This window comes from Sceloporus undulatus, chromosome 5 (assembly GCF_019175285.1).
Source record: "Sceloporus undulatus isolate JIND9_A2432 ecotype Alabama chromosome 5, SceUnd_v1.1, whole genome shotgun sequence".
Lineage (NCBI taxonomy): Eukaryota > Metazoa > Chordata > Lepidosauria > Squamata > Phrynosomatidae > Sceloporus > Sceloporus undulatus.
Window position 1 is genome coordinate 102,281,934 of NC_056526.1, and position 72,089 is coordinate 102,354,022.

At 41.3% G+C, this 72,089-nt stretch overlaps 3 protein-coding genes across 3 annotated transcripts in view; 1 reads left to right on the plus strand and 2 right to left on the minus strand.

Annotated features, from left to right (window-relative positions):
* Positions 1 to 16,330: 16,330 nt before the first annotated feature.
* Positions 16,331 to 32,657, minus strand: KLHL42 (kelch like family member 42). Its single transcript, XM_042468947.1, has 3 exons — positions 31,777 to 32,657; positions 19,515 to 19,708; positions 16,331 to 19,382 (listed from the first exon to the last, which is right to left on the minus strand). Exons 1-3 carry the CDS (start codon positions 32,640 to 32,642, stop codon positions 18,937 to 18,939), a joined length of 1,506 nt encoding a protein of 501 aa, XP_042324881.1. The 5' UTR covers positions 32,643 to 32,657; the 3' UTR covers positions 16,331 to 18,936.
* A 10,118-nt stretch (positions 32,658 to 42,775) lies between these two features.
* Positions 42,776 to 58,943, plus strand: MANSC4 (MANSC domain containing 4). Its single transcript, XM_042466487.1, has 4 exons — positions 42,776 to 42,999; positions 46,882 to 47,217; positions 52,661 to 52,795; positions 58,076 to 58,943. Exons 2-4 carry the CDS (start codon positions 46,989 to 46,991, stop codon positions 58,735 to 58,737), a joined length of 1,026 nt encoding a protein of 341 aa, XP_042322421.1. The 5' UTR covers positions 42,776 to 42,999; positions 46,882 to 46,988; the 3' UTR covers positions 58,738 to 58,943.
* A 6,593-nt stretch (positions 58,944 to 65,536) lies between these two features.
* MRPS35 (mitochondrial ribosomal protein S35) overlaps positions 65,537 to 72,089 on the minus strand; it is a 20,774-nt gene continuing 14,221 nt past the window's right edge. The window contains exons 7-8 of the mRNA XM_042470099.1: positions 70,765 to 70,834; positions 65,537 to 65,912 (exon numbers count right to left, since the gene is read on the minus strand). Coding sequence (XP_042326033.1) covers positions 65,637 to 65,912; positions 70,765 to 70,834 — 346 coding nt within the window. The 3' untranslated portion in view covers positions 65,537 to 65,636. The remainder of the gene's footprint in view (positions 65,913 to 70,764; positions 70,835 to 72,089) is intronic.

Sequence of the window (72,089 nt, forward strand, 5' to 3'; positions counted from 1 at the left end):
GTAAATGTAAATCCAGTGGATGTAGACTCATGTTGGTAACTGCTAAAGATAGGTCTCAAGTGCTACAGAAAAAAGTTCAGAAAATTGTGGAATGTCATGATAAAATCAGCAGGAGGGAGCAAAGTGAAACAGAAGCCCATGTTTTTTTACGCCTATATATTAACAAAACATAGTGAGTATTTGGTTGAACCCTATATGAATTGTTTGCTTAGACGGGAGGACCACCGGATGCACAGGACGACCACTGTCTTTCTAAAAATGCCTTACTACTTGTTGTTTTACAAAAAACTAGGCTTTCTGCTATCCAGAGAACTAAGAACCAGCTGAGAAATTTGATGTTTTAGATTTAGCCACAATATCTCATTTGAAACATTAATAACAAAAAAACACTAAATTTTGGAATTAAATCAATGTTAAACATTCTAATTTAATTCAATCAATCAAATTTTGATTGCTTCTTTTCATTAGAAATTTTCTAATGTATTGGTAAAGAAATAATTTGTTCCATCACTGGAGGTGCCACCAGAAACAGAGATAGGCAAAGATTTCCCTATGCTTCCAAAGAGGAGGGGAAATCTGGGCACAGTACTGACCCATCAGTCTACCTCTGTACCGTGAGAACAGATTATCTAAACGCATTTACTCTCATAACACTGCAGTGATTAGTGAAGCCAGTTTGATTTTTTTTCCATTTTTGGGGAATGGGGAAACTGGGGGAAAAATTTATTCAGCAAAATCTATGATGAATTTTGTTGATACTCTTTACAACAACTCTTTAGTTGTGGGCTCCTCAGCTGAGGAGCACACCATTCTCAACCTACTCATCAGTGGTTCCTCATCAGTGAGGCGGTTCTGAATAACGCACCAGTGAGTCTTTCGTCTGGCTCCAGCATTTTTCAACATTTTATTCAGTACTTGGATAAAAGGATTGAGAAACCATGGAACAACCTGCCAAAATGAACTGAAATTTCGGGTGTGACCTATGCACAGTTTAATGTACAGACAAAGAGCCAATAGCAACAATCAAATGTATAGAACCAGGCTAGAGATACCTGCCTGGAAAACCGTACATGTGATAAGGATTTGTGATTGCAGAGTGACAAAAAAGATGGAAACATAATACAAATTAGACTGGCTCAGACGAGGTGACATAATAATCAACAGTCCTGTGTGGAAAGGTAAGGAACTGGGGTATACGTTTGTCTTGGAGGGAAGAAATGATGGTGCCACCATAACTATGTTAAAAATATTGTAGGGCTATCACAAGGAACAGAGCAAAGAACTCTCTGTTGGCCTAGAGAACAATTACTCTATCTAAGGGGAATAATTACAGGAAACTAAATTCCAGCTGAACATCTGGTGGTGAGTTCTGATGTGAGCAATTTTGATCTTTCCATGCCATGATTTCACCCGCAATTGCTAGTTGGAAGGTTGCTATTACATTTTAATGGAGACTCCTCTGCATGAAGACTGTGGCAAGTGTAAAATACGGTAAGTCAAGTTCCGTCTCCACAGCTCCACAGTTTCAAGTTTCCCAGGTTGTTTTCCATAACTGCTGTTTATTAAAGGGAAAAATGTACCCTGTAGTCACAATGTCACTGTATGCATTTGCTGAAGCTTCTGCCACCTTACTTAGTGAGAAAATAAGCGTGTATGAATTTGTGCACTTCGATATTTGTCCTATCCGAAATATATTATTAGTGACCAAGAGCTGAGGGGGGTAGTTTATTTCTAGTAGATCTTTGTCTTCTGTGAGTAGCAATGCTACTATGAAATAGCAGCAGTTTCACTGAAAAAAGTACAAAAACAACAATCCAATAGTTCACGGCCTGTCTTTGCTGACATTTACAATTTAGTCACTGTGTGCAGCTCCACCCCCTATCATATTTTTCATCTGCAAGTATCTGGGTTATACATGTAACAAGCTTGGGTCACTGGTTTCAAAGAGGCACATTGTTTTAAAAATTATTTAAAGAAAGCATAAATGTAGATACCACAATATGAAACAGATGGGACAAATACAGCACATTTAGAACTGAACTTGCTTGTAGTAGACATCTGCAAGATGTATATTATATTAAGATGACCTATTTTTTTTCCATATGAGGAATTAATGATGCAATATCTTCACTTCACCCTGATATCACTGATTGATTTGTGTTTGAATGAAGAGTAGCCTGAAACGACAGCAAAGAATTCATGTCATTCTACACTGGCAAGAAAAGGCTGTTTGAGGAGGAATGGAGGGACCAACAGAGAAATCAAGGGGCTGCCAGCAGAGGGAAGTGTTCACCTCCAGACAACATGGAGAGCTATAAGATGCTGAAAATCAGGAGCTCTCATTTCCTCTGCCACTCCCAACCCGGCTGTGTAAAGTTTGCAGGTGAGGGGATTTTGTGGCCTTGTTGCCAAAGAGTCTAAACACTGTTTACTAGACCTCCTTTGTATACAACATTCCAGGGTTCTCTAATCTAATCGCGAGATGTGTTTTCTTGGTACAAACAGAGGCCAAGTTTCATGCATGCTTTTAAACAGCTTGTGGTGTACCTGAAGAACGAATCTGCATGGATTGCCATAGACTTGAAGGCAGGTCTGAAGCTAGCAGGCTGGCATCTGGGTCCAATTTACAATGGGTGGAGGAAACTTGAAACTCTCACTCCTGCGCTTCTCCTTCTGGTCGCAGTAGGATGACATTGTAAACAAAAATCCTTCTTATCTGTGGCGGGACCATTTGCACGTGCAAACTGATTCTTTTGCCTTTAACAACCCACTGATCCTTTGTAGATCCACTGGATTCAACTTGAGCTTGTTTTTCCTCATCCAGTCCATTACTGCTTCAAGACACTGATTGAGAGGAGAGATGCCATCTGTCATCGAAGCTGTTGACCGAGGCATGGAGAAGTATCTTTGGGTGTCATCAGCGTACAATAACCATCAGTCCAGCTTTGGCTGGACGTCATGCCAGTAAAAATACATTTCCACATTTCTTCCAAACTGTCTTCCTTCTTATAACCCTGGTGATCTTCCCAACCACAACTCCTTTCCTTTCAGTTTACTTCTTCCAACAAGCTATGAAGCCTGGTTTGCTTGGTGGTTGGGATAACTAAGAGAGGACTCCAATCAAGTGAAGCTTCATGAAACCCTCCTCATGGCTGGTAGATATGAACAGCTGAAGCTATGCACCTATTGGAACCACCAGTTTGGATGGTTTCATTACAGGGAGGAAACCTTGCTTCCAGAAACATGAGTATTCCTTAATCCCAAAGGCTATCCAGGTAGACTTAGTCCTCCAGGTGAGTATTCTCCACTTTACTTCTAGTCCCAGACACCTTCCTTCAGGTTTTCTGCAAACCAACACCCGTGAAGTGATGCCTCTTCACCTCCATCTAGTAGACTTGGGTGACAACAGAAGGACTGAAGTTCCAAAATGCAAGAAAGCTGGAAATATCTAAGCACAGCATCCCATCATTCACTACAAGGTGAAGCAAAAGTTTTGGTTCTAAAAATTCTGGAAGAACATTTAAGAAGAACATTTAAGAATGATTGAAAAGAATGACCTCTTTCTCTTCATCTTGCAGACTTGGGTGACAACAGAAGGACTGAAGTATACAAGAAGGACTTAGTATACAATAAAGTCGGAAATGTCTGAGTACAGCATCTCATCAGGTGAATGAGAAGAGGTCATAGAGAAAGCACAGGAATTCATGGTAACATCACAAAAGGGGTCTACTTTAAAGGAATGGATCAGAAGGTAAGTGATGTACAAGAATCAAACGTCTGCATGCAGAACATTGAACAACGTCTCAATAGAAGTAGACTTCAAGGATGAACAACAAGCACAACAAGGTGAAGCAAAAGTTTTGATCCTCACATTTCTGGAAGCCATCTGCATTTTCACCCTTTTCTTTCAATACACTATCAACATTTTCATTGCTTTATATCAGGTTCCTGCAGATAGATGAGGAGAGGTCATTGAGAAAGCCCATTAATTCATACAAACATCTCAGCAGAAGTTAACTTCAAAGAAACTAAGTCAAGTGATGTAGAATGATGAACATTTAAGGAGGATGGAGAACATCTCAACAGAATTCAACTTCAAGGAAACTGTCACAAGGTAAGTGATGTCCAGAAATGGACCCTGTCGATGGAGAAAAAGGCGTGAGCCTTAAGGTAAGAAGGAATAAGTTTGGCCTGAGCAGGAGCTGGCGGGTTGGTGGTCTGTGGTCCTTGCTGACATGCCCAGGGTAGCACTGACCGCCACTTTTGGGGTCGGGAAGGAATTTTCCTCCAGGGCAGATTGGCCTGAGATCCTGGAGGTTTTTCGCCTTCTTCTGGGCATCCAGCAGCGTCCACCTGTTAGGATGTTTGAAAAATTAATGTATTTTGTTCCTGTTGTTGTTAACTGCCTTCAAGTTGATATTGACTCAGGGTAACCTTATGGAGGAAACACTCTCCAAGCCCCTCCATCCTCAACCACTCTGCACATTCTTTTAGGCTCTGAGCTGTAGCCTCTTTAACTGAGTCTATCCATCTGGTATGTGGTCCTATCCTCTACCATTCTCCTATCCTCTACCATTCCAAGCATTATTGCCTTCTCTATTATGGTCACATTATGAAAAGGCTTCTAGAGAGGGTTCAGACTTGGTATGTTCCCATATCCATGTCTTCCTGACCATCTATGGTATCCTCAGCATTCCTCTCCAGAACAAGCTCTTAAATGAGTTGGTTTTCTTTCTATCAGCTCACTTCACTATCCATTCCCCAGATTCCTACAGGATGAGGGCAAGTACAATGGTATGAAAGATAATACTTTAGTGTTTATTGTTCTAGCTTTGCATTTGATGCTCTTGTCTAGTTCCTTCATAGCTGCCCTTCCCAGTCCTAGTCTTCTTCTGATTCCTTGGATGCAATCTCCGCTCTGATTGTAGATGGATCCAGGCTATGAGAGTTTATGTCAAACCTGAGTGATCCTTACTGTTGTAAAAACCTGCCAAGCTGAACTCAGCAGAGAACAACAAGCCTCTGAAAGAAAATTAATGAAAGATATACATAGGGAATTTGGAAATATGAATTCCACTTTCAAAAGGAATAAATGCTACAAGGTCTTCAGAGACCCAAATAAGAAACCTCTTACCATTTGGAAATGGGATATAGTAAGACAATGAATATTGTTCACTGCAAAACGATAGTTCAGTAAGTGTGTCCAGTCAGAGCTGATCCATTTTTTTAAAAAACCCTGCTTCCTAAAATACCATTAGATCCAGTAGCAGCACTGTTTATTAAATTTAAAAGAAAATTCAGAAGAAACATCACGCTGTCCAGACAGAATGGCTTTTCCTTGATGATGACGATGGACTCTGGAATATGCCAGCATGTCTTCTACTTGGAGAGATGGAAGGAGGGAGCTTCCCCATTTGTTAGCATAAGGAAGGCTCTTGTCGACATGCCCAGGGTAGCACTGGCCGCCACTTTTGGGGCCGGGAAGGAATTTTCCTCCAGGGCAGATTGGCCTGAGACCCTGGAGGTTTTTTGCCTTCCTCTGGGCATCCGGCAGGGGCCACCTGTTAGGCACTTTGGGAGATTCATAGGAATCAAGTTAACAACCATAATGCAAAATTAATAAAAATCAGAATCTTGGAAATATTTCTGTTTCTTTCTCTTTTGTTGTTTACAAATACAGTTGGTTGTGTTTCTCTTGGAGTATCAAGTTCAGAGAGAACAGCATTTGCCTTCAATTTAGGTAAAATTTTATGTCACTTCAGAAACCATAGGGCTCTCCATCTGTTAATTTTTTAATATAATTTGGAGGCAGTCATTCCTAGAGAAAAATCTGTAGATGAGCCTAGTTGAGGTGTTTAAGCCCTTCACATGGAGTCCTTTCACACTACGCAGTTACAAGACTATGATTCCACGGGAATTGCACGGCTCCATCCAATGGACTGTTATCCCTGCCTGCTGAGGGTCACTCCAGTGGATGAATCCAGTGGGGTGAAAAAATTCAGCACCCTCATGGCCCCAGGTTAACAATATTTAGGCAGAGGGCTGGGCAAATGCATGGGTTTTTTTTTGGGGGGGGGGGAGACATTTGGGATCCCTGGAGCTGGAAACTGAAAAGCCCATGATGTGACTCTCCAGGCAACAGCTCTTCCAATTTCCCTGCTTCCTTAGCAGAACAGGTATTCCAGCCGTGACAGTGGAAGAAGATGGCTTCATGGGAGTTTATCACATGGGATGAATCCCATGCAGAAACTAAATTTAAACTGGAAACAACCTGCATTTGCACCATGTTTTTCAGATGTTTGCATGAAAGAGAAATGATGTGAAAATAACCCCAAGACAATGTCGTCAAAACCAGTTCCTTTTTACTTTCACTCAATTCCAAAAGTACAAAGGAGCTTTCCATTTGGATTATTTTTGTGTTATTTCTCTTTCATGCCAACGCATCTGACAAACAACGCCCAGATTTTAAAATCCCATTTCTGCATGGGATTTTACCAATTTACCCTCTGTATGATAAACTACATAGTTGTTAATTTTAAAAAATCCTTAATGTGCCTTTGGGTGGTAGTGACATCTTGATCGCCTTCTCGGACACCACCTGGGGAGACAGCCATGGATGTTGCCTCACCTTGGTACCCACTGCTTTACCAGAGATCCCATAGAACCTCCCAGAAGCAATTTTGGTAATGGATGAAGGAAAGAAAGATGATGCACAGTGGCAAACAATAAAGTCCACCTTCAGTCCTTGCCTGCCTGCCCTTCCTCTGGATAGAGGCTTTCAATCTTTCTGGAAACTGACACAAAGGTTGGGACCTTTCCATGTACCCTTTGATCTATGGGGTCTAACGCATCCTGGTCCATATTGATTCCAACAAGCCAAGTTCATTCTAAGCTGCTAACATAATGGACGAAAGGAACTGGGAAAGAGCGGGAAGACCTGGAAGTTATATAGAGGGTGGGTGGAGCTACTGCCAAAAAGTCCTCTCTAGTGATTCCAGAAGTTTCCAAAGCTGCACAGGTACAGAATAACCCATTTGTGTGAATCACAGAGACCACAAGGAAGAACTACAGTTCCCAGAACTCCCTAGCATTGAGCCAGGAAAGTTAAAGAGGTCTCAAAATGGATTATTTCTGCAATCTGTTTTGGCCCTATATTTCAAAGGAAGGAACTGGCCAAACCACCCCTGAGTATGCCTTGCCTAAGAAAACCAGCATAACCAATAATTGAAACATTCAGCTGTGTATCACCCATCAGCAGTAGCAATTAGATACGTAAGAATTTTATTGTTTTAAAAAATCATGATCCAATAGTGGCTTAAACAGAAAGGGTTTGAAGTGGCTGAATGGACCAAGCTTCTGGATGTGACAAATCTCTAGTGGTCAGAATCTCTGCTTTGTGGGACTTAGGGCTAGTTACTTCTCATCTCTGGTAGGCAGAAAACAAGAGTCCGGAGATGGTTAGTAATATATAATAAGGAAAAAAATTGGAGTATTATTTCACAAAAATAAATATCCATTAGAAGGATTGGAGGCCTGAGTGCCAAACTGCACACATTTATGATATTGGACCAGGCTGGCAACATCATTAGCCAGTCCCTTCAAATGGCAGATTGGTACCATTAAATTTTATGCCAATTGAATGCTTTCACTTTAGTGTGGAAAATGTATTTGGTTAGTTTTAATAATCAGTAGATCACTAAACCCCAAATCATTTACTCACTGGCTCACTTAACAGTGAGTAGATCTTTATACTTACATTCTCTGCAGTAAAATGAAAAGCCACCCAAAGTTGATAGGAGGAAGGTTGATGGGGGGGGGGGGGAATGCGTAATCCATTGACAAAACTAAAAACAAAGACAACACAACACTGATGTTCAGTGTTCAGAATGGGGGGCATGTTGATATTTCTTATGGACAGAAGGTTGAAATGTAGGATGTGACCTAGAAAAGGAGGGCATCTGGCCACCCTAAATGTGTTCTCTGTCCGGGAAAGCTGCCAGGACTGCTGATAATGGCTCACAAGGACTGACAAAGATCACAGAAAGCACAGTTTCAAAGTCAGGCAGTCCAAAGGTCAAGGGTTCTGGCAAGGCAGGTATAGAAAGGCAGTCCAAAAGTCAAGGGTTCCAGGGAGTCCAGATCAGTCAGCAGTTCAAGAGTCAAGACTTCAGGTCAAGAAGACAAAGGAAGTCAGAGAAACGTGCTTTCGCCAGGGAGCTCAGATAGTCTCTGACAAAGGAGCTCAGCGTCCTGCACCTGTTTATATTTCCCAGATCATGATCACAGTCTCCGTGACCGGCGGAGGCAGGCCCTTTCAGACCTTCACTGGGTAAAGGTAGGTATCTCAGCCTCTGGCTCGTCCATATCTTCTGTGCCTGGAATCTCTGCTGGTGGGAGGCTAGGCTGCTGAGCCTCTTGACACAGGACAGACTCTGCTGGAGCTGGCAGAGCAGAGCTAGGGGCCAGCTTAGCTTCCGTCTCAGCCCCAAATTGGGACTCTAATTCAGCCTCTTCCGCCTCAGCCTGGCTGAGCATGACGTTCTCCATTCACTGAAGTAAAAAACAAAGGAGACACAACACTGATCAGATGGCGGGGAGAGTCAGAGGGGTGGAAAAATAAAAACAAGCATGACATTCAGGCAGGCAGCAAGGAAGAGGGTGTGGGTAGCCCAAACTATCCCACTATTGCTGGTCTTGTGGCTGAACATAAACTGAAGTATATAGAAACTTGGTGACACACCCCAGGCTTGCCAGAACCAACCAGTAGTCCTGCCCACCAAAACCTCTTTCCCCCTCTGGCTCCAGACTGAAGGATTATCTAGATTTTTTGTTCTACCACGTTCCCTGTGAATTCACAGAGACTTTCCTGCAAATTGTTGAGAACATAACTAATTGTAACTGCAAGATCACTGTGAGATTTTTGTCAGTGTAGACATGCCCTGGGGAACATTTCCATCATGTTTTGGGATCTTCCAGCCCATTTTAGGCCGCGGAGAAGCCTTTTTTAAACAACAGGAAGAGAGGAGAAATGACTTCCTATTCACATCCTCTTTCAAATGGGCCAAGAAAGAGGGAGCAAATCTTGTGGAAATTATCCTCACGCTACTCCAGGGACATTTGGGGGCAATTTTTTTGTAAAAGGTGCATTTGGCCCCCAAGGGGGCCATGGGACTTCTAAAGAGGGTGGGAAGGCATACGACGACAACCCTTTTCTTCTGCCTCTTGCCCACAAGGACTCCCAAGGCAATGCGTTGATAAAAACAAATAAAACAGGACAATTTTTTTTTAAATCTCCAATTAAAATACACTTTTAAAAACATTTTAAATTAATTTAAAAACAATCCTAAAATATAATTTAAAAATAGAGTATTGTCAAATATTAAAGGCCATGAAGAACACTGTTTCAGTTACCCAGTGAAAGCTCAAGAGTGGAGCCAGTCTAACAGTTGGATTAGGTTGCTCCCAACATATAGTAGGAGGCAGTCTCTAAATTGTATTAAGCTGTTTCCATTTATTTTATTGTATGCTGCCCTGAGATCCTTTGGCAGGCATGAAATAATAATAATAATAATAATAATTATTATTATTATTATTATTATTATTATTATTCTGGAACAAACCAAATGGCTGTCTGTTCAAGCATTCTGTTGACACAACAGCCAACCATTTGCATACAGAAAGCCCATCAGCAGGACATGAGTTGTAAAAGCACCCTCCACAAACAAATAAGCATTAAATTGGAATAGGCAGCAACACTGTCCTAAGAGCACTGAAGAAAGATTAGAAACATTACAAATCTGTAATAAACAGATATTTTTTGATAGAGCACATTAATCTCCCATTTTAACAATGCCGCAAAACATGATATCCAAAAGGCAGAAAGTACAATGTCCTGGTCCTGAGAGCTTGCCATTTGTACTGAAGAAGGTGGGAATGCATTGAGAAAACATGATGTAGCAAGATGTATCATGAAGCATAACAACGTGGTTATTCTCACACATATTTCTTCCTTTCAATTATATATGGTGTTTTTTGTTTGTGTTGGTTGTTTATTTGATGTGATTGTTAAACTACTTCTCCCCTCCCCTTGTTTGATGTGTTTTTAAAATAATAAAACTTTAATTAAAAAAAAATTCTTTCAGTACAGGGTGACACCTTGTGAGCTTGCTTCTACAAATGTGCTGCTTATTAATTTGGCACTCACAGGACTTTTAAACCACTACCCTAGGGAATAGTATTGCATATATCATTTATGTACCTCACAAGGGGTTTTGGGAATGATTAATTATTGTTTACACACATTTTGAGCATGTAAAATACAGTCGGTCATTAATTGCAGGCTGTGCCACACACTCGCTTGTCATACAGAATTCAGGTCTGGATTTAAACTAAACAAGCATTCACTCATGTTCTCTCGTTTCCCTTTCTGAAATCCCGCAGGTGTAGAGTTGTTGTTTTTTAAATTACTCTGTCTAAAAATTGGTCATTTGTCCTACAATACAGTTAGAAAAGGGAATATTTACCCACTCAAGCATAATATAAAGAAGATATGATCACCCGGTGGTTTGCAGGCTCTGTGAAGCCTATTTCATAATTTGATAGAGCTTTCAGTGGGCTTCTCCATATTTTAACTACTTGACATAAAGATATTGTTTAGGGATTAACATAGGGAATCTATTGAAATGGATCTACACATTAGATGGTTCAGTTAATGGGTATCTTACAAAAGAACATGAAGTAATAAAAAAGTAACTGGAAAAGGTGGGGGGGGAGTAAGTACAAAGGTTTCTTCTATGAAGTTAACAGCCACTTAAAGCTACCCTAAAATAAATAGAAACACACACACACTCCTTTCTGTACATTTTCAGCATTTAATATGATGTAATTTATTCCTATAGCTTAAAGTCATGCATGGCAGCTAACACCAGTTTGAACAGGAAGCTGTAAATCTTGTGTGAACAAAGATAGAATATTTTCAGCTTTATTAATGCAGAACCTTCTGCACCTCAATCCCTCTATAGATGTTCAAAATATTTCACATGACTTTTCTCTCTGATTTTTACCACAGGATTGCTCTGTCTTATCTACCGGTGAAAGTGGGGTGAGTCTAAAAGAGTGTCTTGGCTAAGGCTACCTAGTACAGTAATGGCTGGAGTAAAGCACCATGGATTAACCAAGGCCCTAGTATTACAAAATAGGGTGGAAAGTTTCTTTCACTTGTGATTTCCTGCATGGACGGGGTGGCCTTATAGTCTCTTCTGATTCTATGATTCTATGGAGTTTATCACACGTGAAATTTGAACTAAAATCTAAAGCAAATCCGAAGGGAAGAAGAAACAGAGTCAATTCGAATCCAAGGCAATTCACATGATTAATTATCTCACGTGAAGAGCGAAATTGTGGTCATTCCTGAGTCAAAGCGGAGCGAGTCCACATTAAATTATTACAGCAGTACATACCATGTGTATTCAGCGATCTGAATTGGGACCCTTGTGCATGCTCAGTGGGGCTCTGAACGCATTGTGAACCTTTGCACTTCTGGGGTGAAGAAGGGGGCCACTTCCTGGTTCCTGTTTCACATGAATGCAATCCGCACATGAATTGTTCCTGTCACCTCTTCCACCAGCCTCCGATCGCCCCCTCTGTTGCTCCCATCTCGAGGCTATGGAATTCTGGGAGTTGGAGTTTGTTGTGGGGTCCTTTGCTCGAGGCTGTGGAATTCTGGGAGTTGGAGTATGTTCATTGAATCATAGAATCATAGAATCGTAGTGCTGGAAGAGACCGCAAGGGCCATCCAGTCCAACTGCCTGCCATGCAGGAAATCTAAATCAAAGCATCCCCAACAGATCGCCATCTAGCCTCTGTTTATAGACCTCTAAGGAAGGAGACTCCACTACACTGCAAGAGTCGAACAGCCCTTACTGTCAGGAAGTTCCTAGTCTCTGGAACAGCAGAAAACAAGCTTGCTCCCTCATCAATATGACACCCTTTCAAATATTTAAACAGGGCTATCATATCACCTCTTAACCTCCTCTTCTCCAGGCTAAACATCCCCAGCTCCCTGAATCGTTCCTCATAGGGCATGGTTTCCAGACCTTTCACCATTTTAGTCACCCTCCTTTGGACACGCTCCAGTTTCTCAATGTCCTTTTTGAATTGTGGTGCCCAGAACTGGACACAGTATTCTAGGTGGGGCCTGACCAAGGCAGAATAGAGTGGCACTATTACTTCCCTTGATCTAGACACTGTACTTCTATTGATGCAGCCTAAAATTGCATTGGCCTTGTTAGCTGCCGCATCGCACTGTTGACTCATGTTCAACTTATGGTCTACTTGGACTCCTCGATCCCTTTCACATGTAGTTTCATTCAGCCAGGTGTCCCCCATCCTATATCTGTGAATTTCATTTTTCCGCCCTAAGTGCAGTACCTTACATTTCTCTGTGTTGAATTTCATTTTGTTAGCTTGTTGCCTCAAGCACTATGGAATTCTGGGAGTTGGAGTATGTTGTGGGGTTCTTGGCTTGAAACTATGGAATTCTGGGAGTTTGAGTTTGTTCTGGAATTCTTGGCTCAATGTTATGGATTTCTGGGAGTTGGAGTATGTTGTGGGGCCCAGAGTGGAGCAACAAACTCCAGCTCCCAGAATTCTGTAGCCTTGAGCCAAAGAAAAAGTTAAAGCGGTGCCAAACCATGTTATTCCTTTCCCTGTCACGTCTCCCCCCCAGCCTCTGATCACCCCCTCCATTGCTCCCATCTCTCCCTCCAGCCTCTGATTGGCCCCTCTGTTGCTCCCATCTCAGCGCCACATCATGGGAAATTTGCCACCTTGGAGGTTTGGGGGGTGTACCAGCGCCAAAGCAAAGTTGCATTCCACACCAGAACAATTCAGATTGAAAGTGAAGTGAGCTTGGAAACAATTTTTGTGAATTCACTAGTTTCCAAATTCACCAAAATCAGGAATCCCTTTGGATTGACTTTGGATCTGCCTCGGAACGACCCCCCTAGAAAGCAACCACATGTGATAATACATCACATTTTAATGTGAATTCACATGGTTGGACCAGGATTGGAGCTGCAAAACCCATCGTGTGATATCCTCCTATGATTCTGCATCTACCACTTCCACACCAGGTATCAAAGTCACCTTGGATCCCATCTGGGGAGAAAGGAGTGATATAAGTGCAATAAATAAATTTCACATGCCTCTGTCATATCTCCCTTTACTTACCTGTTTTTTTATGCTAAACAGCCCCAAATGTTATAACTTTTCCCCCTGGAAGAAATAATATAAGAGAATTGTTCTCGTTGATCTTTTTTGTAGACATTTTCAGCAGTTTTTCCAGTCATGTAACATCATTTTTTTAGTGCAGTGACCAGAATTCATATAATATTCCAAATGGGGTTGCACTATCAATCTGTATAAGAATATTATGATATTGGTAGTTTTATTTTCAATTTCTTTTCTAATCATGCCCAACATTCTATGATTCTAACATACAACATCCTTTCAAAAGAAAAACAAATAGAAGCATACTTGTAAACATTTACCTTGAATTTCACTGCTACCAGCTCAGATTCCACCAATGTATATTTGAAACTGAGATTTATTTAATTATCGCCTCTTTGCTTTCTTTGAATCTCAGTTAGGTACCATTTTACTGCCTATGCTTCCAGTTTTGAAATATCTTTTTAGGAGTTCATCTGCTTTTATTCTCACTATCATGAATAATATATTGTCATCAGCATCTCACTACTCACTACCTCAGATTGTTTATGAAAAAGCACCAGACCTATCCCTAAGGGTCTCCCTTGCTAATACCTCTTCATTGTAAAAAGAGAATGCCTATTGCTAATCTTTGCTTCCTATTCTTTAACCAACTTTCAGTTCATAAGATGACTTCTTCTAATAACCCACCACTAACAAATTTCAGTGAAAGCTTTTTGGGGGTCCAAATACACAACATCTATTGTATGTATGAAAACCTCCTTCACCACTGCACTGTACTAAATTCAATCCTTCATGGTGCAGTAGTGCCATTTAAATTTATAAAGGAAGTGCATACGATCATTTGGAGGTGAAGGCATGGTCTTAAAAAGTTCCCCAGGGCCTCCTGCTGCAGTCCCAAAAGGAATGGAAAAGATCCGCTCCTTCTGGGGCTACTTTTGGGCTGCCTTATGTGGCCTTGGAGTGGTTTCCCAGCACTCTGGGGGTGTGCATCATGTAAACGCCATGGCCCCAGTGGCCAGAAGCTGCCCGCATCTGCCCGTCTGTTTCAAGCCTAAGGTACTAAGTTGTGTAGCTCCCACTACAAATGCCATACTTCCTTGCATGGTCATACTCTCTCAACCCTAACTGTGCAAGTGGAAAATCACAATACTGATATACCTTGCAGGTAAAGTAAGGCTATGAATGCTCTGACCATGCTTAGCTTCAAGATCAGATGGGAATTGGTGCCTTCAGGGTTTTCAGGTTGGAAAAATAGGCAGCACTAATCATTTTTACTACAAAGGGAGACTGTTGCAGAAGTGACAGCAAAGAGGGCAGTAGTAACAGGGTTAGGTGTAGCTACGGTCCAAAACACACAAATAATCCAGTTTGAGACTGCTTTAACTGCTAGGGAACTCTTGGAACTGTAGCTTTGTGAGAAGTTTAGTCTTCTCTGTCAAAGAGCTCTGGTGCCACAATAAACTACAATTCCCAGGACTCCCTAGCACTGAGCCAGGGCACTTAAAAGCAGTCTCAAACTGGATTATTTCTGTAGTCTGTTTTGGACCTAACTTTCCCTTGGTAAAACCAGCTTTGTGAAGTGACACCTTTCTATAGCTCTTATATAGAGAACACAAATATACAAGAGCCAGGACATGCAAGATGGATGGGAGAAAGCTGTAAAGGTGGATAAAACTACCAATACCCTAAAACCTTATCATAAGGGTTTATTGGCAAGATTTGTTCAGGGGGAGTTTGCCTTTGCCTTCCTCTGAGGCTGAGAGAGTGTGACTTGGGTTTCTGTGTCTAACTGGGTATTCAAATGGTCTAATGCTGAAACCATTATTTCATGCTGGCTGAAGAAATACAAGTTACTGTCAGTTTGTTTCTAAATTAAACTTGGTTGACATTCTTTATGCTTCCATAGGGAGGCAGCAGTAGTGCCAACAAGGCAAAGAAGCAACCACTGAGTCACCTATTTCTGAGTCTCCTATTTCTGGTTGTGGACAATGACATGTGGACTGTGACAGGCAACACAAAAAAGGATAGTGAACAGCTGGTTATTTCTGTAACAATATTCAGAATTCACACTAGAGTATCCTGCCATCTTTCATCTCATTTTAATTCTTTAATGATTCCTTCCCACCCCCACGAGACAAGCCACCTTGGTCCAGTTTTTTAACAAAATGCTAACTGTGGGTTAAACTCACAAGTTCAGGTGATTTTTCATAGACTTCAGCTGGGATGCAGGATAACATACTAATCTCATGAAAAGACAGATGGAGTTATGTGGCTAATGGTTGTCTCTTTGCCCCACTATAACATGGCAGGGGGTTGGACTGGATGGTCCTTGTGGTCTCTTCCAACTCTATGATTCTCTGATAACCTTTCACGACCAATGAGTTTAGGATGAGATAGTAAAGGAGGAAACATAGTATTTTAATGGCTGTATCATAAATCAACTTTATGTACAGGGCACCAGTGAAATACTGCGGATAGAATTTGAATCACAGTGCTTTTCAGTAGTCAGTTCACACATTCTGCCACCCTTTATCAAATATAGAGAAATATGATCGTCATGTGTAATTTAGGTCACATGCATACATTCTAGGCCTGGATTCACTCTGGAAATGCCTTCAGTGGACAGAACATATTTTTTTAAAAAATGCCATTATAGAACTATAATGTCTGTTTCAGTATTTACTTGGCCCAATTCCGCACACAACTTTATCTTTGTTTCTGTCAGAATTTAAGCCTGGAGATGCTTGATAAGCAACACCTTTCAAAGTAGCTCCCACTATGGGCTCATTTGCCATATATAATTCTCTTTGACTGTTCTTTATACTAAAATAAAAATGAATCATGCACATGTGGCATGAAATAATTTTACCCACCACTCATTGGATGTCTTTTTAAAGTTGCACAGTTCATGACATAAGCAGCTACGTTTCAAAGCACTGCAAGCAAAACACTCAGAAACAGGACCCCTAAGAAAACATCATGAAGTTGTTTTATCACACAAGGCATAAGATGAGAGGAACCAAATCAATTCCAATTTTATGTTCCAGAGTGTGATTTAACACCAAATTTCTTCCTTCAGGACTCACACACTCAGACCACATTAAATGTATGTATTTTATTTAGTATTTTATTTATTTGCCATCTTTGTTTTAGAGAACTTGAGGTGGCATGCAAGGTTCCCTGGTAGCTTCCCCTCCAGGCACTGACCTGCTTAGTTTCAGGAATGTGGCTGCATCATTGCCTTAGACCTCAGGCTACATGTGTCAGAATGAAGTCATAGCTTTCACTGTCTGGTTGGAAAGAAAGAACTATGACTGAATGCTTCCTTTCCACTCACTTATTGCATGTAAAACACATATACACCTATCTATCTCTGTCTGGGATATCAGAGAAAGGTTATGCTTCACCTTCCCTCTTGCATGCTATTACAATACATACAAAGAGATTCCTGTAATCCCATGGAGTGGCATTCAGATATGCAACGCCATACCTAGAGCCTCAGGTGAGCATCTATGAAAAGCTTATGAAGGAACCATGTATCACACAAATACCTCTAGGAACATTAGTCTTTTCTGTCACATGAACAAGACTCAATTTGAGTTCACTTTCCTAAGCTGATTTATTGGTGGTATGTGTGTGTGAGTGTGTGTGTGTGTAGAAAGGGGACAGAAAGGAAATAGTGAAGCTTTGTGAGCTAGTTGAGAACTGAGAGGTATCTCAAACCTTCCTTCCAATTCCCTTGAGACTTCTACATTGGAGCAAGGGATGGCTAATCTGACAGTCCAGCTTCTAGAAACCTTCTACGCTGTTTGCAGGTGACAGTGAAATGTTTTGTAGACATTTATAAAACCTTAATAAAACTTTTGAGACTCGGTGAATTGGAGCTTGTTTTTATTAAGCTCATAGGCATGTAGGGACAAGTCACGCTTGGCAAAGAGCCACTACTTGTGACAGAAATATTATATGCATACTAATCTGTAATGACCCCTGTGAGACAATGTGACCCAAGATTCAGCTTTATTCAGTTTGGGGAGCAAGGAGAAAATAATTTTTCTGAAAGCATCTCAGTGGCTCATTGTCATGGTTCTGTGCTACCTCTAGGATCAAAGGCAGCATGTTGGGGAACAAATGCAAGAGACCGCTATTGCCTCCATGTTCTATTTGTGGACTTCCCAGCAGCATTTGCATGGCCACTGTGAGGAAGAGATGCTCTACTAGATTCAGCTGCTCCGTTCTTTTGTCCTTACATCTATGTTCTACAGGGTATTTGCTCAGTTTGCTTCCTTTTCTTTGATTTCTCACATCCAATCTAAGAATAATGGAATGGCCAGTTGTTTTTAGGAAAGAATGAAGTAAAACCCACAAACAACACTGAAAAGACAGTGAAACAAAAGAGTAAAGCTGTAGTAATACAGAAATATATTCTATTAAAGGCCACACCAGGCATGACAGAAACATAGCTAAAGCTGGGTCTGTCACAATGATCATGTATCATGTGGCAGTGCAACCCTAAGAACACAAAAAAGAGCCCTCCTCCCTTGTATCTCTGTATGCCTCTTCTTGCAGCCTCCCTCTCAAACTCATACTCCCAGAGGATTTCCTCATTGCTCTGCCCATGACCCTTGCTCCTCTATCACCACAGCCTCAAGTATCCTGAACTCTCTTAGCATCTTATGTGACTCTGCCCATTCTCCTTTCTCTCTGTATACTCCCATCTCTCTCATTTTCTACAGAACTCAGCTTTGAAGATACCACTTTTAGTGTGGATGCATAGTGCAACAATATTTTACTTCTGACTGCCAAATGTAGATTATACATGGAATTTACATGCATAGTGAAGTTTGCCTCCCAAATGATTTGCAGTCTCTCATACACCCCAAATGTTGCAGGTAAACCTCTTTAATTACACCAAGATTACTCATGCAGTAATATATTGCAGAGTTTCATATTTAAAATGAATCAGCCCATAAATAGGTGAGCCCGTACACAGGCCAAAATAAAGCTGCTTTGGGTCACTTTGGAGGTATGCTATTTAAATGATGCATGCATCCTAAGAGGCCAGAAGCCATGCCAAAGCCACACTCCAATCCTAAGGACTGGAGCACAGCTTCTGGCCTCTTAAGATGTGTGTGTCATTTAAATAGCATACCTCCAAAGTGGCTCGAAGCAACTTTATTTTGGCCTGTCTGCATGGGCCCAGATCTTTCCAAAGTCTTTGCTGCACCTGCCAGACAGCTCCCATCACTGACAGCATTACTTTCATTACTGGGTGTGAATAAGTCCTGCCTGCTATGCAGCTGGTTGGCAGGAGTGATGTATTCTGATTCCTGCATATGCTTCACAAAGCTATCATTTCAGACCTTTGGTCTTTACCAGCAATTAAACAAAAGCAAAGCTGAAATACCTGCAGCTGCCTTTGTGCACACTGCCTCTCCATTTGTTGTTTTACCCTCTGTTATCAATTAGAAAGACCTGAGGGGAGGCAGTCTTTTTCTTGTAAACAAGAAATTTTTACAATGCAAAGCACTTATGTACATTCCTGGCACAAAATCAAAGTAATAACAACAGCAGCAGTAGTAGTAACAGCAAAAACAACATAAATGTGCCAACATGGTCAATATGGAAAGGATGGCAACTCTTAGAATGTGGACTCTTGGGAGAAATCTCTTCACAAATGATGACTGGAGGGAGGGATTTCTCTATAACTCAGATCAAATTTGGCAAATAGACAGAGCAGACCAAGATGTTTTGTCCAAAGGTTGGAAAGTGCCTAATTGATTCCCAACTGTCTGTAAATATATTGTACTTCAGAAAAACCCGGTGCTCCAAGCTCGTGGACAAAGTGACATCTCTAGTCAGTATATAAATCCCATCATTGTGTAGTGTGCAAGTCAAATTAAGACCAGATTTTGATGTGTTTTCTTTGAGGTAGAGCCATTCTCGGGTGGCAATATTAAAAGACTGCACTGTTAACATGTCCTCATTCTGGGTAGTTTTTTTGTCTGATCCCAGTTCATGGATGCATCCTCCAACTATGTATATAGTTTCCTCAACAGACAGCATCTGCTGCTTGCGGATGTGAATGTCACATTCTTCAAAGTTAGTCCAGCTGTCAGAGATGGGACAGTACTGCAAGATATTCAAATTTCGATCTGCAAGATAGAGAAGATATTTAATTTAGAAATTATCGAACAATAATTTTACAAAAATCCCAGTGTAAACTGCTTTCTTTCAACCCTGAATGCTGAAGCTTGCAACTGATAAAAAAGTAATTCCTTCTTTACCTCTGGTAGTGTAGCCTCCCATGACATAAATCTTGCCCTTGCACTCACAGGCTGAGAATTCTGCAAGGGGGGATGGTAGTGATGCCACAAAACTCCACCAGTCATGTTCAGGGTTGTAACATTCAACGTTGGAGACGGACTGCCCACCAATGGCATACAGTTTTCCACTAACAGCCAAGAGCTTGAAATTAGATCTACAGATGAGAGAATTGGAGAGTTGCAGTCAAGAGCAAGTACATATCACTACCAAGAAATTTTATCTAAATTAAAAACATCATTATCAACCAACAAAAACATAATCTGCACATCTTGAGTTTTGCTGTTCTGTAGGGAAAATACTACTCCTCGTGCAAGAATGACGTTTTATGCACACTGACTTCAAATCATATGGATCTTATTTCTAGATAAACATTGGTTACAGAATTTAAATCTATATGCATTTCTTTTGCCTGTCTTTTTCACTGTTTGGCAAAAGCATGATGAACCTGATCATGTAGCCTGTAAATGTAATCCAGTGGAATGTAAGACTCATGTTGGTAACTGCTAAAGATAGGTATTCAAGTGCTACAGAAAAAGTTCAGAAAATTGTGGAATGTCATGATAAAATAGCAGGAGAGAAAGTGAAACAGAGCCCATGGTTTTTTTACGCCTATATATTAACAAAACATAGTGAGTATTATGGTGGAACCTATATGAAGTGTTTACTATAGAACAGAGGAGGACCACCGAGATGCACAGAAGACCACTGTCTTTCTAAAATGTTCTTACTACTTGTTGGTTTACAAAACTAGGCTTTCTGATATCCAAGAGAACTAAGAACCAGCTGAGAAATTTGATGTTTTAGATTTAGCACAATATCTCATTTGAAACATTAATAACAAACAACTAAATTGTGGAATTAAATCAATGTTAAAATTCTAATTTAATTCAATCAATCAAATTTTGATTGCTTCTTTTCATTAGAAATTTTCTAATGTTATTGGTAAAGAAAATTAATTTGTTCCTATCACTGGAGGTGCCACAGAAACAGAGATAGGCAAAGATTTCCCTATGCTTCCAAAGAGGAGGGGAAATCTGGGACAGTACTGACCCATCAGTCTACCTCTGATACCGTGGAACAGATTATCTAAACACATTTACTTCATAACACTGCAGTGATTAGTAGAAGCCAGTATGATTTTTTCCCCATTTTTGGGGAATGGGGAAACTGGGGATAAAATTTATCAGCAAAATCTATGATGAATTTTTTGATACTCTTTACAACAAACTCTTTAGTTGTGGGCTCATCAGCTGAGGAGCAAACCATTCTCAAAGACTACTCATCAGTGGTTCCACATCAAGTGAGGCAGGTTCTGAATAAAGCACCAGTGAGGTCTTTCTGTCTGGGCTCAGCATTTTTCAACATTTTATCAGTGACTTGGATAAAAGGATTGAGAAAACAATGGAAAACCTGCCAAATGAACTGAAATTCGGGTGTGACATATGCACAGTTTAATGTACAGACAAAGAGCAATAGCAAAATCAAATGTATAGATACAGGATAGAGAATACCTGCCTTGGAAACAGTACATGTGATAAGGATTTGTGATTGCAGAGTGACAAAATGATGAACATAATACAAATTAGACTGGGCTCAGAAGAGAGTGACATAAATGATCAACAGTCCTGTGTGGAAAAGGTAAAGGAACTGAGTATATGTTTGTCTTGGAGGAAAGAAACTGAAGGGTGCCACAATAATATTGTTAAAATATTGTAGGGCTATCACAAGGAACAGAGCAAAGAACTCTCTGTTGGCCTAGAGAACAATACTCTATCTAAGGGGATTAAGTTACAGGAAACTAAATTCCAGCTGAACATCTGGATGGTGAGTTCTGATGGTGAGCAATTTGATCTTTCCATGCCATGATTTCACCAGCAATTGCTAGTTGGAAGTTGCTATTACATTTTAATGGAAGACTCCTCTGATGAAGACTGTGGCAAGTGTAAAATACGGTAAGTCAAGTTCCGTCTCCACAGCTCCACAGTTCAAGTTTCCCAGGTTTGTTTTCCATAACTGCTGTTTATTAAAGGGAAAATGTACCTGTAGTCACAATGTCACTGTATGCATTTGCTGAATGCCTTCTGCCACCTACTTAGTGAGAAAATAAGAGGTATGAATTTGTGACACTTCGATATTTGTCCTACCAGAATATTTATTAGTGACCAAGAGCTTAGGAAGGGGTAGTTTATTTCTAGCTAGATCTTTGTCTTCTGTGAGTAGCAATGCTACTATGAATAGCAGAATGTTTCACTGGAAAAAAGACAAAAACAACAATCCAATAGTTCCACGGCCTGTCTTTGCTGACATTTACAATTAGGTCACTGTGTGCAGCTCCACCCTCCTATAATATTTTTCAGCTGCAAGTATCTGGGTTATCCATGTAACAAGCTTGGGTCACTGGTTTTCAAAGAGGCACACTTGTTTTAAAAATTATTTTTTAAAGAAAGCATAAATGTAGATAACCACAATATGAAACAGATGGGGAAAATACAGCACATTTAGAACTGAACTTGCTTGTAGTAGACAATCTGCAATGATGTATCATTATATAAGATGACAGTATTTTTTTCCATATGAGGAAATTAATTATGCAATATCTTCACTCTTCACCCTGAATTATCACTGATTGATTTGTGTTTGAATTGAAGAAGTAGCCTGAAAGACAGCAAAGAATTCCATGTAATTCTATACTGGCAAGTAAATGGGCTGTTTGAGGAGGAATGGAGGAACCAACAGAGAAATCAAGTGGGCTGCCAGCAGAGGGAAGTGTTCACCTTCCCAGACAACATGGAAGAGCTATAAGCTGCTGAAATCAGGAAGCTCTCCATTCCTCTGCCACTCCCAACCAGGCTTGTAAAGTTTTGCAGGTGAGGGGATTTTGTGGCCTTGTTTGCAAAGATGTTCTAACACTGTTTACCTAGACATCCTTCTTTTATAAACATTCCAGGGTTATTAATAATAGAGAGATGTGTTTTATTGTTAAACAGAGGCCAAGTTTATGCATGCTTTTAAACAGCTTGATGGATGTACATGAAGAATGACATCTGAATGGATGCATAGACTGAAGGCAGGTCTGAAGCTAAGCAGGCTGGCATTGGGTCACAATTTAAATGGGTGGAAACTTGAAATCTCACATTCCTTGAGTTCTCCTTCATGGTACGCAAGTAGGATGAAATTGTAAACAAAATAAATTCTTATATGTGAGGCACATTTGCACGTGCAAATGATCTTTTGCTTTAACAACAACCAAATGATAAATTTGTAGATCCAAATAAGTTATTAGAAGTTATATTCATGATTAGGGAAATTTTATTGAGAGAATCTTTTACAGATTTTATAACACTTTTAAGACTAAAAGATTTATTATAGTCATAAAAACTCAGTCTAAAATAAATCTATTTCTCATAGGCAGAAATATACACCTGAAAAATGCATGCCTGCTCACATATACGTGTCAGAAATTTGAGACATGGCAAAATCAGAAAGGAAAAACAAACCAAAGTATTTTCTAATATACAACACTTCCTGCCTGCACATGCAATTGGGAGCTAAAACAGTGCTTCTTGGGCTATCTAATATGGGGAACCAGCTTTTAAAGTTATGTTATTCTAACATGCCAGAGAGCGATACCATGCTTATGCCCAGGGGGTACAGTGCTTTCTTTCCATCCTGGAAATTCACTGAGGACTATCAGCCAATGGCTTCTGGACTTGCCGCTAGTGAAGGAACCACCACTCTGAGTAGCACTGCCTATCACACATTTGCTCAGCTTCTCTCACAGAAACAATCCCTCCTCTGTTTTGACTCCCATTGTAGAGGAAACATGAGATATTAAATAAATTGACTGAATGGTGGTAGGGGAGGGGAAAGAATGAAGAACAAAAGGAGGAAGGTTTCCCAGGAGTTCCCAAATGCCACTGCCTGGGCATTGCCTTGGCCTTCCACAGCTCAAATACAATGCATTGAAGGAGGTTGTTTTAAAACCTAGGTGGAAACCTGTTAGGATGAGTCTCATGTTTGGGATGTGGTAACAGAGGGGAATAACCTTTTAAAGAGAAATAGGCCAAACAGGAAAAGTGGAGAAGTAGCATTGTATGTCAGGGATGTTTACACATGTGAAGAGATCCAGGACTTAAATCCTGGATGCCAGCTGGAGAGCATCTGGATAAAAAATAAAGGGGAGGGAAACAACAAGGATGGTGTTGTGGGGGTCTGCTATAGATCCTCAAGTCAGACTGAGGAATTGAATGATGCTTTTCTAGAATAGATGAGCACACATTCAGAAAGGAGAGATGTACTTTCCATTCACATGTTTCTAAACATTTCCTTCTAACTAAACACTCTTCAACTCCTACTTATTATTTCCTGAGACACCTGTACACCTATTCATAAAACTTAATATTTTATCTGAATATCCTTTTAACATTTCCCATAATCCCATATGTTTTACCCTTCAGTTTTCTATACATTTTTCCATTACTTATCTATTCTTAATTCTCTCTTTCTTCTTGAATTTCTATAAGGCAGGTTGCTTAAGATCTCCTTTATTCCCTGTTATTTTAAGAATTTCTCATTTGAGACAAAAACATATATTATAAAGTCTTATTCCAACAATTTCTGGTCTTGCTAACTTTATCATATGTCTGAGATTTCTATGTTTATTATACTTTGATATATATACCAAAACTTTATCCCATTCCTATGTCGAAACATCTTTTAGTTCTATTTTTTGTTGTTGTTCCATCATATCATATAGTTTAGCTATCCACTCATCTGTTTGCACTTCCCTATTCAATTTCCAATATCAGGCATAAATTAATCTTGCCACTGTTAAAATCATCACACATAAGAGATGATATTACCATATATCTTTTCAGTGGCATTATCTAACATGCTCAATAGCATTACTTCCGATTTGAATTCTAACTTAATTTCTAGCATTAATGTTTGATTGAATTTGTTTCCAGTACTTTTTAGCTTTTTCACAAGTCCATGATAAATGAAACCCCAGTTCAACTCCTGCAATGTAGGAGCATACAATTAAAGCACCCTGACAGATTGCCATCCAGCCTCTGTTTAAAAACCTCCAAATAAGGAGACTTCACCACTCTCCGAAGAAGTGTATTCCACTGTCAAACAGCTCTTACTGCCAGGAAGTTCCTCCAAATGTTGAGGTGGAATCTCTTTTCCTGTAGCTTGCATCCACTGTTCTGGATCCTGTTCTCCGGAGTAGAAAATGAGCTTGCTCCATCCTCAGTATGACACCCTTTCACATATTTAAACAGGGCTATCGTAACACCTCTTAACCTTCTCTTTTCCTGGCTAAACATACCCAGCTCCCTAGGTCTCCCCTCATTTATGGCTTCCAGACCCTTCACCATTTTGGTTGCCCTCCTGTAGACATGCTCCAGCTTCTCAACATCCTTTCTGAAGAGTGGTGCCCAGAACTGAATACAGTATTCCAGGTGAGGCTTGACCAAAGCAGAATAGAGTGGTGCTATTACTTCTCTTGATCTAGGCACTATATTTCTATTGATGCAACCTAGCATTGCATTGCCTTTTTAGCTGCCACATCACACTGTTGACTCATGTTCAACTTGTGGTTTACTAGGACTCCTACATCCCTTTCACATGTAGTCTTGTTAAGCCAGGTGTCTCCCACCCTATATCAATGCATTTCACTTTTTCACCCTTAGTGCAGTATGTTACATTTCTCCCTGTTGTTCATTCTGTTAGTTTTGGCTCAGCTTTGTAATCTATTCAGATCATTTTGAATTTTGATCCTCTCCTCTGGGATATTAGCTAGTCCACCAAATTTGGTGTCTTCTGCAAATTTGATAAGCATGCCCCCTATTCTTTCATCTAAGTCGTTGATAAGGATGTTGAATAACACTGAGCATAGGACAGAACCTTGTGGCACCCCACTGGCCACTTCTCTCCAGAATGAAGAGGAGCCATTGCTGAGCACACTTTGGCTTTGGCCAGTCAACCAATTATAAATTACAAATCCATCATAGAATAGAATCACAGAGTTGGAAGAGACCACAGGGGCCATCCAGTCCAACCCCCTGCCATGCAGGAACTCTCAGTCAAAGCATCCCCGACAGATGGCTATCCAGCCTCTGTTTAAAGACTTCCAAGGAGGGAGACTCGACCACACTCTGAGGGAGTGTGTTCCACCGTCGAACTGCCCTTACTGTCAGGAAGTTCCTCCTAAAGTTGAGGTGGAATTTCTTTTCCTGTAGCTTGCACCCATTGTTCCAGGTCCTGTTCTTTGGAGCAGCAGAAAACTCTTAACAAATCCAGCCAAGAAAACTCTGTGATAGGATCACCTTAGGGTTGCCATTAAGTTGGAAACAACTTGAAAGCACACAGCAAGAACAAAACTAAATTAACAACTTTTTCTGTGCTGCAGTCCTTCAAGTATCTGAAATGCCTACCCTGAGGATTGTCTCCTCCAGGGTAAACATACCCCATTACCTTGTCCTTTTCTCACTTATCATCTTTAGTTGTTCTCTTCTGAAATCATTCCAAATTGTATGTCAACACTCTTTCTGAACTGTGGTATCCAGAACCTGACAGAGTACTTACTTCATTAGGTTAGACTCATGAAGACTAAAGTGGCATAATTACTTTGAAGGGACGGAAACTATCATTCTGTTATAGCAATCTAAAATCACACTATTCTTTTCCTCTTTCCTTTTCCATCCAAATCACACTGCTGACCCACATTCAAATTGTGATCAATTATAATTTCAATAGTATTCTCAGATATGCTACTGTAGGACAGCATTATTGTTGAATTCCATTTTGGTCCCAGAATTTGGAATATGAATTTCCTCTGGAAACAATGCTACAACTAAAAATAAAAATGTTTCCTTTCCAATCAAGCTCCTAGTCTCCCTGCTGATTTCTGGTTAAAATTCTGGTTTTAAAATAATCTATAAACTGGGAGTTTATTACATGGGAAAGATTTGAAGTTTAAATGGGGATTATTGTGTAAAAACGTGCATTCGCAGTTAAGATTTTCATACGATATCACCATTAAACTGCCATTATCCTGGGAATATCCCAAGCAAATCATGCAATAGCAATAAAGGTTTGCATATGATGTCACAATGTAAGAGGTTTTTGGCGTTGGAGAGACAGGTGCTATAGGGCGCCCTCGTCATGTGTGAAGGGTGACACTTTCAGATGCCCCTCACCCCTCACACGATGAGGGCGTCAAATTGGCGGCACCCTGTACCGACGGGTGCTGCCATTTTGAGGTGAGGAACGCTTAGCGTCCATACGTCACAGCGCCATAATAATGTCGCGAGTGCTGCGGCTTTTTGTGGGTTCTTTTTGTGCCGCAAGGAAGCTGCACGGTTTGTCTACTGCAGTTTCCTTGCGCAGCAAAACAAGGCACAGGCAGACCACCCTTTTTTGGGTGGTCCATATCCCCCCAAAGTGTCGTTATCCCAGGAATAACCAGGCAATAAACAGCAGGCAATAAACAGCACCATGAATGATTTGCTGCTGTTTATTGCCTGGTTATTTCCGGGATGACTTCTTTGTGTAAAAATCTTAATCACGCCTTAATAGCAACTGCACGATTTTCACCAAATAATCCCCATTTAAACTTCCAACCCCACCCCCGTGTGACAAATGCCTAGCTAGAGTAGATCAGGCCCGAAATTTTGCTGGAAGCCAAGATGACAAAACTGAGGCTGTGACAGTGTGATGACATCATGAGAAGGCATGACTCTTTAGGAAAGACAGTAATGCTAAGAAGGTGGAGGGCAGAAGAAAGAGAGGAAGACAAATGTCAGATGGCTGAACTCACTAGATTATCGCACTATGATCTTATAGCGCTGCTATTTCACTTTTACTGCTTTGGCTGCCTCCTGTTGCATTCTGGGATTTGCAGTTTAATGAGTGGCATTTAGAATTCTCAGCCAGAGCTCTTAGGCCTCATTGAACTGCAAACCCCAGAATGCAACAGGAGGCAGCCAGCCTTCCACCCTACAAGGATTATCATCTTTTTCTAATCACAGTGGGCCATCTACATTTGCCATGAAAGTGGGGGAAAACCTGCAAATTAAAAAACCCAAAACACTTTTTAAACCAAAGAAAATACCTCTGTGGCCATATTTCTGCACTACAGTGATGTTATTCCACTGTTCCTGCTCTGGCTGCTTCCTATTGCATTCTGGGGCTTGTAGTCCAGTGAGGCCTAAGAGCTCTCTGGCTAAAAATTCTAAATGCAGCTCCCTACACTGCAAAGCCCAAAATGCAACAGGAGGCAGCCAGAGTTGAAGTGGAATAGCACCACTATAAGAGTGTGGTGAGATAGGCCCTATCCACCCTGATGGAATAATCCACTTTAAGACTGCTTTAACTGCCTTGGCTCACTGCTAGGGAATGTTGGGAACTGTAGTTTTGTGAGACACTGGGACTTCTCTGTCAGAAAGAGCTCTGGTGCCACAATAAATCCAAGTTTTGGGGGGGGGGGGTCAAACTCAATTATTTCTGTAGTGCACATGCAGCCAGTTACAAAGAACAGTAACAGCCCAAATCCTCCAAAACAAAGGAAGCATCCTCCTTTTCCAGGACATGTCCTACATTTCAACCTTCTGTTCAGGAGGAATTCTGAAATGTCCTCCATTTGGAGCCTTGGCTCAATGCTTGGAAATCCTGAGAATCCATCCACCATCCAGAGGGAGAGAAAGGCAAGCCAGCTCCATCAGGCCTAAGCAGTAGAAGGGCCTTCCCTCCAGTCCATCTGCTGTGGCCCAGCCCTCTGAGGGAGAGAAGATCTGCTGGACATTTCCCCTTCCTCACTGCCATTCCCTTTGTTGCCAACTTCTGGGGAGTCACCAGTTTTGAAATCCCTTCACTGGCAGCCAATTAGTTTCCGGGCAAGGTACAAGGTGTTGGTGATTACCTTTAAAGCCCTACATGGCTTGGGTTCCTTAAGGGAGTGCCTTCTTCCGTACTATCCGTCCCGCACTCTAAGGTCATCGGGGAAGAATCTACCTCAGCCAATAAAATCTATGCTAACTTCAGTCACCCTGAGGGCCTTTTCCATTGCAGCTCCGAAGCTATGGAATGACCTGCCCAAGGAGATCCGCGACATTTCTACTCTTACAGCCTTTAAGAAGGCTCTTAAGATGGATCTCTTCCAGCAAGCCTTCCCTACCTAGTTCCTCTCCCCATTTACTGTGACTTACATCACTCTGTCCAACAATTCTTCTCTTAAATTAATGAGAAGAATTAAATTAAATTTAATTGAAATTATATTCTGGCCTCAAAAAGAAGAGCCCTCCCTCTGCCCCAGTTGTCATCATCAGACCTGGGAGGGAGTGAAAAGACAGGCCCAATTTCCATCAGGCCTAACTGAATTTACCGTAACTCACATCGCTCTCTTTTATTTTACTGTATTTTATTTATTTTTGTATTTTATTTTATTCTCTTTATTTTTATTGTTGTAACCCGCCCAGATTCCTTGTGATTGGGCAGGCTATAAATAAGTAATCATTATTATTATTTAATCAATAATTTAATCGATTTCTTTCCCGAGATTAATGTCTTCGAGGCTTGTAGGCAACAGTGGTCTTTTCTCTTTAGGGGCCATTCACATTACCTTTTACCCTGGTTTTGAAATCAATTCTTCCACATGAAGTTCATATTGGGCCTGATTCTGTCACAATCCATGTCAAGGCTTGCACAAGGAAATGCCCATTACCACGAGTTATCGGGATCCGGGCTAAAATCCGTCTTTTCTGAAAAGACCCGGGTTCTGCGAAATATGAACTTGCCCTCGATTATGATCGGGGCAAATTCAGGGAGGGATTAAGGTCAGAGGGCGGGCAGAGGTCAGAGCATTCCCTCCCCTCATCGGAGGGAAGGGGGAGGAGGAAAGAGCCGAAGGAAAAAGGGGGATCTGGAGGCAAAGTGACAGGAGGCAAAAAGGGGGTGACTGATGGAATCAATTCAGGGCAGGTCAGGGCGCTACAGCAAGGGAAGCCTCTGCTATCCGGCAGAGACCTTTTTCCTTTGGATTTTATTTTTTTTAATTATTTTTGGCAAAAAATGTGCATGTTTTTTGCTAAAGATAGATAGATAGATAGATAGATAGATAGATAGATAGATAGATAGATAGATAGATAGGCCTGTTACAGACTGCCAGAATAAAGCTGCTTTGGGTCTCTTTGGAGGTATGCTGTTTAAATGATGCATGCATCTTAAGAATCCAGAAGCTGCACCAAAAGCTGCACTCCAGTGCTTAGGAATGGAGTGTGGCTTTGGTGCGACCTCCGAACTCTTAGGACCCATGCATCATTTAAATAGCATACCTCCAAAGAGACCCAAAGCAGCATTATTTTGTCTGTCTGTAACAGGCCATAGATAGATAGATATATCGTGAGCAGGAACAAGGGTCAATTCAGGGCAGGTCAGGGGGCCACAGCAAGGGAAGCCTCTGCGATCCAACAGAGACCTTTTTCCTTCGGATTTTATTTTTTTTAATTATTTTTGGCTGTCTATGCGCATATTCTTTCCTTTGGAATGACTGCTGCAATGCCAATGAATGTTACAATTCGAATGTAATGTTGCAACTTGGCAAATTGATACAGCTTTTGCTAATGTCTCTAAGGAATTCAGGGGTAGCCTAGGGAGAGCAAAAAAAATGCATCCTTTCCTGGCATTCCAAGGTGAAGAATTATTATTATTGTTGTTGTTATTATTATTATTATTACCTGTGCATGAGGAATTCTGGGGTGGAAAGAAGTGGAGGATACAGGATGTATTAGCTCGCATTTTGGGGTTCAAAATGGGGCCAAGGGCAGATCATAACTTACAACACTGACCAAATGCCTACAACACACACACACACACCAGAGGTTTTTAAATTTGACAAGTGGTGCCTGGTCCTTTAAAAAAAAAAAGGAGGAGTGGAAAGCACCCTTCTGATGCCCCTATCAGTGCTGGAAACGTCACCTATGACCATCGCGGAACTTTGATTGACAGCCAGGCACCTTCACCTTAAACCCAAATTCTCCAAGAGGGCATTTGTGTTAAAATGCCCGATTGGTAGTCAGCACTTGCTTCCGGAGAGATTCGGGCTGGGCCCCCCCCCCCAATTTGCCCAGTTCCTTCTGGAGCAATGCCACCAGAGTGAATGAGGCCTTAGATTGTAAACCTGAGGGGGGGTGTCTAATTAACAATTTGTAAGCCGTTCTGATAGCCTTTTGGCTGAATCATAGAATCATAGAGTTGGAAGAGACCGCAAGGGCCATTCAGTCCAACCCCTTTCTGCCATGCAGGAAATCTCAATCAAAGCATCCCCGACAGATGGCCATCCAGCCTCTGTTTAAAGACTTCTAAGGAAGGAGACTCCACTACACTCTGAGGGAGTGTGTTCCACTGTTGAACAGCCCTTACTGTCAGGAAGTTCCTCCTAATGTTGAGTTGGAATCTCTTTTCCTGGAGCTTGCATCCATTGTTCCGTGTCCTGTTCTCTGGAGCAGCAGAAAACAAGGTTGCTCCCTCCTCAATATGACATCCCTTCAAATATTTAAACAGGGCTATCATATCACCTCTTAACCTTCTTTTCTCCAGGCTAAACATCCCCAGCTCCCTGAGTCGTTCCTCATAGGGCAAGGTTTCCAGTCCCTTCACCATTTTAGTTGCCCTCCTTTGGACATGTTCCAGTTTCTCAATGTCCTTTTTGAATTGAGGTGCCCAGAACTGGATACAGTATTCCAGGTGGAGCCTGACCAAAGCAGAACAGAGTGGAGTATAAATAAATAAATATTACCATAAATTATACCATTAATTAAAATAAACATATTATTAATATTATAATATTACATCAATATTAACTGTAGTTGTGTGAGACACTGAGCCTTCTCTATGCAGAAAGAGCTCTGGTGGTGCCACAATAAACTACAATTCCCAGAATTCCCTACCACTGAGCCAGGGAAGTTAAAGTGGGTCGTTTCTGCAGTGTGTTTCGGATTGTAATGTGGTCTGTTGGGGGACCTGGAGAAATAACCCGGTTTGGCAGCGCTTTAATTGTTTGTCTGGTTGAAAGCAATGGAATCCTGGGAGTTGGAGTTCCTTGCTGGCCCAGAACCCACAGCAAACTCAAACTCCCAGAATTCCATTGCCTTGAGCCAAAGCCAGAGTTAAAGCGGGAGCGAGCCTAGAGTGTGGCTGCTGGAGGTGTGTCGCGGTTACCTCTTCTGGTTCATGGGGGCCACGGGGGTCCACTGTCGGAGGCAGGGGTTGTAGCAGTGGGCGGCGGCCACCTCGTGGCTGGTGAGGCGGAGGCCCCCGGCCAGGAAGAGGTAGTTGTCCAGCACCGCCGCCCCGGAGCCCCTGACGCTGCCCAGGGCCGGGGGTAGAGAGCCCGGCAGCGCCACCCACCGCCGGGGCCCCTCCTCGTAGCTCAGCATGGAGGGGCCCTGGGCGCCCTCCTCCGCCTCTGCCGCCTCCCCGGGGAAGGAGCCGAGGGCCAAGAGCGCGGAGGGTCCCCTCATGCGCCGCTCCCGCAGCTGCTGCCTGAGGAGCGGAGGAGGCCGGGCCTCGGGGCAGCGCAGCACTTGGTGGAAGCGGGCCGCCATGAAGTCCAGGGCCGCCTCCTGGAGGTCTCCGAGGCCGTAGATCTGGGCCAGGCGGAGGAGGCGGAGGCAGTTGGGCAGACGGAGCCGGGAGCGGAGGCGGCGGAGGAGAGGGGTCACCTGCAGGAAGGAGGCCGCCTCCACCAGCGCCTCCAGCGGCCCTGGGCCCGCTGCCTCCTCCTCGCCTTCCTCCTCCTCCTCCTCCTCCTCGAGGCGGGAAGTGCGGATGAACTGGAGTACCATCTCCAGGCCCTCGGGGCTCAGCCCCCCTCGCAGCCGCTGCACCTCCACGGAGCCCCCCTCGGCCTCGGCCTCCCGCATCCCCGAGCGGTAGAGGGCCCCGAAGAAGTCGCTCTGCTCCAGCAGCTTCCTCTTGCTTACCGGGAAGCGGCGCTCCCCCAGCAGCACCTCCACCATCACCGCCCCCTCCTCCTCCTCCTCCTCCTCCTCAGGGCCCTCGGCCCCGGCCCCCTCCACCGACATCGCCCCCCAGGCCTCCCCTCCCTCGCCCAGACACAGCCACTGAACCCAGGGAAAGGCCCTAAAAGGCAAAGGGGAAGCGGGGCGGGCTTCTCTCTGGACCCGCCCTTCCTTCCTTCCTTCCTTCCCTTGGACTGCTAGGGAGGGAACCTCACATAAAAACGAACAAGGCCCCACCTGCACTACAGACGTTGTTGTTGTTGTGATTACCTGCCCTGTAGTTGGTTCCTATTTATGGTGACCCTAAAGGGAAGCTGTCATGGGGTTTCCTTGGCAAGACAAAAGGAAATTCAACACAGAGAAAAGTAAAGTACTGCACTGAGGGCGGAAAAATGAAATGCACAGATAAAGGATGGGTGACACCTGGCTGAATAAAACTACATGTGAAAGGGATCTAGGAGTCCAAGTAGACTACAAGTTGAACATGAGTCAACAGTGTGTGATTCGGCAGCTAAAAAGGCCAATGTGATTTTAGGCTGCATCAATAGAAGTATAGTGTCTAGATCAAGGGAAGTGATAGTGCCACTGTATTCTGCTCTGGTCAGGCCCCACCTGGAATATTGTGTCCAGTTCTGGGCGCCACAATTCAGAAAGGACATTGAGAAACGAGCGTGTTCAAAGGAGGGCGACTAAAATGGTGAAGGGTCTGGAAACCATGCCCTATAGAATCATAGAGTTGGAAGAGACCACAAGGGCCATCCAGTCCAACCCCATTCTGCCATGCAGGAAATCCAAATCAAAGCATCCCTGACAGATGGCCATCCAGCCTCTGTTTAAAGACCTCCAAGGAAGGAGACTCTATCACCCTCCGAGGGAGTGCATTCCACTGTCGAACAGCCCTTACTGTCAGGAAGTTCCTCCTAATGTTGAGGTGGAATCTCATTTCCTGCAGCTTGCATCCATTGTTCCGGGTTCTGTTCTCTGGAGCAGCAGAAAACAATCTTGCTCCCTCTTCAATATGACATCCCTTCAAATATTTAAACAGGGCTATCATATCACCTCTTAACCTTCTCTTCTCCAGGCTAAAAAATCCCAGCTCTAGTCACCTAAGGCTTCCTTTTAGAAAGCAATTCAGTATTAAGAAATCTGTCGGGTATGCTTTGACTGAGAGTTCCTGCATGGCAGAATGGGGTTGGACTGGATGGCCCTTGTGGTCTCTTCCAACTCTAGGATTCTATGATTCTAAATCCTTCCTTTATATTTTTAATTTCTTTAATTCTTGATACTTCAGGACAAGGCCCTGCAGAATGTAGGACATTCCAGAAAAATGGGGGACATGATTAAATCAAAGCTCAAAACCCTCCTATAGATATAAATGAATGTTTCTAACTAGATTACTGCACTACACTCTTACAGTGCTGCTATTCCACTTTAACTGCTCTGTCTGCCTCTTGTTGCATTCTGGGATTTGCATCTTAAGGAGGGGCATTTAGAATTCTCAGCCAGAGGGCTCTTAGGCCTCACTGAAATACAAGCCTCAGAATTAACTATCATGTATTGGCCTTAAATAAACGAATAATGCAAAAACAAAAAATCTACAACATGTATAATGTATAAACATTTCTAATGATAAACTAAAAGTATGTTGGTGCTTTACAAAGATCTGTTAGTATTCCATCATTAACCTGTAGAGTAAAATAACTTCCATTGATTGTTACAAAAATCAGTAATTCAAAATAGAATGAAATGCATGTAACAAAATCTACTTTTGTAAACTAAGGGTCCCAATGGGACCATTGCCAGACAAAGTACACTTTTTTGAGAGTCTTGATGGGAGCACTTTGGCAAACTAAGGCCTGATACAGACAGGCCAAAATAAAGCTGATTCGAGTCACTTTGGAGGTATGGTGTTTCAATGATGCATGTGTCCTAAGAGTCTGGAAGCTGCACCAAAGGTGCACTCCAGTCCTTAGGACTGGAACATGGCTTTGGTGTGGCTTCTGGGCTCTTAGGACACATGTATCATTTAACCAGCATACCTCCAAAGTGACTTGAAGCAGCTTTATTTTGGCCTGTCTGTATAGGGCCCCAAAGTCACTGAAAGGTCAATACATTTTGATTTATGTTAGTATATGGTGTTAGGGGTTTTTTTTTGGGGGGGGGAGCTTAATTTTGCATTGATTCAATTCCTTATGTATTTTCTTGTGGTTTTTCTGGTTTTCTTGTTTATCCAAGGTAGATGTTGAGGTGTTATATCTCTTGTGACCTAATTCACAGCCCATGCAAAAGCTGAACAGGTTGAGACATTTCTCTTTACCAGTGCATTAAGCCTCTGTTAGTTAATTCCTTGGGGTTACTTTCTTAAATCACTATCTAATGTAAAACTCCACTGTTCAGTGAAAAGACAAGAGAAACATCTTAGTATAGAAGTAAGCAGCAAAGCCCTATGTAAATAAGCCCAGACAAGCACAAAACAGATAAAAATTCACATCATACAGAAGTTAAAAATATAATTAAACTATGAATAGAATTAAAATCAATTAAATGTATGACCATTAGAAATAAAAATAATGAATTTAAAACAATACAGCTACCTGTGAAATGCTCTTTTCTCCTAGAGGAGTAGGTCATCAAGGGCCTGAAATAAAAAGGTCTTCCCCTGAAATTCTTCTTTAGACCTCGGTGAGATCAAATATCTATCTGGCTACTGATACAAAAGGAACATGGGCTAAATGCAAAGACAACATTGGGACAACACAGAGTTTCTCTTTCTCTACGGATCAGTCTCTTTACTGAGGTTACTGAAGAACACTTCCAGTTGTGCAACATGTAACAGAGATACGTCTTATAGCAAAGTGTGGTTCTCCAAAAGTTGTTGAACTGTAAATCTAATCATTCCTCCCTTTGACTGGGAGGGGGGTGTAATCTATGGCTGATGTTCAACAAAACTATGCCCACCCTTCTCATTTGGCAACTTGAAAAGGGGCATTTTTGAAAGGGCTCCCCATATTGTTCTGCCAATGAGTGAATTTCTGGGCACCAATATTTAGCACCAGATTTACTGAACTCTGTGTAGATTATAATTGTCTTTCTGCTCTATTAATGTTGCCGCCTTACAGTCGCATATCAAGTATATTTGACAATAGATGTGGATCATTTTTTAACTCACCCTCATCTCTACAACAAAAATATTAATAATTATGAAATAAAACAAACAGATATAGAATGGGTGACACCTGATTGACAACAGTACATGTGAATGGGATCTAGGAATCTTAGTGGACCACAGGCAGTAATGTGATGTAGCAGCGAAGAAAACCAAGGCAATTCTAGGCTGCCTCCCATAAGGACATAGTGTCTAGAAGATCAAGGGAAATAATAGTGCCACTCTATTCTGCTTTGGTCAGGCCTCACCTAGAATAATGTGTCCAGTTCTGGTACTAGGATGTTCAGAAGCTGGAGTGTGTTCAAAGGGGGATGACTAAAATGATGAAGGGTCTGGAAACCATGCCCTATGAGGAACAAATTGGGGAGCTGGGTACGTTTAGCCTGGGGAAGAGATGGTTAAGCGGTGATATGATAGCTCTGTTTAAATATTTGAATGGGTGTCATATTGAGAATGGAGCAAGCTTGTTTTTTGCTGCACCAGAGAACAGGACCCAGAGCAATGGATTCAAGATACAGGAAAAGAGAATTCCATCTCAACATTAGGAAGCATTTCCTGACAGTAACAGCTCTTTGACAGTGGAACACACTGTGATGTTTATCACACTATGCTCTTAAAGAGGTACTATTCCAGTGTGACTCCTCTAGCAGCCTCCTGTTGCATGCTGGGATTGGCGGTTTTAAGGAGCTGAACTTCTCTGCCTGAGAATTCTAAATACCCCTCCTTAAAACTGCCAATCCCAGCATGCAACAGGAGGCAGCTAGAGGAGTCACACTGGAATAGTACCTCTTTAAGAGCATAGTGTGATAAACATCACTGGAGTGTGGAGGAGTCTCTTTCTTTGGAGGTTTTTAAACAGAGGCTGGATGGCTATCTGTCAGGGATGCTTTGATTGAGACCACAAGGGCCATCCTGTCGGGAGCAAGTTCAGAGGAGGGATTTAGGTTGGAGAGTGGGCAGAACCTTCCCTCCCCTTCATCGGGGCGAAGGAGGAAGAGGAGGAAGAGGAAGGAGACGGAGGAAGGATGCAAAAAAGGGCAATTGGGGTGACAGGATGCAAAGAGCAATGGGGTGACTGACAGGGGATGCAAAGGGCAGTCAGAGGCAGGGCAGAGGGGGGAACTGAAGAAAGGGTGCCAAGAGTGACAGAGGAGGGAGAAGGAGGATGAAGGAGCTGAGGGGAAGAAGGGGGCCATGGAGGGCAATCTTGGAGGAGAAGGAAGGAGCAGGATGAAGGGTGAATTCAGGGCAAGTCAGAGGGAGGGCACAGAACGGAGCAAGCCTCCGCCTTTGCACCAGGCAGCTTTCTCTCTCTTTTTAATTTTTTTCAAATTATTTTTGGCAGACTATGCATATGTTTTTTACTACAGGAAGATAGATATATAGATAGAATGTGGCTGCCTGCCTGTTCACTTTCCCTTTCATTTCCTTGCTTCCAGCAGCATGGCACTTTGCAGGAGGCTTTTTTTCTTTGTGAATGCTACAATGCAAATGTTACAAACGTTTCTCTTTCCAATTTGGCAAATTGATACAGAATGCCTTTGCTACTGTCTGAAAGGAATTCAGGGGTAGCTGAGGGAAAGCAAAGGATGCATGGCATCCTTTTCTGGCATTCCAAGGTGAGGAATTAATTATTATTATTATTATTATTATTATTATTATTATTACATGTGTATGAGGCATTCTGGGATGGCAAGGAGGGAGGATGCAGGATGCAGAGATGGCATTAGATTGCATTTTGGGGTTGAAAATGGGGCCAAGGGAAGATTAATAACCTGCAGTGACCCAAATATCCACAACACACACACACACACACACACAGAGGTTTTAAATTTTTAAATTTACGCATACTGGCACCTGTTTTTTTTAAAAAGGGGGGAGGGGGAAATCACCCATCCGGTTGCCCAATCGTTGTAAGAATTTCCCTTCCCCCCCTTTTTTTTTTTTTAAAAAAAAAACAGGTGCCAGTATGCGTAAATTTAAAAGTTTAAAACCTCCTCTGTGTGTGTGTTGTGGATATTTGATGACAGCAGAAGAGAATTTGATTGACAGCAAAGGAGCCTTTTTTAACACTGGTTCAGCAAATGAGAACTCTCCCCAGAGCTACATGGCATTCAGGGTTAAATCACCCTGAGGTAAATAGTGGGCACTTGCTTCCGGAGAGATTCGGGGGGAGGGCATCCGGATCTACCCAGTCCCATCCAGCGCAAATAGCTCAGTATGAATGGGGCCTGAGTTGTAAGACCTTTGGTATACTTGAAGGCAAGTCTGCAAGAGTTCAGAGTTACATACTGAAGCACTAATTTAGGCAAAAACCTATAATGATGCTAAGCAGCTTAAAAGACAGCTAGTATTCCTCCCACCCAGCCCAATATGGGAATTCTGAGTGAAAAATAAAAGGGGAAAAAAGATAGAAGGAAAGAGTACAGCTCTGGAAAAATATTCCAAACTAACAACTTGATATGCTGGGAATACTGATGAATAGAAAATTGTTGGATCACTGTGTATATTATCTTTCAGTTTTTTCAGCCAACAGCCTCCTTCTAGGAGAGTACACAGGATAAAGGATAGTCCAATTTGATTAGGAATTAATACAGTGCAGTAAATTTTGTAAATCATGCCGGAGGAAGCAGATAAGTTTTTGTTTGTTACAGAACACTTTAACTCCCTGTGTATTGCTTTCTCTTTTTGTCTTCCATTTTTAACGTGCAAAAGGTTTGCAGGTGCCTGCTCTCAGGTATATTTAGGAGGCAAAAGCAAAGCCAGCTTCTTTTCACAGAACATATTCTCCACGGATCAAGGAGTTTCACAATCACCAAGGCACAGAAAGGCAGCATGTGTTCTCAGAGGATAACTGTGATACCGAATCCTTTTCGGGCTACAGGCAAAAGGTTGAAGAATGGAATTCCTTTGTGCCTGCATCAGGTGAAGAGGGCTCCTTAGCACTCGAAATCCAGGGTCAGGCAGAGAGCAAACTGTGGGCTCATTCCTTTAGCGTCAAGCACTTATGAAGGATTTTTGTTCTGAACAGAGAACAGTAGTGTCTTATTGCTTGCAATGGAGGTCACTATGCTCTCCTTATTATTACAACATTGCATTATCAAGATGGACAAGACATAGTTAATCCAAAATGCTTGGAGTTACCCTCCAAAAAGGTAACTTGGGCACGTTACAGACCCTCCCTTAGGGGCGGCCTGTAGGCGCACCTTTCCCCACCAGATCGGGGCCTCAGCGGCCAGAGCAGCAGCCGCTGAAGCCCCGATTCGCCGCTTTCCAGGCTGCTGGGAAGCAGCAAAAGGCCCCTTCCCCGCAGCCTGGAAAGGGGTGTCCTTGGGGCTTGAAGCCCCAAGGACACCTCGCAGCGGCGGGGAGAAGTTCTCCTTTGGTCCACTGGGCGCAGCCGTCTAAAGGCTGCGCCCAGCGGACCAAACCAGGAAGGAGCTCCGAAACGGAGCTCCTTCCGGGGTCACGAAGACGGCACCCTAGGCGCCCAGCCGCGACCCCAATATGTCACAACCACGCCGCCTCGTTTGGAGGCGGCGCGGCCATGACGTATCGGCGGAGGACGTGTGGAACGGCTGCTGTCATTTTGTGCGCGCACAGCGCGCACTAGGGTTAGGGCGGTGCAGAAGCACCGCCCCGCCTTAACCCTAGTACGCGCTCCACGCGTACTTTTAAGCCTGTCTATAACGGGCCTTGGGCTGCATTGTGGCACCAGCTCAACCAATGCCCTGCTCACCCAGAGCCGTATCACATTATTAAATAAACCCTGAAGACCACATGTCCCAGACAGCTTTTCACCATATAGGAGATATTAAGTTGAGAATATATGTATGTGATCAAGTCTTCAAATATCTGGATTCTGTTCTGTCTGCCCCAAAGCATATTGGTTGTCACTAAATAACTCCAGTGCAAAAGCCTATGCTGACTTACTTAGGAGTATGCCCTCTTAAACTAAGAAGCTTACATCTGTGTAAATATGCATATTGCACTGCAAGATCTCCAGATGATTAAATCAATTTAAAATATGGAGCTCTGATGTCGGCTTCACTCCAAAGGCCAATTGGTGTTTCTTTCCTTAATATCAAAGCCAAATTAGATGTGTAATTGAATCTCTAGACAAGATAGATGTGCTCCTGGTCAGTTGAAAGGCAAATCAGAGAACAGGGATTTAGCCTGTTCAGGATGGGGTTTCATTCCCTCTGAAGACATAGCACAGCTTGGCTGTGTTCCTGGATTCAGCTCTGAGCATGGAAGCCAAGGTTTCAGTGGTGGCTAGGAGTGAATTTCCACAGTTAAAGCTTTTGCACCACCTGTACCTATTCCTTGAGATGTCAGATCTGGCCACAGTGACACATGCCTAAGGATGCATCTACACTGGAGAATTAATGCAGTTTGACACCACTTTAACTGCCATGGCTCAATGCTATGGAATTCTGGGATTTGTAGTTTTGTGGTATATTTAACATTCTCTGTCAGAGAGCTATCAAGTGCCACGACAAACTACAAATCCTAGGATGCCATAGGATGGAGCCATGACAGCTAAATCACTGTCAAACTAAATTAATTCTGCCGTGTGGCAGGTGCCTTACAGCTGAAACAGACAACCCCAAAGGTGATGCAGCAGCTAAAAAGGCCAATGCAATTTTAGGCTGCATCAATAAAAGTATAGTGTCTAGATCAAGAGAAATAATAGTGCCACTATATTCTGCTTTGGTCAGGCCCCACCTGGAATATTGTGTCCAGTTCAGGGCGCCACAATTCAAAAAGTACGTTGAGAAACTGGAGTGTGTCCAAAGGAGGAAGACTAAAATGGTGAAGGGTCTGGAAACCATGTCCTATGAGGAACAACTGAGGGAGCTGGGGATGTTCAGCCTGGAAAAAAGAAGGTTAAGAGGTGATATGATAGCCCTGTTTAAATATTTGAAGGGATGTCATATTGAGGAGGGAGCAAGCTTGTTTTCTGCAGCTCCAGAGAACAGGACCCGGAGCAATGGATGCAAGCTGCAGGAAAAGAGATTCCACCTCAACATTAGGAAGAACTTCCTGACAGTAAGGGCTGTTCGACACTGGAACACACTCCATCGGAGGGTAGTGGAGTCTCCTTCTTTGGAGGTCCTTAAGCAGAGGCTGGATGGCCATCTGTCAGGTATACTTTGATTGGGATTTCCTGCATGGCAGGGGGTTGGACTGGATGGCCCTTGTCGTCTCTTCCAACTCTACGATTCTATGAAGAAGTTGAGAGAATGTGATTTGCTCCAGTTCAACCAGTTGTTTCGATGCCTGAGGAGGGATTCAACCCTAGGTCCTCCAGAGTCCAACACACAAACCACTACATCTTTCTCTGTTTAAATTTTGGAGAAAGATCATTTAGATCAAGGAGAAGAGAGATTCAGAAGAGTTTTCCCTTACTGAGACAGGTAGCAGAGTTGGAACAGATGGAAAATGTTAACATCCCTCTCCCGCCCCAACTCAGTGCCATGCCTCATCACACCTTCATTCCAAAGCCAAAAAATGCAGTGAGGGAAGTTGATATATTTAGAGGAAGTTTGCCATTGCCTTCCCCTGAGACTGAAAGCATATGACGTGCCCAATATCACCCAGTGGGTTTCATGGCCAAGCGGGGAATCAAACCCTGGTCTCCAGAGTCGTAGTCCACCACTGAAACCACTATACCACACCGGCTTGGGTTAACTGCATTGGGCTAAACCTTGTATAGACTCAAATGGTCTGTATAAGGCAGCTTCCTATATTTTGCAAAATTATCTTCTCATTAAAAATCACAAATAACTTCAAGCTATTATAAATTTTTTCACCATCAGTCCGTGATGACTGAGCATGCTCAGACCTCACTGGGTCATAGGGGAGGTGAGTTCCTCACACTTTGTGGGTTTTTTCCCTAAAGTTTTCTTGTACAAGAGAGTCCAGACCCAATATCAGGGGTGGGTGGGGTAGAGTTGGGGTAAGGTTGCACATGTGTGTGTACGTGCATATGTTTACACAACTCCATGCATCTCTCTGCCCAGCCCAGACAGACACAACCCCCTTTCCCACAAGAGAAAGACTGAGACTGAGATCAGTCACACTCATTATTATAGTGCTATTATCGCACTTTAAGTGCTATTGCTACTGCCAGTGATGTCCCCATGTTTTTTTGGGGGGGGGCACTGCCAGTGGGGTGGTGGCAGCCAAAAGGGCACACTGGCCATCCAGGCTTCGTTGTGGCGTGCTCCACACCTGGTCCTATGGTCCCAACCTTTCCCCTCTGGAAGGTCACCCAGGGCTGGAGCAGCCAGCAAGTGTATATGTGCACCGCTCCTCCCCAAAAGTGTAGGAGGGCTTCACCAGTGTCACTCTTCTTCTGGGTGTCACCGGGTGCAATCCACCTCCTCCCCACCCCTGTGATGCCACTGGGTACCATCTGTGGGATTCTGAGGTTTGTAGTTTAATGAGGCCTAAGAGCTCTGTGGCTGAGAATTCTAAGTACCTCCCCTGAACAGCAAATCCCAAGGTTCCACAAGAAGCAGCCATAGCAATTAAAGTGGAATAATAGCACTACAACAGTGAAAAGCAAGAGTTTAAACAGTCATTATCCTGTGAAAACTGTGCGAACGTGGTGAAGATTTTCACACAACCTTGTGATTAAAGAGGACTTATCCTGGCAATAACCTGGTAATAACCAGCAACAAATCATTCACAGATGATAGCTGGCTGAAAATAGATGAGCTCTTGTGCATATTACAAATGGATTAAGTGATTTGTATTAGGCAGAAAATGAAATGCACATGTTGATGGAATCTGTGGAAAGGTTATGGAATTCTGAATAAATTATCAAGTTCTGAAAGTAAGCACCACATCTTCTCTGCTGCAAAATAACCTTTTTCCCCATTAAAAATCTTTTCCTGATTCAGCTGTCTTTGACTCATTGGCAGGAAAAGGGTTAAGCTCCAGTCACCAGATCTGAACAGGGCAAAGAACCTCAGCTGCCATTCTCCCTGGATGCAGGGCTGTGTGTCTACAAGGGGAGCAGTCACCTTACTAACAGTTAACAATCTCAGTTGCTTTTACAAATGGATTACCACAAATCTGACAATAGTATTAATGCATGAATTTGGGAAATGATCTGTTTGTATGTGTTGGAAATATTGCAGGATAGTCTGCATTTTTTTTATTTTTTTATTTTTTTTGCCAACAAAGTATTTCTTTCGGCCTTTCTCTGTAGAGAACAAGAAACAGCAACTCCAGAGAGTTCAGGTAAGAAAAGTGATTCTATACTTTGGGCTGAGTTTTGCAATAGCCATGTTTGTTTGGGTTTTTAAAAAAGAATCTCTTCCATCTCACCTATCTTCGGCCAAGGCAGAAGATAAAATATTGAATTTCAGGAAAATATTAGTGGTTTCTTTTAAAATCTTTCACTTGAAGATGCAGGCTAAGAAGTAAAGGTCTGAAGAGAAACAAGAGAATTATGAATCAAAGCTTTGTTGCGGTACACAGAAATCTCATTGCAAATCTTCTTACAAGTAGTAATGGGATAAGTTTGAACCATAAAAGGAAAGTACAGTAGGGATAAAATGAATGAGGCTGCAATCTTATCCCTTCTTACTTGGAAGCAAGCCTTTGAACTCAGTGGGACTTACTATAAAAAGACATTTAGAAGATTGTACTGAGTTAACAGTGAATATCTAATGCTATTATAAAATCAAAACTGAATGCTGATATCAAGTGATACCACTACTGGCCAATTTCATGTAATGGCTTATAAAATTATGAATTTGTTGTAAAGTCAACTTGGTACTACACCAAGAAGCTTCTGTTCATTTTGTAGAGTGAGCAGTAGCTGTACTGTTCACTCAAAAACTGTGCAGATTAGTTTTTATTCACTTGAAAAACATATCTTCATTTATCAATCAATTTAATTCCAGTCATCAGAGGTTAGTGCTGATACTTCTGTAGACAAAATGTCACTATGCATATAGGTGACAAGTATCTACAGGCTTGGGGTGAGGGAGGACCCAGTTTGCAGATATACAAGAAAACTTTAGGGGGGAAAAATTAAGTGTGGGAAACTCACCTCCACATAGTTCACTGAGGTCTGAGCTTGCTCAGTCGGCATAGAATGAGGGTTTAAAATTTTGGGTAGGAGCAAGAATGGATGGCGTGTTGTAGAGGAAGGCCTGGGTGACTGAATAAAATAAAGAGGAGCCCTTCTGTAGCCAAAATCTATGTAGGGGAATTTTACTTAGCTTAAATTGAGAGGGGGTCAGCTACAAGGACCCTACAAAATTGTCTCCCGCCTATATATCAAGAGACCAGTGAATCTGAGAAATGATGCAGAGGCAAACTTCTCCAATTAAAGTATGGCCTGTTACAGACTGCCAAAATAAAGCTGCTTCGGGTCTCTTTGGAGGTATGCTATTTAAATGATGCATGGGTCCTAAGAGTCTGGAGGTTGCAACAAAGCCACACTCCATTCCTAAGCACTGGAGTGCAGCTTTGGTGCAGCTTCCGGATTCATAGGATGCATGCATCATTTAAACAGCATACCTCCAAAGAGACCCCAAGCAGCTTTATTTGGGCAGTCTGTAACAGGCCTATATTTTATTTAAAAGGTAAAATCACACAGCAGTTCACTATCACACATTCATTCAAGGGTCAGGAAATCAGGGGTAAGTTTGGAAAAGGTTTGAGGCAGAACTACGGGTGATACTTACTGCAGATGAGGCTTGCTTCTGGAATCCAACTGGGTGAAGTAGGATGAGACACAGCCGTTCTGAGAGCGTTGGATGAACGGAAGTGCCAGAGCTAGACTAGAGATCACAGTGACATAGAGTCCCCATGAAATCTAAACTAACACACTGATAGGAGTTTTCCGGGGTTTTTAAGGGTGGAAACTAGCCGCTGGACAAAGGTGTTGAATTGTATGGGGTGAGGTAATCTAGTCTGTCAATAATCAAGGGAAATGGGAAGGGATAGCCAGCTCATCAGGTGATACATTTAGACAATCATCATCCATTCTTCTGATTAGTAGAGGTGATGATGATTCCATTAATGACTCCCAGACTACCTGTTGGCGAGTCCAAGGGGTATTGTTCTCAAGAGGTCCCATGGGGCTGACCTCACCAGGGTGTAATGTGTACATGTCCCATCGCTTTGGGAATTATGGCAGGCTGCAAAGCAGCGTCCATCTGGGGTCATGTGGAATACCACACATGCCAAAATTCAGAAAAAATGCACTATGGCTAACACTTCACACTAACATTTTGTTGCTACATCCATTTAAATTGATTTCTTTGTATGCACTGTTATGTATCCTTTCAGATTATAGTGCTTAATGGAATAAAAAGTAAGTCAATTGCCTTATTTATATAACCAGACTAGGACAGTTGGGTCCATTGCAAGGTAACACAATTCAAACTCCAGAAACAGTGGCAGACATGGTTGATAACAAATTTTAATTTCAGATGTTGTAGGACTTGAAATGCACACCTCTAGCCCAAGTACTATTTCATAGTAGGTAAAATACTGTTATTTCAAGAATACATATAGAAAGCAGGCAAAGCAATTTTTAAAAGACTACTTTCTGGCAGTTTTATTCTGTTGCAGAAACTGGGAAGACTTGTGCTGTTATCAGCTCAGCATTAGCAGAAAGATGTGCAATCTATCTTTTGAAAGTCTTATCAGTTAAAATGACAGGAGAAGCTGTATGACTCCAGGAGAATTTTCGTGTGAAGTTCAGAGTAATTTTTGCTTAGGCTAACTTTGGCTGCATCTGCTCTGCAAAAATAATCCAGATTGACATCACTTTAACTGCCATGGCTCAATGTAATGGAATTTTGGGAACTGTAGTTTTGTGAGATGCCCCGAACACCAGTGAATGTGGAGGGACAAGTGTATATAATTTGATAAATTTAAAGAAAAACAACAAGAAGAAATGGTTTGAAAGACAGATATTGTGTAGCCTCCATGACAGAGAGTAGAGCAGAGAACAACTGAGCCATAAAATGCTGCCACTTCAGGAAATGAGGAAAAGAAAACAAAAAAGGAGAAAGTGAACTGGCAAGCCTGAGACCGTCCCAAAGCATGGAGTAAATGTAGGCTGTAAGCTGCACATCCCCCTTAATAATTTTAACCTCCCACTCCACCCCCCCACCCATTCTGCAAAGGGACCATTTTTAGTAAAATGAAATTTTCCCCAAAGTTTTTAAAAACCGGTTTTAAAAAACCCAAAGAACACTTCAACTGTGGGTAGTTGCCCACCCTGCCAGGAAAGAATATTATATCCTTAGGTTGGCACAGGGAGATATATCACATCTCACACACTGTATATCTCTGCTATATTATGCATGCAAAGAGATCCTATCTAACTCAGGGAAAAGTGTAACACATTCTCTCTTCACAAGTTCTGAACACAAGTCCCACTGAGCTGATCCAGAGCCTTCATTGCATTGCAAAAGTGAGATAGAAGTGGCTTTCTGATTACCTCCCCACATTACATCATAGTATTTCCGTTCTTCCTAGAGGGAGATGGCTGTAAAAGCATGCCTTTTGCCAAACAGATTTTTCCAGCAGGACAAAAGGCACACCTTTATGACTGTCTCCCTGGGGAATAGAACTGAAGTGCTTCAAGGGCATGCAGAATGGGAAACAGAAAGCCACTTCTATCTCGCTACTTCTTGTCTTACTTTTATAATGTGATAAGGCTCACAGACTTTCTCTCGCATGTATATTTAGGGCTGCAGTACAAAGTTCACAGTACTAACCACTATCAGAATTATATCAAGGCAGTAGTGGGTTATGAAGCTATTTAAATAATAAAATTATTTAAAGATGTTCAGAATAAGTAGTGCAGTTAAAATTAATGCAGTAACTAGCCCATTTCAAAAGATTTTGTTTGTTTGTTTGTTTTTAACACAGTTGTGGTGCACCAAAACTGTCCACCATACACACAATTATTCTACCAGGCCAAACACAACTAATCCAGCTCATAGGGCCAACTTTTCAGTGTTCAATCAATGTGTGAATAACAGGATAAGAAAAGTCCTAATGTATTTCCAAAATCTCTTTCATTGTTTCTCAAATAGCTGTCCAGATATTACAAAAATGTGTTTTCTATTTGAAAATGCCTTTTCATTTCAGCACATGATCATAAGCTCTGAGCAGATTGGTTAGCCAGCTGGCACCCAAACATTCTTTCGGTGGACTATGCTTCTGCTTTGGAGAAAAGACAAACTCACTCTACTGAGATGTTTCTGCTGATGGCTACATCGGAAATCTTTCTGCTTTTGGGCTGGGTATGGAGGTCAGACTGCCTTTGCTCACCCACCACTTTTTTCAAGAACTGTTGGATCCGACGCTTCCCAGGCCTTGCAATTGATCTGGAGAATTCACAGAGGAAAGGGGCTCATGTCATCAAAGTGTATACAAATTCCACAGCACAGCAGTGCAGTCAGACCTGTTGTCTTCTAAAGAATGGTAAGAATTATTTTGCATCTGTAAATGATTAAAATAGTCCATATTAAAAACAATGTTCATTTAATGTGTAGTACAAACCCCACTTCCCAATATTCTGTCAAATGTTAAGATGCTGTGGGAAATCTGTGGTCTTCCACATACTGTTGAACCACAACTTCTATCATTCCTGGCAGATTCATCCATGACTATTGGCCATGATATATCTGTAGAGCTACTGGTCCTCCACCCTTGCTCTAAGTGACCAGGAAGTAGAATCCAGAATGATAGAGGCTATAGAGACAGAAGAGGTCTGAGGAATATCAGGATTGTGGAACAAGTTTAGCCTTTATATAAATAGTATCTTTGAGTATATCCCCTTTACCTTCTCCAATGAAAGTAAATGGTTGCTGTTTTCTATTGAGAAGATAATTTCTTCTCCAGTGAAAAGAAAGTTTTGTTTTCATTTATTATGACCAACCATCGTTCACATTTAGTTATGTGAACACTCAAATTATTCTCCAGCATCTTTCTTGATAGAAATAAAAAGGTTCCATTTTGCCTGTTTTACTTTATTCCTTAAAGATATGAAGGAGTGAACAGAGCCCATTGTGATTCCTAGTTAGATGACATTTGAAAAAAATAATTTCACAATTCTGTTTCGACTCTCATTTTAGGAATGAAAATGCTAATTAATCCTTAATAGCTGTAAATAAAGGAAACACAGGTTGGAGCCTGTTGGGACCCTATGCTAGCATAAAAATAATTGCACAAGTTGCATTTTTTTAGAGGCTGCATAAATGCTATCCCTCTTGTTGTCAGTCAGTCTGCAATCACACATCCCTCTCTCACACACATATAGTTTTTGAGTCAACTGTTGTGCAACTGTTGAAGGTTAATTTTGGTTGTTAATGCTATGATAATATTTTATTACCCAGGCATTTCATAAGCTTCTATTTTCTTCTCCTCAGTACCATTATTTTCAACTTCAATTACATCTTTACCCTTAATTCCCTAGTGATTCTCAGTTAAACCATTGTTATTGTTATTGTTGTTTGCCCAGTGGCTTTCCATGTTCAAGCAGAATCAAATCCTGACCTCCAGAGTCATAGTCCAATACACTACGCTGGCTCTTTATCCTACCCTTACCTAAGGAACATAGATCTTTCTTTTTAAACTTACAATAAACCTCTGAATTAGGTTAGATTGAAAGAGAATGACTAGCACAAGCATGAATGTTGAATATGGCAATGGGGTATATCATAGTGGCTCACTAATAAAGCAGATTCTATTTTGAGTCCAGTAGGTCAGCGATATGGCTAACATAGATGTTTTCTGTTTGTTGGCATGGGTAAAATGCTAGCAGGCATAACAGGCTGGGCAGGCCAGAGTGGAATAGTGACAAAAGCATGCTAGGGTACACTATAGTCTTGTCAATCCCTTTTTAAAAAATCAGCTCATATCTTCCTTCAAGTTTAGAGGGGACCGTGTAAGACTGCCCTTTGTTTGAAAGCTCAGTTCTAAGTACTAAATACACTGTTACTAAAGAAAGCAATGAATACTTGGAAGACTTTTTAAAAGTGTAGTTAGCATCTTTGGATTGAGAAAACACAGGTAGATATTTTAAGGTTAATTTCCAAATATTTATCAGGATTTAGAAGGAATAGTTCAGTTAGACAGACACAAAGGCCTGTTACAGACTGCCAAAACAAAGCTGCTTCGGGTCTCTTTGGAGGTATGCTGTTTAAATGATGCATGGGTCCTAAGAATCCAGAAGCTGCACCAAAGCCGCATTCCAGTGCTTAGGAATGGAGTGTGACTTTTGCGCGACCTCCGGACTCTTAGGATCCATGCATCATTTAAATAGCATACCTCCAAAGAGACCCGAAGCAGCTTTATTTTGGCAGTCTGTAACAAGCCAAAGTTGCATTTCCTACAACACTCTATCTGCAGAAAAGCAGGGATTTTTTTGAAAGCTATGAGCTGGGAAGTGTATATTACTTTTTTGTTGCATCTAATTGACTTTGTTGCAAATCATGCTGAAAATTTCCCTGAAAACATAAATTATATCCTAGCAATAATGATGGGTCACAAATTGCTAAGAGTGGGAATAAAAATTACCTGTATTTTATTGCTTTTTGTCTCTAGTCCACATATGGCCAAGAAGGGGAGTGGGCTCTACCTGTATTGAGATTCCTCCAGACTTTAATTGACAACAGAAGTAGCATCTGAGACAAAATGACGGAGCCTGTGACTCTAACACTGTCATTTTTTTCTCCTGTATGATTTTAAGCAGCTTTGCATAATAAAGAAGCCAATGAAGCTTCAAAAGCTGATGTATAGTCAGCCCAAGGTATCAGTGGACTTGCCATGCACGGATTCAAGCATCCGTGGATGGCAAGCCCGCGTTGTCCCCAATGAAAGCATGTGCATGCTGTCACACTGCCATTAGGGACAGCCCTGGTTTATATGTGGTGGCATGTGCACACGGCCACACCTCCATTAAGTTCCATTGTCCCCGGTGGTAGTGCATTCATGCAGCTGTGCCACCGTTGGGGACAACAGAACTTAATGGCAGCTCAGTCACATGCATACGCCAGGATGGGAAAACGGAGGCTGTCCCTAATGGCAGCGCAGCCATGTGTACATGCCACCATTGGGGACAACGGAACTTAATAGTGGCACAGTGGCATGCACATGCTGCCATGGAAAAATGGGTTGTCCCTAATGGCAGTGTGACTGTGTGCACGCGCTGCCATTGGGGACAACACAGGCTTGAGCATCCATGGATCTTGATATCTGTGGAGGTGGGGTCTGGAAGGGATTCCTCACGAGTACCGAGGGCCAACTGTATTTTGTGCATTTTGGTTGACAGTACTTTGTCCACTTTTTGTGGATTTTGTTGTAATGACTGAGTCTGTGACTCTAACATTGTCACACAACAGAGCTGCCCTGTGTGGAATCTCTCACTTCCAATCCCACTTTCTCCACTAATTTACAGAAATTAAATATGTGAACTCAAAAAGGACATCAAGTTATTCTCTGTCCTTTCACAGACAACAGTATACCATGCAATTCATTGCAACAAATTATGTGGCAGATATGTAGAAAGGTGTAGTTAGTATCTTGGGATTGGTAATGCATAAGTGGATATTTTAAGTTCCCAAGATGTGGCTCTGTAGTTAGGTTCAAGATATGATGAGTTTCCTGGGTGTGTGTGGGTGTGTGTGTGTGAAAAAATGATTGTGGGATATTTTAATTTGGAATTGTGAATAAAGTATTTAAGACAGAGTGCTTATATATCTACTCCCACCCAGAGTGTGTGTGTGTGTGTGTGTGTGTGTGTGTGTGTGTGTGTGTGTATATATATATATATATATATATATATATATATATATATATATATATTCAGCAGGCCACATCATTGCAATTCCTTTTCTCAATTCTTTTTATGGGAATGACAACTTTCTGTCTCCTTGACACTATAGAGGGCTGGAGGGGACAAAATGATTTTCTTTGTTTTACGAATGTGGATTGGTTCTTCTCCTTTTGCTGTTGTTATTTTTGTTGTTGATTTCTTGCCTGCTCCTCATGAACAATGGTAGAACACAAAGAGGTTTCTCATAGTTCAGGTGTTTCTTACAATTGTAGCTCCATTTGAAATAAAAAAATAAATAAAATTTAGAAAAGTAAATTTAAATTGTAATAATTTCCTGAGTGAATTGTACTTTAATATATCAAATATAATAATTTTATGCCAGAATAGCACATTTTGTGTTTTTAAAGTAAGGTGTGATAATATGACATTTTTTTTTGCATTGTTCTGAAAATTTATACCCACCCACCCCAAAAAAATGCCTAAGATTTTTCCCCTCATGGCTTCACAATTTATGGATCTCTTGGGAGAGGTGGGAAATATGAATAAAATAATAATCATCATCATCATCATCATCATCATCATCATCATCATCATCTCTAGGATTAAATACACCAAGGTTACTGAATGATCTTAACCAATTACAGTAATACATTCATGAGGAGAATAAGAAGACATAATATCCACATAGGCTAGCAGGAGTTTCCCTGAAGAAAGCAGAGATATAGAATGATTAACAGAAAATTCCTCTTTTTATTTCTATTGTAAAATATGTGACTTTCATGTTTTTAGATTGGCAGATCTAAGTGCAACATAAAATGTCCAGCTAGAAAGCAAGAAGGTATTGGTTAATAATTAGTGAAAGGATGAAAAAAGTTTGAAAATAAAAGCAACATTAAGGCCTGAATTGTTTTTCTTAAGTATGATAGACTTGAAAGAGCAGGCTGAGGGAACACATATTTTTTGTTAAGTTATATGACAACAGCAGCAAGAATGTTATATGCAAGATATTGGGGAAAAATAATAAGATCCCAAGTGTTATGGAATGGATGGAGAAATTAGTGGATTTGGTGGAAGTAGATAAGTTGACAAATTTATTACAAGAAGACTAAATAGGAACTTACTTAAAAGTATGGAAACCTTTTACAGACTATTTAAAGCAACAAAAGTGAGATATTGTAACTTTAGGCTTTAAATACATAGAAAAAGTTTCTGGTGCCATAAGGACAAATAGTAAACATGATAGATGTAATTTAGAGAGAAGTAACATTATATTTATGTCAATACAACATAGTCAAGGAAAATAGAAAGTGATTTAAAAGGAATAGGGGCTAGGGAGTATGATTTTATTTATTGTCTTATTTTGTCCTATTTTCTTTCAGTATTATATGTTTAGTTTTTTTAATTGTCTTTGTCCTTGTTCAAGTAGTGAATGTGATACTAAAATTTATCAATAAAATTTATTTTTAAAATGTCCAGCTGTATAAAAGAGACTTTGGTACACTCTCATCTGTTAGAATATCAAAGAATTTTTATACATTACATGGTAAGAAACTGAGATTGAGCATATGTGTGACAGAGAGCTGCAGCCAAATGAACATCTTTGACAGGTGTAGCTGTATGGGAGGAGTTTGCATAGACATGGTTGTCTAATTCACACATTACATCTTTTAGTATATACATTCATGTACTCTAGGAATCATGGAGGAATCATGATCCTTCCAGATGGTGGCAATACAGCTCCCAGCATTCCGTTTCATTGACTGTTTTGTCTAGGGCTGATGAGAATTGAAGTCCAACAGTATCAGGAGGACAACTTGATTCCTATTCCTAATGTAATATGTAAAATGAGCACATGTTTCTTTAAAAGGTGGACAACTAGCAAAGTAGCATGTCTATTCAGTGCTTCTTTTGATCATTAGCTTTGATCTCAAATGCATTCTACTGTATTCCTGAATTTTAAGGAATCCTATGTCTATTTTGCTGTTTGAACAACAAAGGTTGTTCAAAGGTGTATTCTTGTAAAGACAGGACCAAGACCCCAGCTCTTAAATTGTCAGCTCAAAGCCTTTCTTCTGTCCAAATTTTCAGTTTCCTGTAACTTGGCAGTTTTCTACTATGAAACCAACAACCAGAATCGCAATTGCTTGAGTATTTATTGTCCAGCCCTGGAGAGCTGCATACTGAAGCCTATGATCAATGTTGTGTTATACAACATCACAGCAGGTAAGTCAGTATTATACACCAAAAATGGCCTACCTGCATTTACATTCGTTTGAAAAAGCTGCTTTGGGGGTGGAGATCTGAAACAGAAAAATAGTGGGAAAATGTGTGCTGTACCATTTCCCTGGCCAGACCCTCATTATGCCACTGATCCTCTTCTTTAAATTTCCCCCCTCCAGATGTTGCTTTTCTGTTTTTAAAAAGAAGGTGGGGGAAAGGCTACAGAACTCCATTATGTCAAACACAGCCTTATGAGGAACAACGGAGGAAGCTGAGTATGTTTAGCTTAGAGGAGAGAAGATAGCTATCATGTCACCTCTCAATCTTTAAATATCTAAAGGGCTATCATATAGAAGATGGACCAAGCTTGTTTCTTTGCTGCTCCAGAGACTAGAGCACAAACCAATGGATTCAAATTACAAGAAGACCTAACATTAAGAAGAACCTTGTTTGTATGTACAGCGCTGTGTAAATTCACAGCGCTATATAAATGAAGCATAATAATAATAATAATAATAATAATAATAATAATAATAATAATGTAAGAGCTATCTGACAGTGAAATAGATCACCCTGGAGAGTGGACTCCATCTTTGGTGGTCTTTAAACAAGGTTTGATGGGCACCTTTCAGGAGTGTTTTAGTTGTGTATACACTGCACCCGTGTCATATGCTAGCGCGATAGCCTCGGTGCACACTGGAAGGGGTAATAGCGTGCACACTGCGCTGTGGGCATGAGCCCCATTATTTTTAATGAGGCTTGAGCATATGCATAATTCCCCTTATGCATTTGGGGGGGGGGAGTCCGGAACGGATACCCCATGTAAGGGTAAGGCCTACTGTACTTACATGTGAAGAGTTGGACAATATGGTCCTTCTGATCCCTTCCAAATCTAAGATTCTATAATTCTAAATAGTTATTTTCCTTTCTTACGGTTCTTTATCTTTTAACAAAACCTTAACTGAAGAAGTGTTCCAAAAAAACAGGAAAATTTGGAGGGGATTACAGCCATTTTTTGCCCCTATATCACTCCAGTAGGCTGCAGTAGCAGCACAAATGTGACAAGAAGTGACATCAGTTCTGGTTTCATTTGGGTGTTCTTTTAAAAAAAAAAATGGATGGGAAGGACAGGTTGCTTACATGCCACTGTATTTCTTTGAGTGGTCATCTGTGAAATCACACAAATGGGTTAATCTGCACCTGTGCATTGCATCTTCAGAAACTTCTAGAGCTATTACATAAGCATTTTGGTACTAGTTCTCTCCACTCTTTCAGTGACCTACCCACTGCCTTCCCATCTAATCCCTCAGTTCCATGGACACCAAAGCTGCAGCCCAGGATCTAGGAAGAAGCAGGACACAATAAGGGAAGGATGGACAGGGTTGTGTGATTTCACAGATAACCACTAAAAGAAATACAGTAACAGGTAAGCAACCTGTGCTCCTTCTTTGTGGTCTCTGTGAGTCACACAAATGGGAGACTAGAAGCTACTAACCATAGGAGGAGAAAGTGTCATGTCACACAGGAGAAATGCACAGCCTTCACAAACACGCCTCCATTTGTTACCCCAAGTCCAGGGGATAGTAAGATACAAGAGTGAGCAGTCTGGAACATGTGGCAACTCTGCAGATGTCATGCAGAGGAATCCTTATCAAGAATGTAGTCAAGATTACAATCACCCTAGTTGAAGACAATTCCATAATCACAAAAAGTCAACATGGATTTCAGAGAAACAAGTCATGCCAGATGAATCTTCTCTCTCTCTCTCTCTCTCTCTCTCTCTCTCTCTCTCTCTCTGTCTCTCTCTTTTGATAAAATTACCAGCTTGGTAAATGAAGGGAATGCTGTAGATATAGTATATCTTGATTTCAGTAAGGCCTTTGACAAGGTTTCCCATGAAATTCTTGCAAACAAGCTTGTAAAATGTGGGCTAGACAAGGTAACTGTTACATGGATTTGTAATTGGTTGACCGGCCGAACCCAAAGAGTACTCAACGCTCCTTTTCATCTTGGAGAGAAGGGATCAGTGGTGTCCCACAGTGCTCTGTCCTGGGCCCAGTGCAATTCAACATCTTTATCAATGACTTGGATAACAGAATTGTTGGCATATATCAGATTTGGAGATGACACCAAATTAGTAGAAGTAGCTAATACCCCAGAGGATAGGATCAAAATTCAAAATGACCTGAATAAACTAGAAAGCTGGGCCAAAGCTAACAAAATGAAATTCAACACAGAGAAATATAAGGTACTGCACTTAGGGCAGAAAAATGAAATGCACAGATACACCTGGCTGAACAAGACTATGTGTGAAAGGGATCTAGGAGTCCAAGTAGACCAAAATATGAGTCAACAATGTGATGAGGCAGCTAAAAAGGCCAATGCAATTTTAGGCTGCATCAATAAAAGTATAGTGTCTAGATCAAAGGAAGTAATACTGCTTTGGTCAGGGCCCACCTGGAATACCATGTCCAGTTCTGGTCACCACAATTCAAAAAGGACATTGAGATATTGGAGTGTGTCCAAAGGAGGAAGACTAAAATGGTGAAGGGTCTGGAAACCATGCCCTATGACTTAGGGAGCTGGGAATGTTTAGCCTGGAGAAAAGAAGGTTAAGAGGTGATATGATGATAGCTCTGTTTAAATATTTGAAGGGATGTCATATTGAGGAGGGAGCAAGCTTGTTTTCTGCTGCTCCAGAGAACAGGACCCGGAACAATGGATACAAGCTATAGGAAAAGAGATTCCACCTCAACATTAGGAGGAATTTTCTGACAGTAAGGGCTGTTTGACAGTGGAACATACTCCCTCAGAGTGTAGTGGAGTCTCCTTCCCTGGAGGTCTTCAAACAGAGGCTGGATGACCATTTGTTGGGTATGCTTTGATTGAGATTTCCTGCATGGCAGGGGATTGGACTGAATGGCCCTTGTGGTCTCTTCCAACTCTATGATTCTATAAAAGACTTTTCACTTGGACAGAAGGCAGCTTGCCTGCCAGCTCATATGTCATCCCGATAGTTGTAGCAATCTACTCATAGAGATACTGTCTAGACATAGGCTGTCCCTACTTCATAGATGTATGAAAGAGGAAATAACTCTGGAGATTAGTACCTTACAGTCCAGGCAGTTATAGAAGAATTGTTGCTGTGTGCCTTCAAGTCATTTCTGACTTATGGCAACTCTATCATAGGGTTTCCTTGGCAAGATTTGTTCTGAGGAGGTTTGCCATTGCCTTTACCTTATCATGCAACTTGCCCAAGGTCCCTAGCTGGGTTTCATGGCCAAGCGGGAACCGAACTCTGGTCTCCAGTCATAGTCCAACACTCAAACCATTATCCTGGAAAAGAAAATGTCCTGTTTGAGATGGATAGGAGACAGAACCATTAAAAAAAAGGAAATATCTGGCCTAGCAAAGGTGAGGTTCATCCCCTCACAAAGTATATAGCCCTCCTGGCAGTGATGATTGTCAACAGAAAGGCTATCCACCAGTTGTGTGATATGAAAGTAGAAGAAGCTATAGCTTTCAAGTGTTTCTTGGACCACTAAAAATAATCAGGAGATAGAAGAAACTGTTGCCTTCAAGTAACTCTTAGACAATTAAAGGAAATGCACCCAATCCAGGAGGATGTAAGGCACTGCAACAATTCAAAAACTGCCTGATCCATGAATTCAATAAATAAGAAGGCTCACCAAGTCACTGGAAATGCCATGATATAGAATCATAGAGGTGGCAGACATCACAAGGGCCATCCAGTCCAACCCCCTGCCATGCAGGAAATCACATTCAAAGCATCCCCCACAGGTGGCCGTCCAGTCTTGATTGCAAAGAGACACTTAAGACAGGGATAACAACTGGATAAGGTCATCAGAAGGTCCAACACATGAGTGACTGTGGCCTTGTTGGAGATCCTCTGGAAACAAAAACGTTCTTAGAACTCAATCTACTTATTGTCATAAGAACACTAAGTAAACAGCCTCTGAGCTCAGCTCAGGTATTTGATTGTGCACTCACCTGTTAATTCAGGTAAAAGATCACAATGAAGTTGTCTATAATTATCATGACTGGGGCAGGCCCGAGAGAACGGCATAGGGTCAATTGTTCCCCTCTAAAAACAGATTTCATTTTCTCCTTGTTATGACCTGAACAGTATACTCTTCCCAGAGAACCAATTGGTAACATAGAGGGACATTGTTAACTTGCAAAGATAGGACTGTAGCAGAGGTGGCATAGTCATTCTCTAAAGAAAGAGAAGCCAGAAATGCATAGTAGCACTAGCAATGGCTATCCCTGAGCAATTTCAGAGTGTCAGAGTTTGGTGCAAGAGCACTAGGTTTACCTATTGTGCAAGAACACAAGGTTCCATCCCATTTTGGGATGGAAACACAAACTGCCTACAAAACAGGGTGGCAGAGGAGGTGGGACTTTCTTGGTGGAGAAACTCTCTCCCATAGAGAGTTCTGCTCACATATGCACCACAGTCACCACAGTCAGCAATTCATGAGAACAAGGAGGAAGCAGAATAAACTTTCATTGCATGACAAACAGATGGTTTACCCCTGTGTCAACTGGAGCAGAGTAAGTCCTTTGAGAAGTCTTGGAATGGGCAGCATCCACAATAATTGGCTTGGGTTTCCATAATTATTTTAGAAGACTCCCATGTCCCTCCATCGAAAATTATCCACACATTGGAAGAAAAGTGATGGTGTTGGTGTCACAGGGCTATATTTGGAACATAGTCCATATGGAACTAGAGAAAGGTACCAATACCTGGCCCTCAGTACTGAGGAATTGACTTCTCATTATATGTTTTCCATATCCAGTAGAAAAAACATGAAAGACTATGAAACCCAGGCACAGAAGCTCAGCCTCTTGGTCTGATTCTTCCATAGAGGATTAGAATATGATACCTGTGATAAACATTCAGTACGGAAGGACAGAACTGTTATGTTTGCTTGATTATGGAGTGAGAGAATGGTACCAACAATTGGAACTCTTTATGGAGGTACTGATATAGTCTGTGCCCCCAGATGGAATGAGAGGATTGTTGTGGTAATCGTCCTTTAGTATGGAAGGATAGATTTATTAAAATTTTTCTGCATGAAGCAAGAAGATGGTACCAATTATTAGTAAGTGCAGAGAGAGCCAGTGTGGTGTAGCAATTTGAGCATTGGTCATGCAGGAAAGAAGTAATGGCTTGTGTAATTAGGTAGATTGTAGTCAACTGCATTTGCATGATACATTGAAATTAAACTTGTATTTTTTATTTTGATTCTGCTCTAACAGGAATTGATCCAGATCTCCTTGTTTTTGAGAAGCTCTCTTTTAAGGATATGACTACCAGGTCCTCTTTTAATAAATGGGAAAGGCATGGAAGTGTAAGGGTTGCTGATTCAGAAAAATGTCAAGATGCAACCACCACCTCAAAGGACCTCCCCCCTAAAGCTTTATCTGCAGTGGTACAAGAACTGAAAACTAACAGTAAAACTACAAGTACTACAGGTGTCCCTATGTACAAGACTGCACCCACTGTATATATAGGACCTACAGTGGCATCAGTGAAGGGCCATTTTACTAAAGTGACAGACATCATTTCAGGAAAAAATAGTTCAAGAGCCACATCTGTCAGTACAACTGCACTTCCTTCCTATGCATTCACATCCTTGAAGATGTTATCACATTTACCCAGCATGGCATATCTGAATAACAGCAAACACCTGAATGAAACCAAAGGTTATGGTGGAAGAAATTACACGTCAGATGACCAAGGCCAGAAACCAGCTTGGGAGGGAGTAGAAAGGAAGACCTGGTTGCTCCCAGTGATGCTTTGTTCTTCACTGATCTTGATCTGTTGTTGCAGTATTTTTCTTGCAACAGGATGCCATCGAAAGAGGCATGGCCACTATAAACCAAGAAGGAGAGGAGTGTCAGTATACAGGCAAAAATAGTTTTTAATGGCAAACATTTCAGAGACTGGATAACATCTCACATTTCAAAAATGTGGGGTACTAGTGACTAAGAAATGAAAAAGTAGCTGTGCTTGTTTAGAAAAATAAAGTAATTCTGCCTGTTTTGGAATGGTTACAGTATTTGAATACTTTGTCATTAGAGCAAGATACTTTTAATTTTTTTTAGCATGCAGAGGGATCTTGCAGCACCCTTGAGACAAACTGAAAGATAGATGTTGGTAGCATGAGCTATTGTAGTCTTGAGCTTCCTTCCTCAGATACATTTGGTGGAGTGGAAAGCCCAGGGACAGACATATATAGCAGTCTGTGTGTGAGAGAATGTCCATAAGTATGCAAAACTTTGTGAGTATGGAGATGAGGTGAAATGTTGCCATGCATAGCCTCGGGAACAGCCCTAATAATTGTCACCAAAGACGCTGACAAAGGAGGAACTGTAGTCCACATTGACAAATCTGAATACATGCAAGAGGCTGAGGGCAACTGTCCAACACTACATTTTGCATAATCCTGTCTGGTGATCCCACAGAGAAATACTGGAAGGAATTACACAAACTGCTCAGGGAGTTTCCCATGGAGGTGCAGAACCAAATCCGAATAGACACACCATAAGAACCTAAACCAGGCATATTCTACCTATCACCCAAAATACACAAACAAGGCAATCCTAGATGACCTATCATCTCAAGCATTGGAACCCTTACAGTTGGCAACTCTGGATATATGGGCAATACAGTATCCTTAAACTGTATGCTATCAACACTCTGAGCTATGTGAAGATCACTACTGACTTTGTTCAGAACATACAATCCATCCATGACTTCCTAGCCATTATGGATGTGGAATCCCTGTATACCAACATCTCACACAATGATGGACTACAAGCTGTCAGAAATATCATTCTAGATGGGACTTTAGCATACCTAGACAACAAGCCACTTTGTTCTCATACTTAATTCACCCTTGGTAATAACATATATTAAGTTAATGGTACTGCCATGGGCACATGCACGCCGCCACAATATGCTGACGTCGTCACGGCTGACTTAGAATAACACTTCCTTAACTCCAGCATCCAGAAACACTCCATTGATGATATCAATCTGGACTAATGGAGAGGATTAACTCAAGGCATTCTACCAGAGTTTCAACAACTTCTACCTTACCATCAATCTCAGCCTAGAACTATCAGCAGAACACCACCACCATACAGCTACATAATGGAAATCTAGGCACGACATTATGTCACAAACCCACTGACCACTACACATACTTACATGCCATTTTCCGCCCCTGAACACACCACAGATAGTCTACAGCCAAGCTCTCTGATACAGTCACTTCTGTACAGACTCACAAGGCAGGGATGCCAAACTTATGCAATTACTACAGGCATTCCTCAAGCAAAAATGCCCACCATATGACTTTTTTAAAAAAATAAACAAGGCAAGATTTGTACCCAGGACTAATCTATTATCGCTCTGAGAGCCTTTAGGGCTGAAGGGCGGGGTATAAATACTGTAAACAAACAAACAAACAAACAAATATTACCTAACAGACAGAGAACAAAAAATGACAGAACCCCACCAGTGGTGACATATAGCTCACAGTTGAGACACATCAATGAACTACAACATATTCTGGACAATAATGGTGCCCTCCCAAGGGCTCTTGGTGGCAGGCTTTTACTCACCTACTGACAGCCTCCAAACCTCAAAATGACAGACAACACAGATGTGGACACAGGTACAAAGCCTTGCCACACACCCTGGTTCCACCTCTGCCCACATATCAATTTAGGAAATATCATCACAAGACGTAATGAAATCAACCACAATATTAGAGGGACTTTCGCTTGCTCATTCTCCAATGTGGTTTATGCCTTACTGTGTCAGCAATGCCCTTCAGTACTCTACATTAGGCAAACAGGATGGTCCTTGCACCAGAGGGTTATTGTTGGTAAATGCCTTCAAGTCGATCCCGACATCTCCAAGACTCCCTGTACTCCACAGCTCTGTTTAGGTCCTGTAAATTCATACCCGTGACCTCTCTAATACAGTCTACCCATCTAATGTGTGGCCTTCCTCTCTTTCAACATCCCTCCACGTTTCCTAGCATTATTGTCTTTTCTAAAGAGTCATGCTGTCTCATGAGGTGGCCAAATTATGACAGCCTCAACTTGATCGTCTTGGCTTCCAGGGAGATTTCAGGCTTGATATGCTCAGACCACTTGTTTGCCTTTTGGATGTCCATAGCATCTTCAGCACATTTCTCCAGCGCCACATGTTTTGAATGAATTGATTTTCTTATTATGTAACTTCTTTAGTTCTTACATCTGTATATGGTGATGGGGAATATAATGCCTTGGACAATTCTAACTTTAGTGCTCAGTTGTATATTTTTACTCTTTAGGATCATTTCTAGTTCTTTAACAGTTTTGCTTCCCATTCCTAGTCTTCTTCTGATTTCTTGAATGCAGTTTCCTTCCTGATTGATGTTTCATCCAAGGTACAGGAATTCTGTTACTATTTCGATTTCCTCATTGTCTAGGTTGAATGTATATAGGTCCTCTGTTGTCTTTATTATTTTCTTTATGTTCAACATTGAGCCTGCCTTTGCACTTTTTTCCTTGACCTTCCTTAGTAATTGTTCCAAGTCTATGATGCTTTCCACTAGTAATATAATGTTATCTACTTATCTTAGATTGTTGATGTTGGTATTGCATGTCTTCAATTTGTTTCTGACTTATGGCGACCCTAAAGCAACCCTATCATGGCGTTTTCTTGGCAAGATTTGTTTATAACAGGTTTTCTATTGCCTCTCTCTGAGACTGAGAACATGTTACTTGCAAGGTCATCCAGTGGGTTTACATGGCTGAGCTGGAATTTGAACCCTGGTCTCCAGGGTCATAGTCCACTGCTCAACCCACGCTGTTGGTTTTTCTTCCTATCTTTATTCCTCCTTTTCCCAAGTCTAACCTGCTCTTTATATGCTATTATCTGTATAAAAGTTGAAAAAATAAGATAGAGTGCATCCTTGCCAGACCCCTTTGCCAATTGGGAACCGTTCTGTTTTTCCATATTCTGTTTTTACAGTGGCCTCTTGTCCTAAGTACAGATTTCTCATCAGGTCTATCAGATGTGGCACTTTCATGTTTTTAAGAACATCCCGTAGCATTTCACAATCTATACAAAGGCTTTGCTATAATCTATAAAACACTAGAGGATAAATGGACATAAATCAGACATTAGGAATGGTAATATACAAAAACTCATATACTCCAGTCTTCCTGGGCATTCCATCTTGGATTTAAGAACAGTGATTCTTGAAAAAAAGACTACAAAGAAAGACTGGAAAGAGAAACAGCAGAATTGGAATATATCAACAAACTGCAGCCCCCAGCAATGGTTTCCTGGCACACTACATTATAACACTAAAGATACACAACTGAGCATTCATGGGGGGTCTGTTGGCCAATTCATCACATCTTCTTTTTGGCTCCCACACTACATCTCAATACTCATTCATATGGTTATCTACTTACCATGGCTTCAGGCAACTTGTTACTTCATCTCCATACCCACAAAGTTTTACATTCCTATGGACATAATCACAGACTATAGCAATATACCTATAGCAGTATAGGTCTGTGCCTGGGCTTTCCACTCCACCAAATGCATCTGAGGAAGTAGGCTCAAGTCTGTGAAATCCCATGCTACCAACTTCTAACTTTCAGTTTGTTTCTAATGTGTTGCAAGTTCTTTGTGGGTTTTTCAGGCTATGTGGCCATATTCTAGAGTTTTTTCCTGACATTTTGCCAGGATCTGTGGCTGGCATCTTCAGAGAACCCTTGCCTGGAAAGGAGTTGTGTATAATGTAATGTAATAAAATTTATTCGGTCATTGACCAGTATAAGTTGTGTATAAATATTTTGAATGTGTGAATGGCTGCATAAGGATTATGTGTACAGTGCGCCCTCGCCTTACGCAGGGAATCCATTCTGGACCCCTCCCTGTGTAAGGCAAATCCCGCTTGTGCTCAAGCCCCATTCACTTGAATGGGGTGTGCCTCTGTGTCACGCAGCGCATGCCATATGCACATGTCCCATTCACCTTATCAGGGCTCGCCATCCGCATGACCTGAAATCCGTGTATGGTGAGCCTGCATATGGCATGGGCACGCTGTAGTTCTGTCCAGTGCATTTCTATCAGAAGGCAGAGCTTATAATTGTAGCTTTGAAAATTAATTTCACAATGTTAAATATTAGAAATTTTTTAAAAAATTAACTAGTACAAACACTATTAAATGAATTTGATTTGGTAAATTATCATTAATTAACTCATTGATTAAAATGAAGAGCCAGACCATGATTTACAGACCATGACACAGAGGTGGTCATTGTTGAAGTATACAGCTCTTTCAAAAGGCTTCTTTTTCTCTTTTTAGTGTTACTTCTAACCTAAATCCCCCCCCCCCCCCCGCCACAAAATTACAAAGCCCACAATAGAACTGTGGCCTGGGAATGGTGAAAATTCTGCACATCAGTGAACTCTCAGGTTGGGAAGAATGTCCCAAAACCTTTTTTAGTTCAGTTTGTCAGTCATCTTAGCTGTTACAATCGGCCCTCAGTATCCGCAGATAGCAAGCCCACATTGTCCCCAGTGGCAGCATGTCTATGTGGCCACATCACCATTAGGTCTCTTCCAACTCTAGGATTCTATCTCCTACATTTTGAGGTGATTTGTCCTCCTTTGTAGTTTGGACATCTGGTCACCCTGGCCTCCTCCATCTTAGGCACTGAGTGGGTTGGTGCTATGACGAAAGACTAAGTCAGAATAATAGAGGTGGTGGTTTCTGGAGGGAGGAGTTGACGCAGCCTCAAAGGCATCAAGCTTTGGATGGGGGAGGCTTGGGCTGGCCCAGAAACACGGGAACCAAGGAAAGAAGAGACGTGTGCTACCTGCACCACCAATTGCTCCCTTGGGTCCTAGATCACATTGGAAAAGGGGGGGGAGAAAACCTCCCACCCAAGCCCACTTCATGCATGGGTTGGATGGAGGAGGATCTAGTTTGCCTGTATTCAGTGACCTTCCATCCTTCACTTAAATGGTCCCTAAATGCACATGTGGAGCATCCTTAGGAAGTGATGCACTGGAGGATGCACTTCTCTGCCCCTCTCCCGGAGCTGGGGTGGGGGGGGGGAGAAGGGATTGGGGCTTCCTTTATGGGGCCTGTCTCCTTCCCTCTTCCCAGGATGGGGGGGGGGAAGGTTTGTACCATCCTTGATTAATGTGACACCCGAGCCCGCCCTATCCTTCTTTTCTCTTTGTCCTGCTCTTGGTCCACGATGAGTCTACCATGATTTCTTCCTGACAACCCAAATGTAGGACATTAGCCATCCTCTTCATCCAGGCCACCTGCCACTGAAGTCTCATTGTTCCTAATGGCAGAGCAGCCACGTGCAAACACCATTGGGGACAACAGAACTCGAGCATCTAGACATTTTGATATACATGGGGGGTGGTGGTGGTGGTCTGGAACGGATCCCCCACAGATAACATCTTATTCGTTTCAGTTTATGGTGACCCTATGAACAAGACACCTGTGAGTCTTGGTCATCAACAGCCCTGCTCAGATCTTACAAAAGCTTCTTTTGATTGGATTAATCCATCTGTGATGTGGCTTGTTCTACTTCCTTCAGCTTCATCAAGCAGTACTGTTATCTCTTGCATCAAGTGATCTCACAATGTTTAGAGTACGATAGTCTTAGTTTAGTTGCTTTAGCCTCTAGTATACTTTATTTGTTCTAGTACCCATTTCTCTGAATTTCTGACAACCTCGCCAACACATATTTCAACCATTCTTCAACTGCTTCTTCAGTCTGGAATGTTAAGTGACATAGTAATAAAAAATATTGAATTAATAATTTGACAAATTACCTAATGGGTTTATGCCAAACTGTGGTATGAGACAAAGATCTCCAACAAAGTAGGATGTCAGCTGGGAACATTTATGCAAGGCTGATATTTTTCACAGTAGTCCTGTGCTTCAGACAGATAGTTCTATCCTTAAATCACAGATTTTTCCTTAATCTTAAAAATGTTTGGGATTAATAGGATAGCAGATGGTTTCTACCCTTTCTTTAACTGGCAAACAAATGCTTCATATAAACAGTGTAGTAGTTCTGCAGTCAATGTTGAAACCCTAGGAATCCCATTCTGAATCCCATCCTAAATAGCTTAGTTTCACCTTCAAAAATATTCTGAGCCTCAAATACAACACATTCGACTTTATGCATTGCTTTGACTGCTTAGAGAAAATGAACTGTTTTACAATGTCTACCAGCTACAGCAACTGAAACAGAGGATTTTGCTAGTTACTCTAGTACTTTTAGTTTTTCTGGCCTAGCTATTATGTTCCTATATCCTGATAGGAACCAGAAAAACAGAATAAAAACTCATGCAAAAGTAATGGCAACAAGTACTTAAAGATATCTATCAGGTAACAGAAAATTTACCACACAGATGATGGAAAGCCCCCTCTCCCCATCATATTTGCCTTTGCATAAATCTTTTGCTCAAATACTGGTTGAAAAGGTATGGAAATCTATATCAAGGTAGCTGAATATTTGCAGAGATAATGCAATCCCTAGAACTCCCAGCTACTAGACAACAGAATACTTTCCAACTGTACTCAAGGTGGTTACTTTTTTGGCAAATGATACTTTGAAAGGAATGTAGCATAATCCCTTGTGTTAAGAAACAAAGTATGAAGATCAGCATTAAGATTAAACTGGATACTGCTGTAAATTTTATTATGTACATTTTTGTGGGTACATCTGCATATGTACATGTACATATCCAACTCCACTAGAAATAGTTCTACGAGCTATTAATATTTAGTAGTTTTTTGACAGAGTTCTTATACTGAAAAAGGTTCTTCTCATTTTCTCCTTCATTTCTCAATGCAACTATTGAGTTTTTATAAGACAGAATGATCTCTGAGGCAAGAAGCTCCTCTCTGCTGACTTCTTCAGCTTTTTCAACTGATCTTATTCGGAGCAACGTGTCCAAAGCATTCTTTTCAGATGCACTGTTCTCCCAGACATACTCTTCCATGTCAGCCTCTGTCTTGTCTTTTTCCCACTGTTCTGTTTTCTGAAAGATAGGCAATACTTTAGATAGATAGATAGATAGATAGATAGATAGATAGATAGATAGATAGAGACTAATGGGAAGGTAAGGTAATAGTATGGTCATGCTATTCTAGTGTTCTAGAACACTAGTTTCCAAACTGTGTTCAGAGGAACCATGGTGTTCCTTTGAAAAACAATAGAGGTTCCTCAATAAGGTCCATAATGGCAGACAGGCCTTTTTGAATGACAGTTTGATCACTGCTATTAATTGCATATACACATATATTCATCTTTTCCTATGAAGCACAACTACAGGGTATGTTGTAGGGTAGTGCTTATTGAGCTATCTGATGTGACCAACAATTTGTTTCCCCAATGTTGTTTCTTTCCTGGTAGCTTTCTAGGGACCAACCCCATTCCACATACTACATTTAAGTAGCACTGTTTTAGAGCATACTCAATTTGTTCAGAGACACTGAGGCTCCCAAAGTATGATTTATGCTTTGCATCAATTGACTTCAATGGATACAGTTTTTCAATCATTTTTCAACTTGATTCTGGTAGTAATGTAACATGAAACACACATTTTAAATAAACTGTTAAAAACATCCTGATTGCAATGTTAATTAAACTGAATTCAAGTTTTAGCTTATTAATGGTTAACATAACACAGTAACACTTTCCCAGCCTCCCAATAATTTGTTAAAAAAAATCTGAAAAAGAACAGAATAATGTCATTAAATTTTCCTTACAAATTCTTAGCTTCATCCTACCTTTCAAAAGCCCAGCCTCAAATAGCTATGTCTTACAACTCTCCTGAAATGTGTATAAACTCTGATTGTGGTGAATCATTAGTAAGGAAGGAGTTCAACAACTGGAGTCTGGCAGAGTTTTGTTCCTCAGAATTAAGCAGGAATTACAAATGTAGTTTCTAACAGGTTACATATGTCAATCAGTATCCTGATGTATAGGACAGTGTGGTTCTCAACTTCTGGGGTCATGGATTGTTTTGAGCATGGTGGTGGTAACTATGGATCCCCTCCCCCTGAAAAGAAGTACAGTACTTGAACACAGGAAGGAAACTGAAAGGGAAAACATTTTTCTCATCCACAGACCATGCTTAAGAATTCCCGATACAAGCCTTACAGTGTTTTACATGAGAGGATATCCACAATTCTGTACTCATTCATGTTTTCATGAAGAATGATTGCCATAGTTAGCAACCTCTCAACATTTTTTTTCCAGTTTTGCCACTGGGTGGCAGCAAACTTTCAGCATTTAAAATTTTGAGGTCTAGAAAAATTAGCGCTTGCTTACACCGAGCATCCCAGAAGTACAAACTGGAATTTATTTATGCTAAAACAAAAAATAATTCTTGTATCATAATTATTATTTCAATTACAAGCTCACTGGAGCAATGTCTTCTTACATTTTATTTTGATGTGTTTTATTTTAATGTATCCACAGAGGGGTTGGATGGACAGATGGAACAAAGACATAAATGGGTTCTTCTAATAATCTGGATAAACATGTTGCCCTGTTTATCACTCTCAAAAGTCTTGTGTGAATGAATAAAAATGTTGTTGCCCTATTTCCTGTCTTCTTGTGTGAACAAAGTACGAGGCTTTGCAGATGCTACATAGCTTTTTGGCTGAATATATGGTCCAACAATAGGCTAATTCATTCACCAACGTTTACATAGAAATTAATGTAAATGAAGACATTTCCCATTTGATTTTAGAGGAATCAAGCCACTGTCTCGATTAAGTAAGGGTGATCACCTACAGCTTTTTTGGACAGAGAGCCCTGAAATCCGCCATGTTTAAGCAGTATGTAATACGGTACAAAGCAAACCAAGGAGCCATGAGTAAGTTGTGTAAGATGCTTTTTCGAACAGGGCTGGTGAGGGAGGTATGGTGGATATAATAACAGAATGGCCAGGAGGATGGATGTCATAAAAAGGTGACAAATCATGACTAGTCTATCCCATCAAAAATATGCATTACTGGATAAAGAGAGTACATGATTCTCAGAATCTCTTGCCAGAAAGGAGTAGAATCAGGCCCAGAATGTGACTATGTACTTTTTTGAGAAATGCACCATCTGTTCAACTCATCCTTACAAAGTTTCTTGAGAGAATTAACTTATTCAGTTTTTGGTAGTGATCTGTCTCTTTTTGAAATGATGCTTGAACAGGTGGTGGGTACTCAGCTCCCAGCACACTTGGATGAAACTGATTATCTTCTCCACTGTTTCAAATGGATGTGGGGAATTAAATTGTTTTTGGTTTCTCATATGGATGACCGGCTATGACAGAATTGTGCGACTTCAGTGGCTTTTCTGAATATTTCTTTTGAGGTGTCCAGCACCATCAACCACTGTATCCTTGTGAAGTGTCTCACTGGCCTGGGAACTGCAGACAGTGTATCACAACTGGTCCATTCCGAGCTGGCAAACAACTTTCACAGGTTTCAGAAATCAAAATTTCTGCTCTATCTATGACACTCTATTGTTCTGTTATTCATAGGGTTTTAAAGCATTGCTAGATCAGAGGTATAATCTGGTCCACTACCTTGTTTCTCAAATTAGCAGACCAAGTAACTTTTAAAAGGTCAGAAGCATTACCAGGGGGCACTAGCCCTATTTTTTTTTCCTAGTGATATTTAACTAAGTCAAGTCAATTAAAAGTTTGAAGCAAGGTGTCACCAGTATAACACTTGTAATGACAATCAGTTTACTTCTTTTCATCTAACCCTGATGAGCACTGAACCCAACTGGCACAAGGAACTTCTAACAGACTGGATGAGGACTAATTAAGTGAGACTCAGTCCTAGCAAGACAGTGGTTTGGTAATGCAACAACGGTGATCTGGAATTTGTTTTCTGTTTGTTTTGGATAAAACCAAACTTCTCAGGTTTGGTTATACAGTAGATTGCCAACTGGCCATCGATGTCTTGAATTGCCTTTCACAAATTCCAGCCCTAGCAATGCCCATTCTTGATAAAACTAAGTATTCCCACAATTATCTATACTTTTGGAATGAAAAAACTGATTGCTGAATTGTGTTGTGCACTGTGGCTTTAATGTTCTGAAAGTGCTGACTGTTCCTGCTAGCCCATTTTTTAAAAAAAGCTTCCAAAAAAGCCATTGATGAACTGGTCACAGATCTCTCATTGTCTTGTACTATTTGACCACAATTTACCCCAAGGCCACACAATGAGTTTCACAGCTAATCAAGGACCTGAGCCCTAACCTTGCTCTTCTATTCTGTAACATCTATTAAAAATACTTTCTGTCCCACTAAGCTATTTAAATATATTCTGCTAGGTTGTCCCTACTCCAAAATTAAGAATTTGCACATTTAAAGCTGTCAGAATGTATGAAAGTAGTTCCCTTCTGAGGGATCACCTCTGATCATGGAAAAATTCCAATGTGTTGTAGCAGGCCATGAATTTTTCATTGAAATCAAAGACAATTACAACTGATGAGGCCATTAAGTATTCATGTGGAAGTTGAAAGGTAATAAAAGGGCATGAGACTTGTGTGTATTCAATACACACCAAGCACTCACACAGTAATATCATATGGCCAAGTCTTCCATCACTAAGTAATGCTAGAGCCCAGGACAGATGTGTTCATCTGGAATTAATGACCCCGAGTGTTGAGCTTCCTGCACTTAGAATCAGTGTATGGATAACTACAAAAAAGTAGATGGCAGTGAAGGGAAATTTTGCCTCTTACAGAAAATATTTGTATCTATATACGTGGCAAGATAGGCAACAGATAAGAATTCCTTAGTTGGAGAAAGTGCAATTAAAGCAGTTCTCATTACCTGCAGCAGTGATTGTGAACATTGTTTTTATGCACACTAATACTAATACTAATCCCTTCAATGAGAATATTAGTAATGGCAGACAAACCTCACTAGATGTTTGGCACTGGTAGGTAGCCTGTCTTCCTCTATTGGGTATATTTTACGTGTGCATTTTAGGGCAGACGCTCAGTTTAGATAGGATGACTGACAGGATCTCATGTCAACTGTTTAACTCATCATAACTAAGGCTAGCACTGTCACCTTCAAAAGGAAGAACTAACATATCTATTCTTAATTTTGAGAAATCAGCTTTCTATATAGTCAGAAACATGGATCTGTATTGCTCAGTCTTCTTTCTTTAAAGAATAAAAATAGATCTGTTATGACTTTAGTATTAATGCTTTTTGATAAGTGTTTTGAAAAGATGATAGGCTTATTATCAGGTATACCATACCATCAAAAATTCCTACTTCAGCTGTGGAAGAACAACAGAATAACCCACAGCTTGGTCTATCAGTACTAGAGTGCTACAATTCCTCTTTCAGTATAGATAAGCCATGATTTATGACAAAAAATTAAGCAAAAAAATGTTACACAACAAAGGGGCTCTACAGACCGCCCCAATAGAACAGCATCCCACCGTCCCTTTCAATGCTGGATTGTAGCTATAGCAACCGCACACCATGTCCCAGATCTGGCACTTTGCCGTCTCTAAAAGAAATGGCAAAATGCTGCTGCTTATGGAGCTGGCAAAAATTCACTTTTGCCACTGCGGCAGCACTTTCCAGCACTCCTTTTGGCATGCGTCATCTGTGCGCTGCACCACAGGAGCGCTGTAATGTCACCTGCCGTGTGGTCGGTCAGCGTGATGGCGGCTTGGGGGTGTAATCGGGGCATGTGTTCTGCAGCTGCCATGCTCCCACTCCACCGCTACGCCGGCCTTTTGGTCAGTCTGTTTAACTCCTTAAGTTAAGCTTTGCTGTTTGTTTTTACAGTGCATATTGTACTAAGTTTGTAACTTACAACGTTAAGGGTTTTATTAAAAAGAAAAAACACGTACCCATGATTCATGAAATAGAACTGTTAGGAGATACACTGCATAGTCATAATTTTGTCTTCTTAAAGGGCACCTGAAAGAAAAGGAAAAAAAAATAAATATACTTTCAAATATTTAGAGCTTTTGAGTAGTGGAATTGAAAGTTGAGAATTAGCAGCTTGAAGAACCATAGGATTTTGCCTTGTTATATAGTCGGTCCTTCTTATACATGGATTTTTTATACACGGATTCAAGCATCCACGGTTTGAAGATGTTAAAAAAAAAGTATAAATTTCAAATATCAAACCTTGATTTTCCATGTTTTATAAGGGATACCATTTCGCTATGTCATTATATTTAATGGGACTTGAGCATCCACAGATTTTGTTATCCACAAGGGATCTTGGAACCAAACCCCAGCGTATAACAAGGGTCCACTGTACAAACAGGCTTCCCAGAGTTTTAGATCTGCACTTCAAGTGGTTCACAGTAAACATTACTTGTCAAAATACATCACATTTCAGAGGGCAGGGAGGATTTTTTTTTTACCAAGTACAGCGCGCCCGCTCCATATGCAGGTGCGCCATACACAGCTTCCGGTTTACACAGAAGCCATGCGCGCACACCGCGCTGCTGTGAGCACAAGCCCCATTCTACTGAATGGGGCTTGAACTTACGCGGTATTTGTCTTATGCGGGGGGGAGTGGGAATGGATCCGTGCATAAGGCAAGGCTCCACTGTATTAACATAGTAATATAGTGAAAAGAAACAAAAAGAAAGTTGTTCAGTCATAATCATAATCTGAACCATTATATAAGTTAAACAGCACAGCTAAAACATTTACATCATACAAAAGTTAAAAATTAAATTATCAATAACATTAAAAGTAGTTAAAAACATAACTCTTAAAAAGAAGAACAAATAAAAACCAAACAGTACATAAATGTTGTGAGCAGTAATGTCTCGAAGACCTGCCAAAGGTATCCATCTGTCTATGAAAGGACACAGCATCAGGCATCAGTCTAATCTCTCTTACAAAGGGAGTTGCAAAGGCTGTGAGCAGGCACTCATCCCACTAGATGTATCTATGAGGATGGCTGGACAGAAAGACGGACCTCCCCCAAAGATTTAAAGACATGGGAGGCTCATATGGGGAGGTACAGTTTTTCAGATAACCTGGATCTGAGCCATATACAGGTTTCTAGGTCATAACCAGCACTTTGACTTGAGACCAGAAATAAAAGCACAGCCAGAAGAACTGTTTCAACTAGATGCTTTTGTACTCCCTGTAGCCAGCTCTGGTTTACAATCTGGCAGCACTTTGAAACAGCTGAAGTTTACAAACACAG

Bases quoted from the DNA above. Each gene is read 5' to 3' on its own strand.
- KLHL42 (XM_042468947.1), bottom strand. From the start codon at position 32,642: ATGTCGGTGGAGGGGGCCGGGGCCGAGGGCCCTGAGGAGGAGGAGGAG. The intron at 19,709-31,776 runs GTAACCGCGACA...TCTCATCTGTAG, and splicing joins GCCCCCATGAACCAGAAGAG to ATCTAATTTCAAGCTCTTGG. The intron at 19,383-19,514 runs GTAAAGAAGGAA...TCTATCTTGCAG, and splicing joins GGGAGGCTACACTACCAGAG to ATCGAAATTTGAATATCTTG.
- MANSC4 (XM_042466487.1), top strand. From the start codon at position 46,989: ATGTTTCTGCTGATGGCTACATCGGAAATCTTTCTGCTTTTGGGCTGG. The intron at 47,218-52,660 runs GTAAGAATTATT...CCAAATTTTCAG, and splicing joins CTGTTGTCTTCTAAAGAATG to TTTCCTGTAACTTGGCAGTT. The intron at 52,796-58,075 runs GTAAGTCAGTAT...CTGCTCTAACAG, and splicing joins GTTATACAACATCACAGCAG to GAATTGATCCAGATCTCCTT.